Raw genomic sequence first — 72,089 nt, 5'->3', positions numbered from 1 at the left:
TGCCCAGGATATGCTGTAGCTACATGTTTTAGCAAAATCTGTACTGTAATTCTCTTGGGCTATTCTCGGTATAGACATATGGTTGTACAATGTTGAATTTGTAGTTGTCATGCTCTTCCTCTGAATTCTCTTTTGTGTATCGATGGTCCCATCAATCTTTGAAGTCCCTCGGTCTGAAAATAGTCACTCTTGACTTCTGGTCCCTTCTCTCCATAGCCAGCTGTACTGAGTTAGGAAATTTTTCTCCTTATGTCCTTCTAGCCTCCCTGGAGGGAGAAGAATTGGTATTGGCTTATAAAACACAGGCAAAATGCATGCTTGCTACCTTCAGGCCTGGCAATACCAGCTTATGCGGCTCTACCTACCCTTTCCCTGGCCTCTCCAAGCCCTCTCTCTGCCTTCATGTGCTGGCCTCATGCATAGACCCATGGAGATCTGTGTGTGGATTAAGATAGCACCACAAGTTGGAAGGAATGTAGATGCTCCAGTGACCTCATGGATCAAGCTCCCCTCTCCCTTCACATTGTCCTCTAATGTGCATGAAAAACAAACTTTACTGTGTTAAAATCCTTAGATTTTGTGATTCATAAAATTAGCAACTGGCCTGTACAGATACATTCTAATCTAATTCAGAACTCTCAAAGGCCCGTCCTCAAAGGGATTCTCCCTGTACTTTCTTTTTGTGTGTGTGTGTGTGTGTGTGTGTGTGTGTGTGTGTGTGTGTGTGTGTGTGTGTCCATTGATAACAGTTTTGGACTCCCCTCACCCCTAGAGTCCTGGAACGACTTACTGACTGATTACTGGTCTAATTGTTCTTTTTCTCACTCACCATCCATACTCTCAGAAAAGAAATATTTTAAAGAAGATTAAAGTTGTGTATGATTTTAGTAGTAACTTATCAAAGGTTTTCTCATTAATTAGGGCTTCTTTTTTCTCCCATGGGAAGGCTCACCTTTTGCTATGCTCTCTTCTCATTGATGTCCATTCAAGCTCAAGTTCAGGCATTCCCTCTCCTCCAGCAAGGCCTCGGGGGAACTCTGATGCCTTTTTCTCTGGCATACAGTTAGAACTGCCCATATTTTGTTCTTCATTAATAAAGTTCTATGTTAAATGTCTTCTGCTAAACTACACATTTTAATGTTGAATTCATCAGTGGGATATAAGGCATCTTGAAATATGCTGAATGCTATGCTTGCCTGTGTGGATTTTTATTTGTTCTTTGAAAACTGCATATATTTACGCAATGTATTTTGACCATACCCACATACCTCTCAAACTCCCCCAAGCACCTCCTGTCTTCCTCCCAATTTCAAGTCTTACATTTTTGTTATTAATAGCCCCCTATGTTCAATTAGCGCTGCCCATATGTGCATGGATGTAACGTAGGCTTATGATTTTGAAGAGGGGCAGAGTAGACTATATATTTTTCCTTCTAGTGTTGGGAGGCCACAGGAATGAGATGCCGATGCCTTTTTTTTTTACTTTTTTTTGCCCTTTTTATTTTAAAAAATTTTTAAAATTTGAATTTGAAATTAAAATGTAACCACACCATTTTTCTTACCTTTCCTTCCTCTAGTGCCTCCTATGTCCTTCCCATTGTGCTCTCTCTCTCTCTCTCTCTCTGTTTCTTTCTCATGTTCATGCCCTCTGGCCTCTTTTAACATATATTGTACACACACACACACCCCTCAGTATACAAATACACATTGCTCTGTCTGTATTGTCACTTGTATTATAGGATTTGAGGGTGACAAGTTGGTGCTGATAACCAACTGGGAAATCTGCCCTGGGGAAGACTGTTTTCTCTCCCACTTGAAGTAGTCCTTAGTTGCATGTAGTTGTTTAGGGTTGACACCCTCTGAAACTCTCCCCTTCCATGTTAACATGTTAACATGTCCTTGTTCATGTCATGTTTAGGCAGCTATGTTGTCGAGGCTTCATAGGTGTAGCTTCGCTGACATTTCTAGGAGATGCAACCTCACAGCAGACATCCATTTGCTATGGCTCTTACAACCTTTGAGTGCCTTCTTCCACAGTGTCCCATGAGCCTTAGCTGCAGAATTTGTGTTGTAGATAGATCAGTTGGGGTTGTGTGCCACAGAATCACTTATTCTATGCATTTTGATCAGTCATGTTTTTCAGTATTGGTCACCATCTGTTGCTAAGAGAAGTTTCTTTGTTGAGAGGTGAGAGCTACGTTTATCTGTGAGTATAAGAATAAATGTTTAGAATTCTGTTAGGTTCAATTAAGTGGCAAATGTAGGTTCTCCTCTAAGATCCATGGCCTCACTTGTCCTAAGTAGGTGACAAGGTCTCCAGTACCAGACATTATTTCCTTCTTAAGGGGAGCTTAAGTCCAATTAGACAACTGTTAATTATTGTCAAGATATAAGTGACACTATTACACACTTAGGCTTATGCTGGCTAGACATTGTCGTAGCTAATAGGTGTCATAGTCGGATAGAACTATTGTTTTGTTCCCTCCCTTGGAAGCTTACATGGCATCTTCTCATACCCTGAAAACTAGTTCTCAATACCCCAGGTTCTGTATCTGAAGCACATGGTATCATTAGCAATAGAGGCTTACCTTCCATCTCTGGGAGAACAAAGGGCAGCATCAATAGCTTATAGTGTTTTGGGGTCACTTGGACTCCCCTGATCAACAGCTTGTAAGGGAGCTTCTTGTACCAGGTATTGGGGTTTTCATTATGTAGTTTTTGGTTCTTGGGGAAAAGCACTGCTAGCCTACATGGAAAAATTTCATTTATATTATATCTTTATATGCCTATACATAGGCTTATATGCATTATATGTCATTTTGGGTGAATAGATATGGTTCCTTATGATTTTTAAAAACACCCTTATTGTTGCTTTACCTTCCTCCTTCCTTCTCTGTGTTTACCTTCTCCCTCCCAACTAACCACTTGCCTGTTCTCTCCATTTCTCCCTTCAGATTGTGTTTGTCTGCTATTCCTCGTCTTATTGTTCTCTCCACTCCATGGTTCCTTTTTAGTTCCCTGGCTTTTGCATTACTCTAGGTTTTTTGCTCACATCTGAATAACTAGAGTTAGGAGCTACAGATGGGAGAGAACATGAGATACTTGTCTTTCTTGGTCTGGGTTACCTCACTCAATATAATCTTTTCTAATTCATCCATTTGCCTCCAAATTTCATAATGTCACTTTTTACAGCTGAATAGTATTCCATAGATTATATGTGCACATTTTCATTATCATTCATCAGTTAAAAGGCCTTTAGGTTGTTTCCGTCCCACTGTAAACAGAGTGGTAGCCGCTGCTTTTTGAAAGCAATACCTGGTGTGAACACATGTGTTACTTCCTGGAGTGGAGGCAAAGTCCACTTACATAGCAGCACTTTCCACCCTTTTGGTGAAGTAAGGAATGTGCCTGGCTTCCGGAGAGGGTGTCATAATCTAATTTGTGTTGTTTTACAGAATTCTGAAGACCGAATCATTTATTAAAATAATGAACCAAAAAACCTGAGGTTCCTTCAGTTCTGGAAGCTAAAGAGTTTGAAGTCAAGGTATCTATACCTGCTAAAAGCCTTTTTATCAGGAAACCATTCCAGAAATTAGCAAGCCATTGCCATGGTAATCTCTACCAGCTCTAGTATCATAATCTCATCTCTCTTTAAAGGTGACATCATTCAACTCTGCAGCACTGGGAATAAAACGTACAGTCCATAAATTTTAAGAACATACCAGAGGCACAATTAAGAACGTCTGCAGTTTCCTTGTTGAGGGATGAGAACTACACTTATCTGAGGGTAAAAGGACAAATGTTTATAGATTGTTGTTAGGGATTATGCTAGTTTAGTAAGTTAGTGGTTGTAGATTCTTCTCCAATAACTGTGATTTCACCAGTATTGAGTAGTTGTCTAGGTTTCCAGTACCAGGCATGTTTTCCCTCTATAATAGAGTCATTGGCTATCACCAAGGTATGTGTGCCACTACTGAACTCTTAAGATTATTGTGCATGCTGGTTGTTGATGTGGCTCATAGATGTTGTAGCTGGATGGAACTGCTGGTTGCCTCTTTCCTTTAGAAGCTTGCATGGCATCTTCTGGTACCATAAAAGAGTCCTCAGGGAGGAAGCATTCAGGTCAGTTCCAGCTCAGGTGTCACTGAGTCCTGTTTCTGAAGTATGTGGTGTCTCTTTAGCAATAGGGGCTTACCTTCTAGCTGGTGGACAACCAAAGTAAGAAGCAATTGCCTATATGTTTTAGAAGTACTTTTGCAACATATGGAGACCACAACAGAAAACCACAACTAATCAAACTGCAGAGTTGTGGAGCTCAGTTCCAGTGGATACATCTATAAAACATTCCCACGCTTAAGGCTCAGGGAACATTGTAGAAGAGGGGGTGGTAAGAATGTAAGAGCCAGAGGATCAGGGAGTTTGCTGTGAGATTGTTTCTCCTAGTGATATCAAAATCTGTACCTATAAAGTCTCACCAAAATAATTGTCCAGACATGAACTGAACAAGGATGACATCAGCAGACATGCCAGAGTTTATGGTCTTAAAATTTGTGGACTGTAAGCTTCATTCCCAATGCTACAGGGTTGAATGATGTCATCTTTAAGGAATGATGAGGTCATGAGGGTAGAGCCTCAACCCTACATAAGGAACTATAGGCAACTGAGGAAAGCTGGGATCAGAAGTGGTCATCCCCAAGGAAGAGCACACTAACTGGTTGTCCAGTGCCAAGTGGTAAGCCCTGAAAACATACATACAAGTAACACTATGTTGCGTGAGCAGGTGTATTTAGGAATACATACATACATACATACATACATACATACACACATACATATACACATACACATGCAATAGCAATTTTTGAAAAAAGGAGACCTTGAATTTGAAGGAGAGTAGGAGGGGTATATGGGGGGTTGGAGGGAGGAACAGGAAGAAAAATGTAATTATATCCTAATATTAAATATAAAGAAAATAAAGCTTCATGCGAGATACTCATAAAATGACATAAGGACTCAGGACCTTTGGTGCACAAACAGAATTGCCTGGGATGGACTAGAGTCTGGCCAATTACACAGCACCTGACCCATCCTCAGACCTGTCAGGGTGACAGCTGGTTCTTGACAAGGGGTGAGACACCATGAGTTTCCTTACTCTAATCATGCATGATGATAGCCAGCAGATTCTCCTCCATGGGTTTGTCTCCACTGTTCTAAATCTCAGATTCTTACAGACTGTCTGACTGGGGCCCAGTGGCTTCTGAGGCTTCCCCTGGGAGCTGTGTAAAGCCTCACTGGATTCTCCTCTCTAACTCTTAGTGTTTGCTCAGCACCCAGCTCTAACAGCCAGCAGAGTGCCTTGCTAGCTTTTTCCTCTACAGCTCTTTGAATGTTTAATAAATTCTTAATTAAAAGCCGGGCACCTCATCTATTTCTGTCAATTGCTTCTGTGTTGTGAAGAAGAGAGGCCTACAGGAGGGAAATGTCAGGCCCACCCTCTGCCCTCTGTTCACACCCACATCCCTACACATGCATTTGTGTGCATGTACATACACACAGCCCAGGACTTGGTGCCGTATTTACATAATTCTATTGACATTTTGAGGCTAAAATTATGTATGCTACTTTAATTTGCTGTTAAATTAAATTATGAATGTTTGGAACGTAGTAATTTCTTTTGTTCTATGAACAGATTGTTTTATATATCTGCCTATATTACCAAGTTATTAATTTAATGATTTCATAATAGCAGCTCATTCCTCTGGGTAATATAAAGACTGAAGTGTGCGCTCTGTACAGCACAGGCAGAAGCTGCTTGCCCTACGTGAATTGAAGGTTTTTGGAATAAAGATATTAGTTTTGGCAGAATGTTTAAGAGTGCATAGGGAAACTGGAGGGATGTGTCAGGTCAGTTCTGGTTTCCCAATCTCATTTTAAAAGGCAGGGCAAAGTCTATTGCCCATGAGACTGCAGGAAAAATAATTTTCTTAAGTAAAGTCAGGCCCTGGCTGAGCCTGTGTTTGAGAACTGTGGATGCCCATCTAGTCTGTTAGCATTAGACACAGCATAGCTTCTGCTCCAGCTGAAAGCAGGGTGGTCTTTTGTCTAGAGGGTCTTGTTGGTCACTATCCAATCTGCACGCTGGAGATGTGTTGCTATGGTAACTTGGCATTGGGCACATTACTCAGCTCCTTGTTGGCACCTGACCCTATTTGAGAGAAATGCCAAAGGCTTGTGTGTGTGTGTATGTGTGTGTGTACATGCATGTGTATCTTCTGGATTCCAAGAGATTTTCCTTTATGCCAACAAGTTGTGACTTCAGCTTTCTGTGCCTCAATTTTCCAATCAATAAAATGGAAACATTGGTAGTAGCTGTGTAATCAGTATAGGACTGAATAGGACTCACATAAGAAAGGAGATAAACTGCTTTTGCTAGTATCTGGGGGCTGAGTTGTCTGGAGTTAGGAGGGTGAATACACACACCACATACTAGAGCAGTGTTTCTGACAATGGCCAGGGCTATTCCTTTAGCAGTATCAGGTGTTTCACTTTCCTATAGGTCTCAGTTTCTTCAGTTGATATTGGAGATTTGAACATGAGGGCTTCTAAAGTCGTCTTCACCTCTGTTAGTTATTTTTACTCTTATTTTTGAAAAGAAAGCATCTCAGAATGACTAATTTCACTCGAGAGACTTACTGAGGAAGGCCTGTGCTTTCTCCCATAGCTGTTGACCCCTTGTTACTCAACAAGGACTGATGTGTCTTTAGGACAGACATGACTTCTGCCTTCTCCATGGTGACACTCCAGTGGGATCGGGAGACTAAAAAGTACATGATCCTGACCGTCTGTGATGGTAAAGGTATGGACTAGAAGAGAGCAAAGGAAGCTGGGTTGAGGGCAAAAGATTGATTATGGGTCCATCAGACAAATAGTTGGCAGGATGGTGGGTAGGTCAAAGCTGTCATAGGAAGAAGCAGAGAATGTGGAGGGAGATGAAATGGGAGAAATCTGTGTAGTTAAATGGAATGCTTGGGGCACCAGTGGTGAGACACTGGCTAAACTGTTAGTAATGAAAGTCTTGCTAGGCCAAAGGCAATTGGGAATCACTGAAGGAGGGAAGGACTCAGTGTGGGGAGAGCCTATGGAGGAGGTAGAGTTGGAGTCAGGGAGGTCAGTCATGGGACGCATAGCAATCAAGATGAGAGGGAGCGACATGGAGGAAAACAACTATAAAGCAGCCCAAAGAAGAATTGCTAAGGTCTGGGTTCGGGTAAGACGGAGGCAGTAAAGTAGAGGGCATTGCTGAAGGCAGGCAACCGGGGGACTGTGAGGTCACCCTGGGACCTTTTAGTCCTCCCCTTTCTGGATTTTTTATGATGTCTTGAAAGGTATTCATACCAACCACTTTCCCCATAGCTGGCATACATTTGCATACACACAATGTGGTTTATTCCTAGATACATTCTCTCTCTGTCTCTGTCTCTCTCTCTCTCTGTCTCTCTCTGTCTTCTACTGCTGTGTGCTCCATGGAGTAAGACAAAATGTTTCTCTGTTCTGTGTATCCCAGTGTGACAGTTATGTGAAACATTCTCGACCCTTCCCCAAGGAAAAAAAAGGTTTCTTTCTTCTGTGTTCTATCTATAGTCTTGGATGTCATGTCTTTGTCTTCATGAACCATCTCCCCATGAGGGTGTGGTTTAATAATGTCTGGATTCCTGGTGCCTAGCAACATGTCAAGCAAACAACAGTCACCACTGTGAATGACTGAGTAAAGGACCATGAGGGTCTTGGATCTGATCCTTCTTGGGGGGAGGATAATTAGCGGTGTTTCCTAGTCTTCCTAAGAAGAGACATGCATCTCCTATCTTGAGAAGTGAAGCACATCTTGTGGTCAATGTCCTACCCAAGTACCAAATCTTTGGTCCTCTGGTGCCAAGGACCAGAGTCACAAAATACTTCATAAGTATAGATGAAAACCTAACTAACTAGCTAGAGCCAGCCAAGAAGGGAAATTGTGAAGTAGGGTTGCCTGTGGCTCCACATGGGTAGAGGATAGGATAAGAGAGACTGTCTGTTTAGGCACAGGACAGAGAAATAGAGAGATGGATAAAGACTAAGGAGGTAACCAAAATAGTGAGAAAAGCCAGGGGTGACCCAGGAGCCTGAGTTCTAATGGAAGATCAACAGTGGAAATAACTGTTATGCTCGACATAGGGGAAGAAGTCTGGGGGGGTCTTTAAGATCCAGGGAGAAAGATTGACTGAGGATCCCAGGGAAGACAGGGACAGGGACAAGTTTGGATTGAAAGCCCAGAAGCACAGACAAGATCACATTAACGGCAATGTGCCAATGTCTGGCACTTTGTATGTAGTCCACAGAAGTTGGATGGATTCCGTGAGAATCATGAAGAGGGAACAGAAGAAAGACTACCTCCAGGATCTGGGTCTTAGAACTTGCCTTTGTGCAAAGTTGGGTGGAGACAGATCTGGGTGACACTGCATTGAAGACATTCCAGCAATTACTTCCAAGAATCCTTCTTTGGTGGCAAATTGTTGGGTACACACTTATAGTTTGGTCAGATGCTGATTTGTTCTGAATATTCCTGTTAAATTTTTAAGTGGAAATCTAATCATCTTCAGAGAAACAGTATCATAAAGTAGAGTCTCTGGAAGGTAGGTAATTTATCTCCAGCTTCATTGGTAGGATTATGAAAGATTTTTGTCTTAGGGTGTTCATTTTTTTGTGGCAAATAGTTTAAAGGAGGAAGGATATATCTCACTGGTTCAGGGGTTCTGTTCATCATGGCTGTGGGAATGCATGAAAGAAGAGGCCCATAACTTCATGGCAAGCAAGGAGCTGAGATTAAGGAACATGGTTATGTTAGCATGTTCTCCGTTTCCCATCTGGGTTCCCAGCCTATGGGGTAGAGCTGCCTGCTTTCTGGGTGGCTCTTCTACCTGTATTTAATTCTCTCCATAAACACCATCACAGACACATCAGAAGGCGAGGTTTGTTAATTTACTAGACACTAATCAAGCCAATAGTGTTGACAATCAAGATTCACCATTACAGCTTCTGAGAGTGGCATAGAAGGACATCTAGGAGGTGCCATGGACATCAAGCTATTGGCATCTTGTTTGTGGACTAGCCTCTAGAACTAGTAAGCAATGTATCTTTACTTTATGTATAAATTACTCAGCATGAGATATTTTGTTCATTGGCTTAAATGAACTACCATATACACTAAACTCCATGGGCTGGGTGATGAGGATTCAGAGACCCGTAGAGACTGGCACTAGGCAGGGTCAAAGGGCAGATCTATAGTCTTCTAAATAGTGCATTTGGAGGTAGAAGCGTGGTAGATGTGAAGGAATTGTTGAGTGTTCTACTGACTGACTACCTGCATGTGTGAGAATGGTGATGGCGGTGATGGCTAAAACCAGGGGGAAAACCTGGCTCAAAAGAAATAAACAAAAATCCCCAGAGACTTATGAGAGGCCATCTGAAGCAATGCTATGTCTGGAGCCCTGGGCTATTTAATGTTTCCGGCAATGAACTAGACAATGAAACAGAGAGTACGCTCATTAATTTCATAGATGACACCCAGCTGAGGCTGAAGGGGGCACCTTGGAGGGATGGATTAGAATTCAAATTGACTTCAGTAGGTTTTAGAGATTGGTCAGAAACCGAGCAAATGAGATTCGGGAAGGACAAGGGCAGAGTGAGGGAAAAGCAGCTTCAGGAAGGACTAGGAGGAGTGACTTGCTTTGTTTTAATCCTGCGTACTCTCTTGACCTCCCTTGCCTGACACTGCAAGGCTGACATATGCACACAGCTTACAGTGAACTTTCACAGCTCTCTCCTTGGAGCCTTGGGTGACAACACCCTTAGAGAGGGGCTGTTAGGAATAAGTTCATGGGGGATTCAGAGATGTTAAAAAATCTGCCTAAGGCCACACAGCTGATAAGTGTCAAAGGCAGATGCAAACACACCTAGCACTTTACACTGCTCATTTGACACCTGCCTCAGAGTGCTTTACTGTCTCACTTGATCGGTGTGTGACCTCATGCAGTGGTACAGCCTCTGCATCCTGTTCCTTGGCCCCCCAGGCAGGTCCCATTTCCATCTATGTCAGGTCAAGATCCCATGATGTACCTGTCCAACACAATTCTTACTGGCTGCTTCATCAACTTGGATAAGACCCACCAGCTGGCTTTCATACCCTGATGTCAACCTAACTACCTGTCAATACTCCTCCTCACCTGTCTTGTTGAGAACCCTTGGAGAAATAGCACAATTGGGAAGAAAGAGTCACTGTGGAGTTAGTAGGCTGTTGGTTCTGCTTGGCAACCAGTCTTTTTAGTCTCTGGTCACCTTGTCTTAGGTCCTAATCTCATTACTGACCCACATCTCATTACTGTTATCCTACTGAAGAGGAGATGGCTTACCTGGCAAATGGTCCCTCAACTTCCAGTTCTTATCATCTCCCACTTTGTTCAATTCTACAGTTGCCCTCATCTCCATCCTCCTGGCCTCAGGGTGAAGGATGCTGTTTCTGCTCCCTCTTCTATGCTGTGCTCACACCCTGTTTGGTTTTGCTCCCTCTCACACATCCCACCTTCTCCTCTATGCTTCCTTTCAGTCCTTAAACTTGTGTAACCTGGTCCATCTGTGAAAATTTTCCCAAACGGAAGCTACCAGGGAAGGGTCAGGAGTATACAGCATTTTCTACTCATGTTCTGATTCTTAGACTAAATGGAGCATTGGTAGGTTCTTTACCCATAATCTAATACATGACTTTGGGTCATCTGAAATGCAAATATCCCTCCTTCAAGCTACCACGGGAATGACAAAAGCTACCCACAATCCTTCATGCTTCCCGTTTGCAGTTCACACCTCACCACCTTTCCTGGGGCCCTTTGTCGCCTCTTACCACCCCACAGATCCCCCATCTTCTCTCTCTGAGATTTCTTGTGGCTCGCCAATCCCTCACTTCCGGGCCCTTCTGCCCCATTCTTTCGTACTTCCTTGGCTGGAACTTCAGGTCTACTCATTAGCCTGTATGTTCTGAACTCGCTTTTTCACCATGAACTTTATAGAGTTACTATAGGCTGGCTCCATGGAATGCATCTCTGCAGTCTGAAATTCTGTCCTTGCCTTCCTGGAGTTGATCTTCTCCTGCTGCCCAGCCCCTGAACATGCTAGACTGCTTCCACATTTTATCCTCTTTCTCGATAAGCGGTTAAGGATTGAAACTTTGTGCCTGAGTTATTGTTACTACTCCTGGCTATAGTCTCCTTACTGATATCCTGTTCTCTACCCCTGCCTCCTGGTGAACTTACCATATTATTTCTCTGCTTGAATCCCCAGCTTCCTACTTCATGTCCTTTAACCCACGTCTAGATCCACAGTCCATGGTCTTCCATGATCGAGCTCTATCTGCTCTTGAGAAGCAATTTCTGCCCTTGCCACACCTGGCTACTTTTAGGTAACTGGGGACACCATCTGCTCACGCCATGCTGCTACTTGTAAGTTACCAAGGACTCCATTGTGTTCACACCCCTGCGTTGTGGGATTCCCGCCTGGGTCCCACTACTGTCTCAGGCCCCAAATAACACGAGACACTATATTAATTATGAAGCGGTTGGCCGTTTGCTACGGTTCCTCATTGGCTGAGTATTTCCACATTGATGGGGGAAATCCTCTGTATATGTCAATAAAGCACTGTTGGCCAATATGGAACCAAGATAGGTGGGACTAGGAATCCAGGAGGACTCTGGGAAGGAGAAACACAGAAAGTCAAGATGTAACTGCCATAGGGATAAGAAGCTTGGAAACTTTGCTCCGGTAAGCGAAATAGTATATTAACAATTATGGGGTAAATACTTAAGTCAGAGCTAGCCAGTAAGAAAAAGCAAGGCCAACAGCTTCATAATTAATATAGCCTCCTGTGTGTTTATTTGGGACTGATGCGGCTCTGGAACTAGGCTGGCTGGAAGGCTTCGCTTTACACCACGTGGTGGTCTTCTCTTACCAGAGAAAGGATCCAAACCTCTTACTTCTCTTGTGTCCTACATGGTGACTGACTGTGCCTCCATTTCCCAGACTCCTTCACGTCTCCTACTCCCACCTATCTTGCTTTCCTATTGGTCAACGGTGCTTTATTTATCAACCAATCAGACAAACATATCCACAGGACTTCCCCTATCACCCCTGTGCCTTTACATATGCCTTTGCCCCCTCCTCCGTTCCCTACCTGGCAGCTGTAATTGCAATGCTGTTCACTCTGTGAAGTGACATGCCATCCTACCTAAGAATTCCATACTTGGAGTCACACTGACTAGATTTGATTCCCAGTGTATTCTTCTAGCTCCATGGCTTAGGCTCTGTGCCCCAAGGCTTCTTTTTCTCCCCTGCAAAGTGCGAATAAGGAAAGTGTCCACCTCTTGGGATTGTGTGGAGATTAACACACAGGATTGTGAAGTGCCTACACTGGAAATTCTTGATAAAGACTGGTCCTCATGATGCTGAGGATGCCTCCATCCTTCAGGATCCAGACACCTGTTCTGTGATGATGTCTCAGGCTTTCCAGATGAACTCAGCATTATTTACTTACTTGGCGTTACCTCCTTAGCCTTGCTTGTTTGTGTCTACCTCTTCCAGTGTACTGTCTATTATTTTAAGTGCTGTTCTCAATATCTGACCCAGTACTTGATGACAGACAACCCCCATACCTTAAAGACAAATGGATTTGACCTTCATCTTTGCTTGATTAGTGTTGGACCACTGTGATTTTAAATCAGGCTTATCATTTAATGTACTCACCAGCAAACTTAGGCATTGTAGTTATACCTTCATGTTGTATCCTGAAAGAAACTCACCAGAAGTCAGGCCCATGGTCCAGCATAAATCCCTCAGTAACTAGGATGGATTATCTAGAAATTTATACTGGCCAGTGGGATTCACATTATCCATCAGCAATTATAGCTACAAAAAAGAGTAGGGGAACTATATTACATAGCATGAACGGTGAGGACATGTAATTGTCAGCTCATGTTCCTTGGGTGGCAGGGAGTGGTGAGTTGAATGACAGTGGCCTCCTTGTTCTCTGATCCTGGGTAGCAACAGCTGGCCTGGCCATTCTCCCCAACAATGATCTCAGTGGGCAAAAATCATGTTGACGCACAAAGAGAATGCAAGAGGGGCCCTTCCCAGGATAGAGTGAGATGCTTTTGTGGGATTCCAGTTGCTGTCAGCTGCCTCATGGGCTGCCAGGACATTCTTATGCCTTGCTGCGGTCAGAAGGCAGCTGACTAGAACCCTAGATGGGAGCCGATTAAGGTCAGGCTACTGGCTGGCAGTGTCTCCCCAGGGTTGAAGTGGGCAAGATTACTTGTTCCTTGTCTGAATTCTGGGGAGTGGAGGGAATAGGGACATGGGACAGAGAGCACTGGCTTTAGTTTTCTTATGCTCTGTCAGTATCTGACCACCTGATTTTGTGTTTCTGGAGTGTCTTCTCTGCAGTTCTTACCTGGGAACAGAGACCAGAGAGGCATATGGTTTTAGTGCACACTTGTCTGGCTTTGGTCCTTCTTTGGGTATGACTGTTATGTCCCATTCTAAGCCTCAGTTCACCATGACCCTCAGAGTTCAGGACCAGCCCTTTCTTTGTTGGACATTTAGAATTCTGTGGCCTGTCTGTTGATGGCTCTTAGGGGTCATCGGTCACTTTCCTGCACCTGATCTCCACCAGCACATCAGAGGCATTGACTGTCACATTCAGAAGCCTGGACAGGGAGACTCACTATCTTCACCATCTTCTTGGGGCAGAGGCAGCTGGACACTCAGCGTGGTATTTGTCCCACATCCGCTGATGTCACCTGCGGTTTCTCCAGCAGAGATGGCTCCTTCACTCTGTTTTGTCAGGAATAATCTTTTGTCCTGGCTGGTCACTTGCTCCATGAGCTGGCATGATGTAGCTCAGGGGAGGAAACCAGACTGACAGACTCTAAATATGGGCAGGATGGGGTTGAGAAGGAGAGGGATTTGGGGACTTCTAGGTGAGAGGAACATGTTTGGGGGAAAAGATGTCTCCTGTGTAGTCCCACAGCTACCAATTAGCAGTACTTGTCAGTGAAGGTGACATTTAGAAAGAGGACTGTGCCCCAAGGCCATCAGAGATGCCCACTGCCATGTTGGAAGCTGGGTTGCACTCAGGCCAACTGACTTGTCATCTTCCATGTGGCGTTGTAGGATGAAGACATTGAAGCTGCTGTTCCCATAATGACCTTCAGTGGAGAACCAGGTCGGCTTCTGAGGCTGACATGGCCCTGCTTTGGCCCTCTGCCACCCAGGCAATTAACTTCTGCTGTAATTCTGGGCCTCTGCCCCCACATCCCTCCCCTCTTTCAAAACAACCGTGTTGAACAAGTGACATACAGGCGGAGGGAAAGGCACTGTCTCTTCTGGAGGCTGAGAGATGACAAGGACCTGAACAGAGAGCTGCATGTTTTGAATCACCAGAGACGCTGTTCCAGGGAGCAGATGTGAAGCAGCTGCTGAGAGTACTCCAGGCAAAGCACCCTGAGGATAAGTGGGGGTGACATGCTGAAGACAGGAGACTCTCCCAATCACTATCCCCCCGGGGCTGGCCCCAAGCCCTGCCAATTATCTTCTTGGTTTGCTGGGCTCTGCTCCCTGGGGGAGGGGGGAGAGCTAATTCTGTTCTAGGGTGCTGGGCAGTGAGTTTGGGGTTCAGTGACCCCTGGAAAGAACTGTGCTGAAGGTGACTAGGGAATTGCTCTGGGACCTCAGTGCCTGATGCTCTTGTGGGGACCCTCTGGTCTCCCCATGTGTCTCTCTCTACCTTGCAGCAGCAGCTCAGCAGCAACCTGGGTTAATCAGAAGCCGCTGACCCTGGGAAGACGGTCTCAGAGGAGAGAACCTATTTTAGGCTGGTGAAATGATTAGTGATACTAATCACATATCTTCAGCTCAGACCCTCTGGCCTACTTTACCGTTCCCAACTTTCTCTGGGCCTGCATACTTACCTCAGTCCCTATCCTTCTCTAAGCAGTGAGCTGCCCCCATCTCCCTTTCTCTATTTGCTTGCTCCTATTTCTAAGGGGAAAAAGGCCCTAGAATTCTCTGGCTCTGGCCTGTACCTCTAGGAACCCCTAATACTTATAGATGACCCCAAGGACCCTTAGGGCTAAATTATTCAGACTACAAGCCTGACCCTAGAGTGTTCTACACAATGATGTTAGCAGGTATGAAAAGGGAGAGGGCCTTTGGGTGCTTCTATGCCCTGAGGTTTTCTTAGGACCACAGGGTGTGTGTCTTAGGGAGTGATGCTGGTGGCAGGGGGTGGGAGTGAGCTGAGGGGGAAATCCTACCCAGAGAAGGATCTTACTGTTGTCTAGGTGTCAGTTTCTTTAGGATAGTGATAGTGGAACCTGCTGAGTGGTCCAGGCTAGAGTTATGCTCTTGGGGTGATTAGGACCATGTTATGGTTTGGACATGTCTTCCAAAGTTCATGTGTTGAACATTTCAGCTTTACTGTAATAGAGTTGGAGGTGGCACCCAGAAAGGAAGTCACAAAGGTTCTGTTTTCCTATAAGGAACAATGTCATTAACTCAGGGGTGTGCTAATTGTCTTGGAAATGGGCTCCTAATGGAAGCAGATCAGCTTGGCACCTCCTCACTCATGCCTGAACCCCGCACACTTGCACATGGAGGCACACATGTCATTTATACCTCTATTAAGTTTCTGTCAAGAGGACTATAAATGATTTTGTAAATAGGAAAACCAAGCCACTATGAGGTTAAAGTGTATAGCTGGAGAGTAGGTGGGGTTTGGTCAAGTAACTCAACTCCACAACTTAAGTTTTAACCAAGCTCTGTACTGTAGATTTACACCCTCTGTGGGCTAACCCCTGGATAATGGACTCAGATGGCAAAGCTCAAGTGAGTGGTTCCCAAGGAAATACTGAGAAACAATGGAAGCTTCCCTGCTATTTGAACATAAAGTACCTACCATGAATGCATGTGTAGCAAACTTGGTCCCCAGTTGGTGGTGTTCTTTTGGGAGTCCCTTGAGACTTTTGTTGGTATAACCCAGCAGTAGGCAATAGGTCACTGGGGACATATTCTGGTAGGCTCTTGCTGATCCTTCCTTCTTCCTGTCTGTTTCTTTATGCTTCTTGTCAACCATTCCCTTGGTTAGAATGTCTTGCCTCACCACAGGCTTAGAAACCATGACTCTGGTGACCACAGCCTGAAACCCTAGAAAGTGTGAGCTAAAACAAACCTTTCCTTTTAAAGATTTTTCTCTTGGGCACTCATCAAGGTAAAACAACATCAGCAGCAGGAGCAGCAACAACAACAAAACAAATACAACAACACAAAACTGACCAGCACACCTCTGATGGATTCTGTGATCTTGAGTAAGTCACATAACCATTGTAAGCCTCAGTTTGTCCATTATGAAGTAAGGATAATAACTATAGGACCTGGATCATAGAACTTTTGTATGATCCAATAAGACAGTGCACATGAAACCACAGTGCATGGCACTTTGAAAACTCTTACTTAAGGCTAGCCTTTATTCTTGCTCTTATACGTTCCTGTTTTTCCTGACCCAGGAGTATAGCAGATGTGACTGGACAACTGGATCCCTGGTCAGGGAAGGTAAAGTACTTTGTGCTTCCAGGAGCTATTAGGATCTAGGTGATAACTTGGCTTCCTCTCTAAAGATGTCCTTTCTCCCTTGGTTTTCTACCTTCACTGTAGCTAGTCTGTCTTTTGAGGAAGCCATTCCTCCTTTCCTCCTGCAGTGTCTTATGGAGAACTCCTGGTATCCAGAGAAGACTTAGCCATATGAAATTAGGTCAAGAATACCAGACCCATTCATCGGAACACTCTTGGGCCCACAGTATGTGAAGTGGCTTATTTTTCTTTTTCTTTTGAATCTCACCAAAAAATGTACACACACACACACACACACACACACACACACACACACACTACTAAAACCAATGACCCAGTTGCAAACCTCAGTGAATTGCTGAGCCTTGAACAATTTCAGCCAACTGATGAAGATCCCAAATAATTTTCATTCTAATCTATGTTGCTTGACTTCTAAGGAGGTAATGGTCCCTTTGGTGACATGCTGTCCTTTCTGTACACAATTTATTGCTGTGACTTGCCTTTCTGAACTGTTAAAAAGTGTGGAGGAAAAACAGCCTGTGAATTACTGCTAGCCATTCTCAGCTGGGATGCTGGGTCCTGGCATCTAGCTTGGACATATGTGGTGGCACTTGGGCCAGAGGGAAGGTGGTAAATGATGGAAGAGATTGAGCTTGAAACCCCAAATATAATTGCATTATTGTCAGAAATGATAACAGTGACCATACAGTGTACTTTATAACTGAAAAGACCATTTACAAATATTTTGTCCATTTAAGCTTCATTTAAACTCTCTCTCTCCCCCCTCTCTGTGTGTGTACACATCAGTGTGTATGTTTAGGTACACATGCTTAAGCATTCATATATATGTAGTGGACAGAGATCAATGTTAGACATTGTTGCTCAGTCTTGGTTCACTTTTGGGGAGGGACATGACCTTTCACTTGGACCTATAGCTTCCTGAGGAGGCTAGGCTGTCTGGACAGTGATCCCCAGGGACCTCTTGTCCCTGCCTCCAGCATTGGATTACAGGTGTGTCTCCTCAATCTGGATTTTTTATGTGGGTTCTGGGGATTTAATTTAGGTCCTCATATTTGTACAGCAGGCACTTTACCAATCAGGCCATCCACCAGCTCATTGTCCATTCAGTCTTAACAAATTGTCATTGCACAGGAGGTAGTATTTATGTTGAGGTAGACATTTACAGTAGAGGAGCAGTCACAGCAAGCCCCAAGTCTTCTGGTTGTTGTGCAGTAGTTCTGAAGAGTTGGGTTGGGTGAGCTTTCAGATTCTTTGTTGGGTATCTAGGAGTTGGCTGGGGAGCTTGTTGTCTTCCTGGATGGATAGAAAAAGGTTCAAGGTCATGCATTTTGTCCTTCAGAGGGTGATTCTCTGGCTCTGAGCTGAGATGGATTATGTCTGGTCAGTGACTCCTCAGCTGTGGTTTCTGGGGAGGTGGGACAGGCTGAGCAGATTGATTCATGCAAGTGTGTTATTTCTGGAAAAAGAATGCAGTGCAAGAGCTTTGCTGAGTTGGGAAGTATAACTCCTCTGTAAATCTCAGCTCTTGTCTGGAAATGGGTTTGTAACAATCGAGTCATTCTGAGAACTAAATGAAATAGTGTCAGAGCATAAATAATCACAAATCACCCAGTAAATTTTCAGGAATCTGTCTTTAATCACCACGATCACTGTCATCACATCTCCATCTTCCCATCCTTGTTGTCTTCATCATCACCAACATCATCACCACCACCATCATCATCATCATCATCATCATCATCATCATCTCCATTTACAAGAAGGAGAGCATAGATTACAATTGCTAGATGTATAGAGCAATACTGAATTTTCTGCAGAGCTTAATAAAAAATGTGGCTTCCTGGCCACATCCCAGCAGCACTGATTCAAAAATTCTCCATGGAACCTAGAAGTCTTTCTTTTGAGCAAGCTCCTGGGTTGATTTTGTATGCTCAGTTGGTAGATTATACTTTGACAACCACTGCTTTGGAACTGAGGGATAAGTTAAAGGAGGGTTTAATGAAACCATAAGATCAGGACTTGCTCTCATCCCCCCCACCTCTCTCTCTCTCTCTCTCTCTCTCTCTCTCTCTCTCTCTCTTCCTCCCTCCCTCTCTGCCTCTGTGTATGTGTGTGTGTGTGTGTGTGTGTGTAGTCTAGAAATTTGAAAAGGTTCATGGATCCAAGTGAGATCATTAACTTGGTGGTCCACATATCACCATTCAAAGGAAGGAGCCTCCCTGGGTGTTTTTGCTTCTTCTAGTTTCAGTCACTTGGGTTGAGCTGCTTAGAAGATATGTGTCTAAACACCCAGGTCAACTTTGGTGTTGGGACTGACATGGCAGGGTTAATACCAAAGAAAGAAGTACTTATTTATACTAACAGCATGAAGTAGCTAATCTGCTTTATTGCTGCAATTAAATATCTCAAAATGAAGTTGGAGACTGAACCTCTGAACTGGAGCAAATCCTCCTCCAGAGCTCCCTGGATCAGGCATTGTCCCCAACTGCCCTTGCCTTGCCATAAAATCTTGAAACAGCTCCTCAAGTGGAGACTGGGCACTGACCTTGAGGGTTGTCCTTCTTTTTTTAAAAAAAAAAGGTCACACTAATTGCGCTTTGAAGGGTCTTTAGAAGAAGAATCCCATCTAAGCAAACTGTGTAGCAGGTGTCCAGGTAGCTGCCAGGTGAGACTTGGACCGGTATTGTGAGAGAATGGTGATGACTGCAGCTTAGAGTTTTATCCACTCATCTGCAAGATATCTAGAAGATTTCTGGGGTAAATACTCTAGCCAAGTCTACATCTGGGCCTCAGAAATGATGTAACATGTTTGGTAAACTGAAAATAGGGTCAGGCAGCTGAAAACACATTTCCCAGATGAGCTGAATCTGTGTAGAAGAGAATCTTGCTGACAGGATGGCGAGGAGAGACCCAGAGGCAGATCCAGGTTCAGGGGCTGCAGAGGTTACTAGAGAATGTAGTGCTGTTATTCAGAAGGTTCTAACTCTACTACTCATGCAGCTCTAGAACCAGGCGGGCGGGAAAGCTTTACTCAAGGAAATAGCTTCTCTTAACAGGGGAGCACTTGTTCGCCCTGGAAAAGGAGACTTTGAGATAGTCCCCCAGAGTCTCTAGCTGGGCTTTCTGCAAGGTGACGTAGCTACAAGGAAAAGGTGTTGATGATATGGGCTCTAGGATGGCTGGGCAGCAGCTGCAGTGTGGGCATCCCATATGCTCAGGGTTGTGGCCAGAGCAGAGTGGAGGGAGAGCAGAGAATGTATGGGTCCTGGAGAAATGGCTCAGTCACTCAAGCATGAGGACTGGAGTTCAAACCCTAGACACCCAAGTAAATCTTGTGTAGGTGTGATGACCCTCGGCTAATTTCAGGGTTTAGTGTACAGAGATAGGCAATCCTATCTGGACCAAGCTGGGTAGCATGACTAACCATGTCGGTGAGCCCTGAATTCAACTGAGAAACCCAGCTTTTATGAGTGGAGAGAGGTAGGGAAAGGCACCTGTCATCAACTTTGGGCCCCCATATGCATTTACACACATACCCTCACACATTCTCTCACACACATGTGCATACATGCAATTGAACATACACTCACACATGCACACAACATATACCACACAAACACACAAAACCAAAACTAAAACCAGAAAAAATGACCTGGGGTCTGATTTCAGAGAAGTGTGGAGAGAATTACATGTGTTCAATGGCTGGTTGAGGGGACCAGGGGCTGGGAGGAGGCTGAAATGCATCAGTTATGGGGAGGAAGACTAGCGGGTGCATGCAGGGTGATGAAACTTGCCCCTGAGATGGCCATGGACAGGTAGACTGCAGAGGTCACACTGTTGATACTTTTGTGGGCACTGGATATACATGCATTGCCATTGCCACTGGATATGGGTTTCCTCACTAAATCCTGACTGGGTTCCTTCCTTCCTAGTCTTTATTCTCTTTTTAAATTTGATGTTCACGTGTGGTTCTCTGTATAAGAGAATGAAACCCAGAGAATCTGCCATGATGTTGTTATTCAATGTGTGTGTGTGTGTGTGTGTGTGTGTGTGTGTGTGTGTGTGTGTACATGTCGATGTCCACATGTGGAGATCAGAGACTGATGTAGGTGCCTTCCTTGGTTGCTCCCTGACTTGTTTTTTGAGACAGGGTTTCTCATTGGACCTGGAGCTTTCCAATTGGCCAGACTGGCTGGCCAGTGTCTTCCAAGAGTCAGCTGTCTTCTCTGCTGGCTTGTATTAGCATTGCCTGTCCGTTTTTTACATGAGCTCTGGGGATGGAAACTCGTGTCCTCACGCATGTATGGCAGGCAGCTAGCTACTGAACTGCCTCCTCAGCCCAGTCTTCAACTTTTCAGCCCTCCACACGATCTTTAAAGAGTAATTTGTGTTTTTATGTTGAAGTATTTGCAGAATATTTAATTTTATTCTGAGGAAAGGGGCAAGAAACGCAGCCAATGGCCTCCTGCTGGCATCTCCGCCTTGCTTCCTGGCTGCTGTCCTGTGTAGTCCAGTGGGGAAATGCACAGGTGCTGAGCTTTACTTAGAAGTAGAACAACAGGTGCTGGGAGCTGTTGGCAGTGCAGGCAGGGACCAAATCTGCAGGAAGATGCTTGCAATTGTCCCATGAGCTTGTCTTTGTATCATCAGCCCTCTCGGCTATCTCTGGAGATAGTGGTGACTGCATGCTTTAGAAGCTGAACCAGTGTGGCCGTGCTTAGCACTGCTGCTGAACAAAGGTGAGATTGTGGACACTCATTCGGTATACCAGTCATCTGTTAGAGATCACAGTGATTAGGAATCATCTAATAGAACAAAACTGGGGTGCTGATGGGCATCTATAGGTGTGGAGTGCAGAGTTCTGCCCCTACTCCTGCCACTCCTGAAGAGGAAGGGGCTCATTTGACTTCTCTGATGTATTTAACTGGCACTTCCAAGTCAAAACTTTACCAGGTGCCTATCCTGATGTTTGTTACTGTTGTGGGGGATGAGGGAGGCAGAGTTCCCTCCATGGCTTTGGAGAGCTGGCTGTCTAATGAGAGGCACCAGCAAAGGGAAAACAAAGCTGTGTAGAGTAATGATTTCTCAGATTCTCAGTAGGTCTTGACAGTGACAGTAACCATCTGAGTAAGACATAATAAGTCACAGACCCCAAAGGAAGTTCCATACCTCATAGGACGCCCCATACCCCATAGAAGCCCAACACAACACAGGAAACCCCATACCCAATAGGACACCCCATGCCCCATAGGAACCTCATAGTCTTTCATAAGTCACTCCCTTCCCTCCCTCCTTGTAGTACATGGTGACCAGCTGCCTATTTCTGTCTCTTCGAATTTCTAGGACCAATTTAATCTGTAGGCTAACAAGTCAGACCAGAGTTTGCATATCTCTTTAGCCATATCCCATTCCACACCCCACATCTGATTGGTTTTTATGTATGTAATTCCTTACTAACCTTATACTCATTTGCATTCGCTTATTGGCCCCATTCATAGGAGCAGATTAAACATCCTACCTGACTCCACACTGGGTTCTGAGATGCCCTCAGTAGTGACCCTCCACTTTGAACTATGGTTCTGGGAGAGAAAGGATTTGACAAAGCATGCAAGTCCAAAGTATAGAGTGTAGTGCAGGGTTGGGGGCTGTTCTCTGCTCAAGGTATATAGCTTCTCCATGCATGCATGCATTCATTCATTCATTCGCTCACTAACTTATTCTCATTCACTGACTCACAGCCAGGCACAGTCCCCCTGCAGTCTTTCTGCATTGTGACTGTCCCTCAGCAGCAAATGCCAAGGATGGGCCCTTCTCACACTTCAGGACTGCAGCCTCTCTTCTTTGCTTGTCTTTGTCTCCCCACCTATTAACTCAGTCTCATTAATTCCCTCCTTCACTCACTCTCATTTACTCCTTTCATCAATTCTTTCATTCATCCATCACCCCTCACTCACTGATTTAGTAACTTTCTCTTACTCATCACTCCTCATTCACTCATGCACATATTCTACACACATTCATTTGCTCTTGGTTTCAATCTGCATTATCTGGTGACAGCTGCTAGCCATTGACTACTTGGAATGTGCTAGTGCAAAGTTAGATAAATCATAAATGTAAAAATGAGCATTGGCGTCTTAGGACTTAATGCAAAAAATGCAAAATTCCTGGGAATCGTTTCTCAAAAATACTAGTTACATATAGATTATAGCATTTGGTATAGTTGAGGTTAACATGTAAAGTATTTCTATACTTAGTGTAAAAAAGTGTGTGTGTGTGTGTGTGTGTCTGAGTGCATGTGTGGTGTCTGAGTGTGTGTGTACTACATCAGTTCAGATGCCTGAAGAAACAAGATGAAGGTGTTAGGTTTCCTGGAGCTGAAGTTATAAGCTTAAGCACCTGAGCTGTGTAATGCAGGTCCTGGGAACCAAACTCAGATCCCATTCATTGGGCAATCTCTCAGCATCTATGCATCTCTCTCTTTAAAGATGAATAAAACATACAAATGTTACTTTTCTTACTCATTAAAAATGGATTGCTAGAAAACTTAAGTCTTCCTATGTGGTTGACATCATGTTTCTATTGTCCAAACTTAGATTCATCTGAAGGACAAGAAGGCATGAGGTTGACAGATAAGTGTCTGTTCCCTTTTATAAGTCAAAGAAGGAGGGAAAGGAGAGTTGGCTCCCAAGTCCCCCAGACAGGGACAGAGTACCCCAACCATGAATAGAGGATTTATGATAGGCCTCTCCTAGGGGAATTAGCACAATGTTTGTGATTGATAAAGGCACTAAAACTGTTCATTAGTTATGTTTGCTGCTTTGTACTTCTGTACAGTATGGGAACAGAATAAATTACCTAGTGATCTGGGAATTCCTGTAACCCATACGTGTGTGTGTGTGTGTGTGTGTGTGTGTGTGTGTGTGTTTTAAGGAGATGCAATTTTGTTTCAATTTGGTAAATCCCCAAAGCTTTCCTGCTTAGATTTCTCCAGTTGTAACCTAGCAGCTATGGAAGCAGCAGCAAATGTGGAGATGCAATGTAAATAACCAAGCACAGTCCCCCTGCAGTCTTTCTGCATTGTCACTGTCCCTCAGTTGCAAATGCCAAGGGTGGGCCTTTCTTATACTTCAGAACTGCAGCCTCTCTGCTTGTCCTTGGTCTGCTTCTGGGTTGAGGACATACACTCAAGCTGGAGTACAAGCCCTTGGTCCAGAGAGAAGCATTTGCAGGGCCCCAGCTGTGGGTAGATGCTCAAGCTAATTACAGGTGCAGGTTCAGTGTTGAAGAGGCTGTACCAGAGAGTGGAGAGAATTGGTCACTTCAAATGATGATTCAGAACACTTAGGTGCACTGTCCATTCACGTGACAGTCATATACTAGACACCTGATCATTGCCAGGTGCTGGGGAGATAAAAACGAACAAGGCTTGTTTCTCAGAAACATTCCAATGAATGAGAAAGGTGTATAAAAATGAAGTATCATTTGGTGATGCCATGTCTGGGAAGAGAAAACTGACAAAAATAAACAGAAAGATGGGGTAAAATGCTGAAAAAAAGGGAAGGTACAGTGTCTAGGTGTTTCAGTTTCCAAGAGAAGACATGATGGTGATTTTTCTGTCTTTCAAAAAAATCTATTCAAAGTATGAGCAGGGCAGAGAAACAAGAACTCAACCACCCCAATAAAAGCACGTGAAACTCTTAGCTAGTAAAGGCTTTTTCTCACCATCACAGGCCAAGGGGGAACCTGCACATTCACTGTGACTGGGCTCTAAGAGGATACTCGGTTCCTCCCTGTCTTGTTGGATCACTGCCCAGTGATCAGAAAACTAGCATGGTGTAGTGGGGCCACTTCAAGGGAATGGAAGAAGATTTTCCACCCATTCTTCCACCCATTCTTTCTCCATAAGTGAGGACAGCAGGAAGGAAATAAACAGACTGGATGGAGACTGTGACTGATCTTAAGGTTCTGGGGGATTGCAACAAGAGAGCTAACATTTGTGTCATCACAGTCCCCCTCACCCCCCAAAAGTAAAAGGAAGACTATGGAGTTGAAGAGTATTTGAAAATGACTGTAAGCTGCCAAATTTGGCAAAATTTGAATTCTATCAACTCAAGAAATGGAGTGAATCTCTAACAGGATCAACTTAAAGAAATTTACACAACAATACACGCCACACAGGCGAAATCCCCAAAGATAAAGAGAAAGGCACTCTGCAGGCAGCAACAGAGAAATGATGTGGGGAGGTGTTTATGTGGGTGGAGAATTTGAGTGACAACTTAGAGGTTGACAGGAAGTGGCACCATATATATATGAGATGTCATTTTCAGGTTCTAATAAAATACCCTACAGGATATAAGGGTGAATAAAGACATTCTCAGATGAATGTAAACCAATGCAATTTGTAGCCAGCACACCTGCCCTAAGAAACTAGTTGAAAGGAATTCTCTAAACAGGGAGGGGGTGTGGTAAAATAAGCAATCCTGGAACACTAGGAAAAGGCATGATGAATATACCACATTTACTTTTTACTCTTGATTTTCTATATTATGTTTGGTGAGAGAAGCAGAAATTATAACAGCATGACGTGGTTTTTAATATGTATGCTGCACTATTTAAGACAATTATAAACAAGAGAGGACAAGGAACTCTAAAAGGAAGTCAGATTTCTATAATTCTAGCTGGTAAAATGTCAACACAAGAGATTGGGCAAGCTATGTAGGCATAATGCAATTCCTACATTGAACAGAATGAAAATACCACGTATCAAAATCTGTGCGACATGGTGACAGGCAACTCTGAGAGGGGAATTTATAGCTCTAAATTTATACATTACAAAAAAGAGGAAAGGTCTCATTTAATCTATGTTTTCATCTCAAGACTCTAGAAAAGGGGAAAATAGGATCAAAAAAGTAGAAAAAGAGAATCTTAAAAAGATAAGAGGAAATGAAAATGAAATTTAAAAAACCAGAAAAATATTAAAAATTGGGAAATGAAGATTGATTTTCTTAAACAATCAGTGACTCCTGGCATATCTCAGCCTAAGACCAAAAAAGAAAAGAGAAGATATAACCTGCCAACGTCACAGTTGAAATGGGACAGTGTTACAAAATCTACAGGCATGATTTGGTCAGTGAGGGAGTAGGCCTAGGCACTGTATACTCATGAGTTGAGCAAGTCAGGCAAAACAGACAGTCATCACAAACCATATTAAATAGGTGATCTGAATAGCCTTACAACTATTTTTTAATTTGACTTTAGTTTATTTAGCTTGAATTCTTATGTATAAAATCTCTCTTAAAAGACATTTTCTACTCCGTATGAATTTGTTGGAAATTAAAACAGCATTAATACCAATTCTACTCATTGTCTTCAGAATGTAGTAAAGGAAGGAAGAGTTTGACATCATGTTATCAATCATTTCACTAATCAAAGCCAGTAAAAAGAGGAAAATTATAGACTAATACCTCTTGCAAATATAGATACAACCTCTTTTAAAAATACTAGGAGCCAGATATATCTATTACAGAGATAAAACAGTTGCTTCAACAGTGTACTATATTAACAAGTTAAAAAACCACACAGTGGTATGGTTTTATATATCAGTGCAGAAATTTGTTTGCATTTTTGACTTTAAAACCTCAGAAAAACAGGAGCAGGAGAACTTTTCCAACTAGATAAAGATGTACATGCTATGCTCGATCATGAATGACAGAACACTTTCCCTCTAAGAGAGACAGCAAGGCAAGGAGATTAACACTAACCAATCTTCTTTGTCATGGTACTAGAAGGTATAGTTAGTGTGATGAGGGAAGAAAGGGAAATAGATCAGAAAGGAAGAAATAAAATGATTCCCTAATTTTCTAATTATATAATTGTTTACATAGAAAACCTCAAGGACACCACAGAATCCTTAAAAGTGTTTTAAGATTTTAGCAAGACCATGGGATAAGGATTCACAAAATGACATTGAAATAATATAAAACAAAAACCATAAACAATGAATCAAAAATAGGAAAGGGGGAAGGAGGAAGAAGAGAAAGAGGAGGGAGAAGTAAGAGGAAAGAAACACTTAGGTGTGAATGTCATATATATCCTGAATGCTACAAACAACAAAATGTTGATGATAGAAACCAAACAGTGAAAGTGGAAAAGATGTACCATGTTCATGGATGGGAATGTAGTACACATGTCATTCCCCTTCAGAGCCATATAGAGATTCAATGCAATTCTTTTTTAAAATATAAGGATTTTGTAGAGGAAAAAGTCCTAAAATTTATGTGGAAATGCAGAGAGATTAGAGTAGCTAAGAAATTTTGTAAAACTGGATTCAGTGGCAAGGTAGAAAGATACAGCCATTCTGGAAGAAAGTTTGGCAGTGTCTTAAACATGCAACTGTACAATCTGGTAGTTGCACTTTTCAGCATTTATTTATCGAGAAGCCTTATGGCCACCCAAAGTTCTTTTTCATGAAAGCTTGCTCATAATGGCCACAACTAGAAGCAATACAGCTGTCTTTCACCATATGAGTAAGTAAGTTGTGGCATCTCTGCAGTGGAGATAGCACTGAGTCATGAAAAGGAACTTCTACTGATATGTTCAACCACTTGGATCAATCAGTAAAGAATTACATGAAGAAGTAGCTTGGGCTCATGGTATGATTATTTTCTGTAGCATTATAAAATTGATAACATTTCAGAACTGAAAGCTACTTATTAATTCCAGGGCCTACAGTAGATGAGGATGTAGCTAAGGAGATAGGAGGTGACCTTGTTTATACCAGGTAGCATGAGAGAGCCTCGATGTCAGAAACTTCTTGTATCTTCATTGTAAACATGAACCCATTTTCTTCATGACAGTATACTCTAGTTCTACGAGATGTTGCATTCATGGAAACCTGAGCTCCTTAAAGGGTATGTGGGGGTTTTTCTGTGTTCTTACAGTATGTGTCAGAAAAATCTCAAACTAAAATGCTTAATTAAGCATGTTAAGAGAAAGGAAAGAGTATAACTCAAGTTGCAAGTGATAATATAGAATTGTATACAAAATACTTTGGGGTGCTGGGGATGGCCAGTTACTTATGTATGGAGACAGTAATGGCTGCAGATGCCAACACATGCACAGGGTTCTAAGGAAAGAGTTTTCCTTTCTCATCCTTCACATGATTTCAACCTTCTGCTATATTTGAGTCCTAAACATCCCTTAAGGCTCATGTCTTAACAGTCCAGGCTCCATCTTGGTGCTCTAGGTAGATAAGGGAATCCTTAGCATGTGGGGCTCAGGGGGAGGTCTTGGTCTTTCAGAATCCTAGGCTCTCTGCTTCCTCTCCCTGCTTCCTGGCCACCATGTGGTGAGCTGCCTCCACAGCCACACACTCCTGTCGTTCTGCTACCTTCTCACAGACCCACATACAATGAGCTCAAACAACCGTGGGCTGAAACCTCTGACACTGTGTGCTCAAACACCCTTTCATCTTTTTTAAGTTTACTATTTCAGATATTGTGGTACAACAATAGGGAACTGATTGTCTTGGCTAAGAAGATGGCAAGTGTGAGGACCTGAGAGCAGACCTCCAGCAACTTTGTAAAAAGCTGGGCATTCTCGCATATGCAGCATATGCATGTGACTTAGCAGTGGGAAATAGAGACTGGAGGATGCCTGGGGCTTGCTGACCAGACAGTCTAGCCAATCAGTGAGCTCCAGCTTTAGCCAGAGATCCTGTCTCAAAGGTAGGAAATGATGAAAGAATTGTGGCCAACACATGCACATACACAATGAGCGGTTAATCTCTAGATTGCATCAAGAGGGGTGAGGAGGGGGAAGGAGAGATAGATAGATAGATAGGATAGATAGAGAATATGCTAATATCACTCACCTTTTCAACATTGTCCCCAATGTTTATTTATTGATAGTTTATTAAGGCCATGAATTGTTGCACAGATTTTAAACATCAATGTTAACAATTCAAGGAGGCAAGTGCTATTATCTTAGAAAAGCACACTGATGCTTGGGGGAAGTTTAGACACCTTGCCTAGGTCACTCAGAGGACAAATGGTAGAACCACTCTGGCATATTTCAGGGTGATAACTACTGAAAAGCATCTTTGGCTATTTTTTTTAAGTCTGTTAGTTTTCTCTTTATCTGCATTTCCAGCATCCTTTTGGATTAATAACATCATTTAAAATATTTTGTTCTGTCTTTTCTACTTGATTTATTGCATTACTTTTTATTTTAATTTTTTTTGTCTAGGGCTTATAACATTCGCATTTAACTTAATCACAGTCTACCTAAACTGATATCACACTATGTTATTTAGCCTTATGAAAAAGTCACACTATTCATCCCAGTCTCTTTTCTGTTGCAGTCACATATTTAATTCTACTTCCTAAGTACCACATGCACCATTATTAATTTCCTTCAATTAATTTTCTCTTAAAAACTCCAAGTTTAAACATTTAGAAACCATCCCCAGATTTACCATTTTCATCTCTTTTCATCCCGTAAGTCCAAGTTTCAACCTGGGATCATTGCCTCAGCTTGCGCATTTCTTGTAGTGAGTCTGCTGGCGACATTGTTCCTGATTTTGTTGACTTACGAATAACTTTATTTTACTTATTTTTTATTGTTATTTTTTACTGGATATGAAATCTAAGTTGAAGACTATTTTCCATTCTCTGTTGCTTTTGACGAGAATCAGCTGTTATTCTTGTTCTTCTGCCATGAGACATGTAACCCCTTCCACTAGCTTCATCAGCTTTATATTTTAGTGAGATTTTCTTTGCATTTTGTCCAGGCAGGTTTTGCTAACCACCTTGACTTCTGTTATTCAAATTTGGAAAAATCTTGTCTGGTATTTTGTTATCTTGTCCCATGAAAAATCTTTAAATGAAACTGGGAGAAGGGGCTAGAGAGATGGCTCTGCAGTTAGGAGTACTTGAGGCTCTTGCAGAGGACCTGGGCTCAGTTCCTGGCACTCACATGGTGCTTTGCAACTGTCTATAACTCCAGTTCCAGGGGACCTGACACTTTCTTCTGGTGTCCTCTGCCACTGTGTAACATGGTGTAGATACATACATGTAAGCAGAACACTCATGCACATAAAATGAAAAATGATGAATATTATAACTTTCTCCTTTATGTTCAAGTTCAAGACTTGGTATGTTATCACGATTATCTAAAATTATGAGGATTTATGCATCCTAGGTTTAGAGCCTTAATTTTGAGTTGTTGAAATGCTTGCTGCATTATTGCAGTATTTTGCTTGTCATTTTTTGTACTTCCTCAAATTTTGTACCTAAGGTCTCAATATTTCTTTTTAACTTTGGATATTTTTCTACAGTTACTTAAAAAATGTTTCTGTTATTTTCAAGATCTATGTTGTCTATGGATTTGTATATATTGACTGTTTTTTCTTAATTACCATATTTCCCCATTTTTTGTATTTCCAATAATATGATTATATATGCATACGTATTAAGAGTAACACAATTTAGAGGCTCTGGACTTAGTTTTCTTGTTCTGAAGAGTAAAAAATCCTTTTCTCTACAGAAGGAAATACTGAACATTTTATCAAATGAATTTGTTCTTACACAATTTCCCACACCTAAGCAATATTTACTCCTCCCCTTCTCCCCATTCCCTACCATCCTTATCTATCCCTGCCCCTCCCCACAAATCTCACTTACACATTCATGCCTATTCATCTGTTTTCTGATCCTCTGAGTTTAATCAGGACCATATGCTGATTCTTGGTTTGGAGCTATCTGTTGGAGCCTGATGATCTCAGCAGTGGGTATACAATCAGAGACAATGGTTCTTCCTCTCCTGGAATTCATCAACAGTCAACAGTTTAGCAGCAAAGGGTAAGCAAAACACTCAAGCACATAAAATACAAAACAAAAGGATGAATATTACTGACTTTTCCTTCATGTTCACTAGGGCCTTGTTACAGATGCTTTAGCAAACCATTTTTCTTTGTGTGTTATGCAATTCTCCATCACTGTAGCAGATCTGCAGCAGATAATCAGCTTAGGAAGAGGAAAGATTTGCCTCGGCTAACAGTATTGGGGGTGTCAGTCCATGGTTGAGAGGTTCTGTCATCTTGGGTCTTATAAGGAAGGGAACACACCCTGTCAGAGGGCATATGTTTGACCATAGGTGCTCATTTCCTATTGGGCTATCAAATGAGAAAGGACAAGGCAAAGGTCTTGGTCTCTTCAAAGGCATGCCCACAATGACCCAAAGCTTCTACTTTCTAAAGGCTATTGTACTTCCTGATAGCACCATGGACTGAGAACCAAGCCGCAACTATCTAAGCCCCTGAAACAAGAGTCTAGCTAAAAATGTTAGTACCTCCTTCATTATGACATATGATTTCACATCTGCTTGATCATTCTCCAGCCCTTCAAACTCTTTTATAAAAATATTTCCTAGGGCTGGGGAATTCTGTAAAGTACCTGCCCTGGAAGCATGAGGACCTACGTTACAGAACCCATGTAAGATATCCAGGCATGGTGGTGACACACATTTATAATCCTAGGTCGAGGGAGGCAGAGACAGGTGGCTCTCTGGGGCTTCCCAGCCAGCCAGCCTAGTCTAACCTCCAGAACAATGAAAGATCCTATCTCAATAAAAGCAATATGAAGGATTTATGAAAATGATACTTGAGATTGTCCCCTGGCATGCACATATGTTCACATGTTAACCCCCACACACATGTGCATACATAAATATTATGACATTTTAATAATTATATAGGGATAAGATGTAGTCTTCTAAGGCATGATCACAATGATCTACTTCTTCCAATTAGGTCCTACCTCCTGTCTTCCATCACCTCTCTGTTATATTATCATGAGAGAGATATCATCAGATCCAGCCATTGCTTGCGTCAGAGTTCTCAGAATTCAATCACTTTCCAGTGTTTGGTAATCAACCTCCCCACTACACAGGCCTGTAGGGAATAACTGATATTCAAACAACAACATTGACTCTACCTGTATACACTTCTGAAGTTCACTTCCATGCAGGTGTGTTTATGGATATATACATATACAGATTATACATATACATACACACATATATTCTACTTAGGTGAGAATGCAAATCAGGCTCTTTGTGTTTAATGACATTTCAATTTTCCTTCAAGTTGTCAACCCCCCTTTCAGTCACCAGTTGAGCATATCTGTAACTTGGGGTGGTAGCTGCTGCTTAAATCTCCTAGAAGCAGCCCTGATAAAGAGCTTGGAGAGTTAGTTCAAAGGACAACAACCATCAATCCTACTAGATTTTCTAAACCTGCTTTTTTTCCTTTTTTAAAAATTTAATTGAAATTAGAAACAAGTTTGCTTCACATGTCAATCCCAGCTGGCTCTCCCTCCCTTCCTCTCCTGCCTCCTTTCAACCCTCCCCTAACCCCTCCCCAGCCCCCACTCCATTCTCTAAGGAGGTGAGGCCCTTCATGGGGGATCTCGAAAGTTTGTCATATGATCCAGGGCAGGGGCTAGACCCTCCCCTATATGTCCAGGTGGAGACAGCATCCCTTCACATGGAATGGGTTCCCAAAGCCCATCTGGATGACAGGGCTAAATGCTGATCTATTGCCTGAGGCCCCAAAGAATGCTGAGGCCTCCTCACTGACACCCAGATTCAGGGGGTTGGATCAGTCCCATACTGCCATACTGGCCTCTCAGCCATCGGTCTGGGGTCTTAAGTTTGCTCTTTGACATGCATTTTATTATCAGGAAGAGACAGGGCATTTACTACATTATCCCACCTTCCCAGAAACATCTTTGCAGAAATCATTGATTTAATATTATGCCATGTTTGTTGCTAAAAGATAGTGGCATGAGGAATACTCAGCAGGTTTTGTATAACCACCACTGAAGACACTCTTCATCATAGTGTTTAATATCTTACACAAAGGCTCATGAAAATGGTGCTCATTTCTTTTCCTTTTTAATCACAGAATCCTTTCTTCAAATAAAAGTTTATGTGGAAACTTAATGCCTAAAGTAGATTAGTGTGACTGAAATAGAAACCAGAGGCTACTGAACCTTATCATCCCTCTGTCCTGTATTTTTTTTGGTCTATACATCTTTCTTAACCTTGCCTCCCCTAGTTCTCCTTCGTGATCTTTTGTGAACAATTTCCTATGAGCATAGTGTTAGAATCACTAGTTCAAGTCTAAGGCAGAGGGTGTTCTTAATATTTAGTACCTACACAAAATTTGTTCATCAGACAAATAGCTGTGTTCATTTTTATATTATTCAGAATTATAGCAGTTCATTGTGTTCTTTTTTTGCCTTGAATGAGATGAAATCTGCATATAGTTGGTACTCACAATACAGTATTTCTTGTCTATCATGCCATATAGAACAAAATAGCTGGCTTTGTTTCTTTTTCCAATAACGGTGTAGAGGTAAGTTTATCATATTTCTCATCTGAAGTGCATCACTTGTCTAGACAAAACATGAGTCCATTTGCATGTATTTATTTTCCTTTAACCAATTAATCTGTTCCTAGTAGTCATTGTCTTACCTACCATATTCTACAGGATTTGGTGTATAACTTATGTTAGGATGTGTTTAGCAAACATATTGTATTATTTTATAACTACCCATCACCACACCAACACACAGAGGCACACCCATGCATGTACTATTCATTACCACTATTGTAAGAATGACTCTATCTGTCCACACTCCTGCCACTTCGATGCAGGTGTGATCGTGGATACATGCATACATACTTATTATCCACTCAGGTAAGAATGCAAACCAGGCTCTTTGTTTAATGGTATTTCAACTTTCCTTAAAGTTGTCACTTCTTACCCCTTCAGTCGCCAGTTAAGCATATCTGTAACTTGGAGACTTAGCCACTGGTTAAATCTCCTGGAAGCAGCCCTGCATCAGCATGTGTTAATATAATCAACAACTTTCAACCACAGAATCCTCTGTGCTGAGTAACCACCACCTACAACATGTCCGTATTGCATCCCTACTCCCTGTACTGTACTGTATGCTCAGACTGACTCTGACACCTGACCACTACAAATAAAATGGAAATGAACATCCTTATACATATGCCTCTTTGGAGCTGTACAGTTATAGGCATAGGGGTAGAATTTCTTAAGCATAGCATGCACATATACTTAATTTGACTAGGTATTGTCAGACTGTTCCCTGGAATGCTGATCCATCATCCACTGTGCAGAGGGTTCTTGCTTCTGTAAATCCCTAACAACTTTTGACATTATTCAATTTTCTGATTTTGTCCAGCTTTAAATATTTCTCTTTGCCTTTTCAGTTTACATTCATTTTTATCCTTAATTATTGTGAGCGAGTATTCATAAGCTTGCTTTGCATTTCTCTCTCTGCAAATTGTCAGTGTATAGTGCTTGTCATCTTCCTGTTGAGACTGCTGCCTTTTCCTCATTAATTTTCAAACATCCTTTACAGGTTCAGGTTTGCCTGTAGAAACATGATGTGAGCCTTACATAGTGTGAGGGTTGAGTGTAGAGTGACCCCCACAAGCTTGTGTGGTTGGATACTTGGTCCTCAGCTAGTGCTACTGTCGGGGAAGGCTGTGGAATCCTTAGAACACGTGATAGGTGGTGTACACAGGTCACTAGGGGCAGCCCTTGAAGGTTCCACCTGCCTCTGGTTCCACTTGAGCACTCCGTATTTCTCTCTGTGCCACCATGACCAAGCTCCTTGAGCCACTCTGCCCTCCCTGACATGAATCCCCTCCATAAGTAGCTTTCTATTTGTATTCTGTCATAATGTAACAGACATGGCAGCATTAAAAGGGTTTTTTAAAAGTAAAACTATTTTCAGGAGTACTCTTTTCCTTAATCTGTTTTACTTAACTCACTAATGACAGTTGTTATTCCATCAGCATGCAATCAATGAGCTTTCCACAAGTTCTTCCACAGCAGCTGTGGACTTTATGCTCATAGCAACCTGCAGTTTGGGTCAGTTACAGCACAAATGCTCAGTGGCCACATGTGACCTGTGGCCTGCACAGTGGAGCTATCTTTATAAATTACCTTCTTGGTTCGGTCTTGCTAATATTTTCCCCATTTTATGATATTGACTTCTTGATGGTTTGTATAGATGTCCTTAACTATGATATTTAACATCCTAAGTAATCTTAATTTGTATACTCAGAAACATTTTTTCTCTCTTTTTCTGCTCTTATCTTTGTCAGAGGAAGAGATACAACATTTCTCTGCCCAAAAGTTCCTTAGAATAACGACTAAAGTATTTATGTCTTTTGCAGAAAAAAAACTGTAGCAGTTAGGACACCTGCTTAGCTGCTTATTTACCCTTCTAACTGCAACAAAGTTAAAAAAGAAAATAAAGTACCCATACTCACACATATCTGTGTACACATATACGAACCTAAAGATATCTATATACACACTGTGCATATTCACATGTACATAAAACCACAGTTAAAATTTTGTTTCATGTGTTTATCCATGTGTACATACGTATGAGTACGTGCTCACCACGTCATGCATGTGAGGTCAGAGGACAACTCAAGGAAGTTGAGTGTCTCCTTCTGCCATGTGTGTCCACTGGGCACAGGTTATCAGGCTTGGCAGTGTGGACTTTTATTCCCTGAGTCATCTTTCTGGCCCTACAAACTACAGTTTTTGAAAATGGCCATCAGGCACAAAGGACATCAGATTTCAAAAGATGGGAAACAAGTGATTCCCTCTTTATCCTGGAGAGGGGAGGGGAGAGGAGGGGAGGGGAGAGATAGGAGTGAGGAGGAGAAGAGAGGAAGAAAGGAGAGGCGGGAGGGTAGAGGAGAGCACACAGAAAGGCTTTTCATGGGTCCCTCAAGAGCAGCTGAGTTTCCAGTGACATATGTGATTGTTGAGATGGTTGACAATTGAAAGACTGACCCTCAGAGAGTAGAATGAGCACTATCAAAACCAAACAGAACCGGGCTTCACTTGTCTTGTTCCTGCCAGGAACAATATAAAGGTACTTAAATATCAGGTGGAGTACTCAGGGAATCTATGTTTCATTATTTGGAGGAAATTCCATCTACCAATAAAGCAGAAAATACATTTTCAGAGTGTTTTTTAAAAACTTCAAGTACCACTGGGTGTGGTGGCTCACCCCTTAATCCCAGTACTGAGGAGACCAAGACAGGTGTATCTCTGTGAATTTGAGGCTAGCCTTGTTTTACATTTTTCTTTTCTGAGCATCACTGATTTTTGTTTATTTCCAAGAACAAACAAAAACCACATCTGCACTAATAGCTCATAAAATGTGCAATGTAGTTTGTCTAAGATACAATGTGCATGCCTTAATTTAAAAGTAGTTTATTACTAAAACATGCCTACCAATTTTCTTTTGCTATGGGAGGGGAGTGTCTTGCTCCAATATCGATGGCTACTAATTGGTCAGGGTATGATTTCTGAAGCTTGGGTGGGTGGGGGTTGGTCTCTGCTACTTTCTAAGTTACATCAACAATTGGGCCTGGTAGTGACGTAGGTAGGCTGGTGTGAGCAGACATTTCCTGTTTGTTAAGAGCTGGAATGTTCAGATTTATGGTCAAATTTTCTCAGGTTACTATAAATTTTGGAGACAGGTTCTCACATATGCCAGGCTGGCTTTGAACTTACTGTATAGACAAGGATAAGTGTAAACTTCTGATCCTCCCACCTTTGTTTCCTGTATGCACCACACCCAGTGTTTGTGGTTGTTGGAGACTGAACCATGGGCTCATGCATGCTAGGTAGGCATTCTACCAACTTTGCCATATCTTCCAGCTTGTCTTTGGCTATATTTAGACCACATGTAATAGTGATTTAATGCCCAACATTGTGTATGTTGTCATGCCTGGTGGCTATCACCTAGCATGTGAAACGTTGGGGATGAATTAATTTAGTAGAGTACTAGTTTCCACCTACTCCAAAGTAAAGCAGCTAGCCACACAGCATTGGAAACCTAGAGCAAGAAATCCCCGACTTTGCTGTAACCTGAGGCTAGCCTTGTATACATAGGCTGTTCTTGGATATTTCGGGCTACATAGTAAGGTCCTGTCTCAAAACCAAAATGAAACAAACAAAAAAACCTTACAAGTACCTTTTTTTCTTTTACATTGTCATACTGATTTTGTTCTTTAATAGAAACCTGTGGTTTTAAAGATACCCTGTTAGAGACAAGGGCATAGAGAAAAGTTCCTGACATGCCCAAATTAGCTGGGTATGTTGGAAACACTTATTCAACAACTCAGGAGCACAACACAGCAGAAGCATTTTCCCAGCACCTTATAATAATTTCAGTTTGGTTTATCTCACCTGGATGGCAAGAACCATAGATTCATATGTGATATGAATGGTGGGCTCTAAATGGTGGAGTCCTTATAGATTGTATATAAGTAAAAGTAGCCTAGAAAATTCCTTGGGACTGTGCCATGTCGGAAGTCTCAATCATTTAAGGATTTGGAGGATACTGGCTTTAGGAATGTCATATTCAGCTTGCTCTTGATTGCTTCCTATTTCCTCAAAGTGCAAGAATTGCATTTATTGCAGTAAGGCACTTGTAGCAGAAAATGTATAAGAATAGAGAGCCTTCCACCCCCCACTCAGAAGGATGCTACTGCAAAGTGTAAGGGTGGATAGATTCAATTTTAAATTGTTCTGTCTCTCTTAATTTTTGTAGAACCCAAATGATTGCATTAGGGTGAATAAAAGGTACTTACAGTGCGATTCCACTGTATGCAGCCTCAAGCTGTCTCTTAACCATTTCATGCCTGTAGAAGACATCACACATTAACCCCAGTCCTCTCTCTTCCCCATAGGAGTGGGGACTGACTGAGAATCCATTCAACTCAGTTTATTTAGGCAGCAAACAGCCCATGGAAGCTGGCATGTGTTGTTGGCACTGAGATAGTTAATTTTGATTGTCAGCTTGAGGGGATATGGAATCACCTAGGAGACATACCTCTGCATAGGTCCTTGAGGGCAATTCTGGGAAGGATTGATGGAGGGACAAGACTCCCCCATGCTCACCCAGAGTGGGTGGCCCAGGCACCAGGCGTAAAGAGTTTTTTTTTTTTTTTGGTTTTTACGAGACAGGGTTTCTCTGTATTGTTTTGGAGGCTATCGGTCCAGCCCGGCCTCGAACTCACAGAGATCCACCTGCCTCTGCCTCCCGAGTGCTGGGATTAAAGGCGTGCGCCACCACCGCCCGGCTGCGTAAAGAGTTTTTTGTAAAGCTTTATAAACGGTTGCCTGCCTTCATTTCTGGTTTATCTCTTCTTTTTACCCCTCCTCCCTTTCCTTCTCTGCCCTCCTCCCTTGCCCCTTCCTCTCTTTTTTTTCTACAATGCTCCACTCACATCAGACTCCAGTTTTTCAGACTTCTAACCTTGAGTCTAAATCTCAGATTCAGATCAGGACAGAGGAAGCCTTCAGCTTCATGGTTACCAGGCTCTCGGCATCTCTAGCATGCAGACAGTTATTGTTGGATAATTTGGTCACCACGGTGTCAACTGTTTTAGAAAATATTCTTATGCAATATTCCACCAGCTCTGTTTTTCTAAAAAGGTACACACACACACACACACACACACACACACACACACACACACACACACACACACATGAAAAGAGAGTTAACTGTAACTCCAGGTTGACTTTTGGGGACAGTTCTGCACCTGCTGCAAGGGCTTAATCTATGACTCAGTAACCAACCTTATCCTCCTCTGCCCTCAGACCCACACCCTCAAAGGGTTCTTCGGCTTGGTGCTCTTCCACACCGATGCCTTCAAATAAATCAATAATTGAACAGATGAGCTAACCCAAGTATTAGAATATTTGTAAAGGGTGGCTCTCAAGACAACAGACGCATACAATAATCCATTTCGGCATGGGGTGAATTTGATCTAACCAAAGGGCTATCACTGGTGTCAAAGGCAGTTAGCATCACCCTGTCTGTGTATCTATTTCTTGTTAGCTCTCCAACACTGAGCAGTAAACACATTTCACTGATTTGCAAACTTCTCCTAAGCAAATATTCTGACAGCAGTGTTAACCCTTTTCCTCCCCTCCTACAACTCCTCCTGTAGCTTTGTCTTGCTTTCATTCATTCATTCCCAAACTTTTCAAGCTCAAGACCCCAGGAGCCTGCTGAGCTCAGGGGCAGGAGATAAGGACGAAAGAACATATTTTCTTTTGATCTCTTTTCTCTTCACCACAGCTAAAAATACACATCTCTCCTCCCCATCCTGTCAATTCCCCTGTAATTAGAAAGGCCTGCAGTCTTATCTGCTGAGTTTTTACCCCAGAGTAGACCTTAGGGAACAGGTAGGGCAGATGGGTGATGAGGAAAGATAAAATTGGGGCAGATATCAGTGTTGTGTGACAAAAGTTGACGTCAGTGAAAGGAGGAGGTATATGTGGGAAGGGCGGGCTCCTCTTATGGGGGAATACGGGTTGGAAAGACCTTTGTATCCCTTAAGATGTCCATTGTGCTTTTCTTAGATGATGGGTGTGTGAGCAAGACCACATCCTACAGGAACTTGCTGCCCTGAGTCAGAGATGGTCAATGATCCAATGTCTGAATTGGTGCTTAAACAAATTTTAGATATGGGATAGGGTACTTTGAGTAATACCTTGTGGTTTTTGTGTGGTTTGCTGTTTTTAAAGAATAATGAACATGTAAAAACTATAAAAAATAAGAAATTTGAATTGTTGGGGGTAGAGTGGTAGAGTGTCTGAAAAGCACACACATGAAGTGTAGGTTCAATCCCCTGCACTGACATAAGCAAAAATCCCATTACTTTAATAAAAATTAGCCTCAAAATGGTGAATTTTCTATGATTTCAGATTCTTTAACATGAGAACGGCCTTCCAGTTGGAGATAATTTCAGATTAACCAGAATAAACCAGAGTATAATTAGCTGATTTTTAAAAATGGGTCCTTTTATAGAGTTTGAAAACACAGGGGGAAGTATTGCTAGAATAGTACATGAGCTGGGGATGGGTAACACGTGGAATTGAGAGCTAGGTATAGGCCAGACTGTAAGGGTCTTGTGTGGCAGTTGAAGGGGCTGGTTTCTTAGTCCTCCAGCCAGGGGGATGGATACCTATGACTCCATGAGGTACATTTCAGAGTGAGTTCAACTCCATGAGATATCAATATAACATAATCTTCCTGGGGCAATTCCAATGTTACTTGAAAACCCTGAAGGAAGTGATTAAGTGACTCTACAATGGTTGGGGAATTATAGATAGAGGACTTAAAATACTATTGTTTTATTGAATTAAACTCAGTGGGTCATGAGACAGCTTTGAGAGAGGTCTTCTGTTGTGACAGAAAGGAAAGAGAAGTGTCACTATATCATTTGTTAGGAGAGTCTCCCTACTAGCTTACATTAAGGGAGGGAAGGGAGAGTTGAGGTAGGGAGACCATTTACAAACCTCATGCAATTTTCCTGGAGATTCTGGAAGCCTGACTTGGGGGGAAGAAATGACTTGAATGTTGGGCTTGAATGTTGCTGGGGAGGGGTACAATAGGTAGGAATTGATGCTTTATTTGAATGTTGCTGGGGAGGGTACAATAGGTAGGAATCGATGTGGGGAGGGGTACAATAGGTAGGAATCGATGCTTTATTTGAATGTTGCTGGGGAGGGGTACAATAGGTAGGAATCGATGCTTTATTTGAATGTTGCTGGGGAGGGGTACAATAGGTAGGAATTGATGCTTTATTTGAATGTTGCTGGGGAGGGTACAATAGGTAGGAATCGATGCTTTATTTGAATGTTGCTGGGGAGGGGTACAATAGGTAGGAATCGATGATTTATTTGAATGTTGCTGGGGAGGGGTACAATAGGTAGGAATCGATGCTTTATTTGAATGTTGCTGGGGAGGGGTACAATAGGTAGGAATCGATGCTTTATTTGGCACATCTGGATGGCATTGAGCATGAGGCCACTTAGAGCAAGGTCTCAGATGAGGAAAGAGACTAGGAACAGCTGTGTGTGACAGTGACTTCAGGAAGCTGGCTGCAGAAGACAAGGTCATGGGAGCACACCTCACTCTTCTTCCCTACTATTCTGAACAAGCCGCCAGGCTCCCAATGCTTTGCTCTCTCAGTACCACTGCCAGATCCGCATAGCAGCTGTTACCCCACTTAGAACAGAGTTCTCTTCTAAGTCAGCATTACAGCTCCTTCTTTGCTTCCTCCAGACCACCCGAACATCAGGCACCATGTTTATAGAATTTTGTAGAATCTTCTGGTTTTCATGGGCACCTTCTTCCACCAGACTGTGGGCTCCTGTGTCCACCCTTTCATGGAGAAGGTGCACTGAGAATGTGCTCTGGGCAAGTGAGTGAAGTATCAAAAAGAAAAGTGAAAAAGAGAAGGGAAAAGGCTGGGGAGAGGGAAGGAAGGAGGGAGGCTAGAAAAAGAGAATTCTCAGCGAAGTACAATAAACACACAAAAGAATAACATTAGATAAGAGCTGAGAAGTTCAGTTAGGCAGCTGGGAGAGATCCTTGGCAAGAGTAAGCTTCCTGGTAGGGTGGGAGTAGAAACACAAACACTCTGCCAAATTTACATCAAAGAGTGGCTAGGAGATGAGAAAGAGACTGGAGAATCTCAGTATAGGGGAAGAGACAGCATCACAAGCGATACAGATTTTTAACGTGTGAGGAGAAGGATGTGGGCAGAGAGGGACCCGAGGATGCTGAGTCATTGGCTGACATGGGACGGATGATGGAGAAGATGAGCTGAAGACCCTCCCAAGATCTGCTCATCCAGTTTTTCTTTCCTCTTTCAAGTCCTTTAAGTCCATCCATTCTTGTCATCTCCATACACAATGATTGTTCTTCCCTGGAAAGGTGGCCTCTATCATGTCATGTCCTGGGCACTTTAAACCCTTTTCAATTATGAAAATCTGGTGTCAATGTATCCGCTGGTCCTCATGAAGACTTCTGGCTCAGTGCTTTTGCTCTCTGAACCAGACTTATATTCACATACAAAGGTGACCTTCTCTGTGTAGCTATTTAATACAGGTCCTTGTGAGCTAGGACCTGTCACAACCACGCAAAGCTCCTGGGCTGGGGCAATCCTACTTTGTTCTCTATTGATGTTCCAGGAAAGCTAGCTCGATAGGATGCTTGTCTGCCCAGGGCTCTAAAGGGAGTTGTGTTTGGACTTCTGTTGTGATATACAGTACATGTTCTCACCGTGGGGGTCACTCTGAAGCTCCTTGGGCTCATATTTTTCTTCTCTTTTTTGAGATTATAATACAATTATATCACTTATCCCCTCCCTCCCAAACCTCCCATGCTCTTATTGCCTCTTTTAAATTTTATATGTGTGTGCATATTTATAAATTTACAAATACAACCTGCTCAATGTATATGATGATACTTATGTGCACGTGCTTTCCGAGCTGACCATTTGCTATTGGATAACCATTTGGTGTGCTCTTTCCTGGGGAAGACTGTTTCTCCCACTCTCGGCATTCCTTTATTCCCTGTAGTTCTTTGTGTAGGGAAGAGACCTCCTGAACTTTCCACTATAGAGATTAGTGTGCCCACTGGGGTCATCACTGTTTAGTTTATGTTTAGGGAGTTATGTTGGTGAGACTTTATTGGTGCAAATTATGCCACACTCCCAGATTCTCTGTCTCTTGTAGATGGAAGTTTCTGTCTCTCCCTGTCCTGCAGACATTCAGTCCCAAATAAACACAGAGACTAGTCTGGTAGCCCTGCCTCTACTTCCTGCATTGCTACTGGCCAATCAGCATTTTATTAAACCGATACAAGTGACAAATCTTTACAATGAACAAGAGAATTATCCCATATGAGGCTCTTATAGTCTATCTCCTCTTCAGCAATAATCCCTGAGTATTAGGTGCAGGAGTTGTATTTTAGATGTATTAGTTAGGACTGAACTCCACAGCTCTGCATTTTGATTAGTTGTAATTTTCTATAATTGTCTTGCACTGTTGCAAAGAGAAGTTTCCTTGATGTGGAATGAGGACTGCACTTATCTATGGGTATGAGAACAAATGTTTAGTAGAATTAGGGATTGTGGTGGTTATGGTTCTTGTCTAAGATCTATGACTTCTTTAGCCCTGGGTATTTGGCCTTGTTTCCAGTACCAGGCATGATTTCTCTCTTGTTGAGTGAGTCTTCGATTAGAAAGCTGTTGGTTACCATCAAGCACTACTGCCTTGGTGTGATTCATAGATGTCTTAGCTGTGTAGGACTGTTGGTTGGTTGCTTTCCTTCTTTGAAAGTTTGCATGGTGGTAGTTCTCAGGGAGGAGGCTTTCATCCTGGACTGTATTTTAAAAAACCAAGTTTGGTGATGCTTAATCTTGATCATCAACTTCATAAGATTTATAATCACATAGGAGCAAATCTCAAATAGTTTTAATTGATAGAAAATATCCACTCTGAATGTGGGTTTACCATCCCATTGGTTAGGTTCCAAACTGGATAAAAAAGAAGGAAGTGATTAGAGCCCTCGCATGTCTCCCTGCGTCCTGTGAGAACACAATGTGGCCAGATGTCTTGGGCTTTTGTTGCTATGCCTTCTCTGCCCAGATGGACTGTATTCTCAGACTATGAGCCAAAAGAAAGCTTCTTTCCTAAGTTGTTGTCATCAGGGATTTTGTCATAGTACCAAAAAAATTAACTAATGCAAGTTCTTTCACAGATTTTATTTGAGCTGTTGTTTAGATGAATATGTATATGATGTCTGAATTTTGTTTGCTGAGGGGCTCCAGAACAGGATATCCTTTCTTCACACACATATTTTATGCCACTCTTCCTCAGAGCTAGGAGCACTTCTGTTTCCATCAGAAGCTATTGCTCTTGGGCCCACTGCAATGCTTATATGTAGGGTTCTTATTTTATGTTTCCTTCTCCTAGGATTTACCCAAGTGTCCTCCCATCTGTGATCCTGCATCCTGAGACCTGTGTTTTTCTTTTTCTGTAATTTTCTTCATCTTATCTCCTGCCACATAGCCCTTAGCATTCCAGGAATCTAAATATGCCTTGTAGGCTTAAAAATAGCATTATTCTGTTCTCCCACTGGAATTACAGTTCAGTTGGGAATTTAATTCTGAGTGGAAAATAAATTTATTTCAGAATTTTGTCTGCTGATGTCACATGTGGTTATTGAGAAGTCAATTGTTTTTCTGATTTTCTGTATTTTGATGTGACTATTTTGTTCCTTTCTGGAAGCATTTAAGAGATTATCTTTAGCTCTGTGGTTTTAAGATTTCACAAGAAGTCTTGATGGGAGGTCTCTGTTCATTTATTTTGTTTGGCAATTTGAGCCATTTCAATCAAGAAACTCATATGTTTCAGTTTCAATTCATAGAAAATGTTTTTGTGGCATGTATTGGGTGACTACTTTCTGCTTTACATCCTCCCCCCCTCTCCAGTATATACTAGATAACTCTTGGACCTCTTGGCTTGTCCTGTAAATTTATTTCCTACTTTTCATCTTTGTCTTCATTTGGGGAGATCTCTTGATTTTGGTCTTTCAGTGATGCTATGAAAGTCTTAGTTTCAGCTCTCATCCTTTTCTATGAGTGCTCTCCACCCTTTCTATAATTGCATCCTACTCTGTGTTGCTTGTTTGCAATGTTTCCTCATCTTACAGAATTTGAAAGGGTCTTTTGTTGTTGAAGTTTTATTCTTCTCTGGCATTTTCTTCCAGATTATTTCTCTCATATTCAGTTCTGTTCTACATATTGCAAGGCTGTCATTCAAATTGAGGGTAAAAGAGAAGGAAGAGAGGACAGAGGGAGGGGGTTGTGGAGGTTCGTAAGAGAAAGATTCTAATCAAAATATGTAATAAGCACACGTGGCAATGTCACATGAAACCCATTATTTTGTGCAATTAATATGCATTAATTTAAAAAGTAGAAAAAAGGGTAAGGTTTTAAAAATGTTCAGAAAGTGCTGTGTGAGGGTGTATGTGTGTGTATAAGCATGTGTACATATGTAAGTGTGTGCATTTTGGGGGAAGAGAATTTATTACCGGGTCTCAGTGTAGAGTGATCAAACACCAAGAAGAATATAGATATTTTTTTCTATTGCAGATGAGGAGATATGGAAATTCAATTTTTTTCAGAAGAAAATCTTTTGCTCTTATTATTATTGCTCCTTCTGTATCCAACTCTTCTGATTTTTGGAGCAGCTGGGAAATGGAATCTGAGGTAGTTGCTGTTCTTTGTGCTTCTTGTTCAATATTACTGGCTTCTGTTTTTAACGTAAGACTCACCTATGTAACAGCCTTGTCCAGGCCCTGCACCTGTGTCTTCGTGCTTCTAGTTCAACATAACCAGAGGCCCCACCTAGTGGAAGTGTCCATGACCTAGGGTGGGGCAGAGCCCATTCACCAGTTCTGCACATTGACTACAACTTTAACTTTTCCCGGGGCTGCCATATCCACTCGCCTGGCACCTACTTCAGATGCACTCTGGGGCTTTGTAAGCAAGTCAGTTCACACCTCCTGGGACTCCTCTTCTGGGTCCTGGAGTAGTGTGGCTTTCCCACTCCAGATGTGTTTTTGGCCATAGTCCCTTGTGGTCTCTGTGGAGAGCACAGTGGGTCAGATCTTTCTTTTTTACTCTTACTCTCTTCTGTTTCTCAGTCTCTTTTCCCTTTTGTGATAGAGAGTTATTTATTTATTTTGTTCATCAGCCAGTGCTATCTATATATTCTAAATCCCAGAGGCATGTCTGCTAATTGTTCTTTGAGGGAAATAATTATGCAAGTTAAGATGATTAGATAATGAGAGTGTATTCCAGTACTGGCCTCCTTACAAATTGATTCTGGAGATGGGATGAAACTGGGGTTGCTCCCACCACAGCTGTAGGATGGTAGAGCCACTTTGCTGACATTGGATATAATCAGATCCTTCCTAAGCCCCAGGAGCCCATCCTGAGAACAGGATTAAGTAATCTATGACCCGTCAGGAAGACAAATATTAGAAATCTCTATAATATGTTTCAGAGCTTAGTACCCAGCCTCACATGATGTTCCTAGATCCACTTGGATATACTGAAGGCTTTTGGAGTTTTGGGAGTTTCCTACACATACATACATAGGGAATAAGAGAAGATACATAGGAGAGGAGAGAGACAGAGTGGGGGAGGTAGGTTATGGATGGATTCTCTCAGGCAGAGGGTCTTGTGGATACTAAATTACCTAAATATATCAGTTCTGGGCTTGCTTCATTGCTTTGAACTTCTGTCTCACTCATTTTTGTCCTATGAATGCTCACAGGACCGTGATTTCTTTTGCAGTTTTGATCTAGCAGTGGCTGTCTTGCAGCTTTCCTGGAGGACTGACACCACCACAGGCATCCATCATGTCCTTCCATCAGGCCATCTGCTCACTGTCACCCAGCACTAAGAGCTAGTGGTAGTGATGCCCTTCTAAGTTTAAGGGGCCCTAGGTGAAGACCTGAGCTGAGTAAGAACAGAGGCCCTTAAGACACGGGATATGTAGTATACGAATTCAGTCAAGATGATGGACCTCTTCTGGGGACCTGAGGAAGTAGATGTCTACTTGGAAGGGGATAAAAAGGACAAACACACAGATGCTGATTTTTAAAAGTGTGCTGTATTGAAAAGGGAAAGATGATATTCAGAGGGGTCAAAGCACATGTCTAACTCGTATGGTCAGTTAGCTTCCACAGTCATTAGCTGTGTGGTATCCAAAATGTCATTAACTTCTTTGTGCCTCAGTTTTCCAGCCTGTCACCTGAAGGGGATGGAACCATCTTAAATGGTTTCTTAGGATTGAGATTTTTGAGATGTGTTCAGGATAGAGGTACAAATCTAGAGTTCTTGGTCCTTGATCTGGCCCAGCCTGCTAAGCAATGGGGCTGCAGCAGAGTATCTCCTCACTGACTTCAAGAGACAGATTTTTAAGGTCCCATTGACTGAGAAGTGTCCACAGAAATATGTGCTGTCATTTGGACTTCGTGATCTAGTCCAGACTTTGAGCTCATAAAATGCAGAAAATGCCTCTCTTGGTTTAATGAGTCTCCTGCTGAGTTTTGCATCCTTTTCCTCATCCCTCCTTGTTTTTCAGCCTGGTTTCAGTTGCTGCGAGAGCATCTCTCTCTTAGACCAACATCCTGCATCCTATAAGAAGCAGGGGACATGACATTTCAGGTACAGGATACACCAACAGGCTACTAGAAGTCTCAGAAGAAGGGAGATTCTGTGTGAACCCACTCTCCCTATACTTCATTGTCTTTTCTTGTTCCCACAATTTTATTTATTTTACCTTTTCTCAAAATTTATTTTTAATTTGGGCATATTCCCCTCATATCCTGTTCCTCCCTCTTTTGATCCTCCCCTCTCTTGTCTTCTTGGTCCCCTAGAAGTTTACTTCAATTTTTGTGTCATATATATGGACCTTATTTTGTCTATCTCTATAAAATCTGAGACTCACAGAAGAGAGACAACATGTGATATTTGTCTTTCTGAGACAGACTTAATTGTACTCATGTATGATTATCTCCAGTTGCATCAATTTTCCTGCAAATGATATAATTTTGTTTTTCATTATGGTTGAAAAACTCACAATAGCTAAATTATAGAACCAACCTAGGCATACACAACAAAAGAATGTATAAGGAAAATGTGGTATCAATAGAATTTTTTCTGCCTCATTTTCTTCCTTTACTCAGTGTTAGATTTTCAGACTCAAGCATAGAGCAACCCTCTTGCAGAAGTGATTCTAACTACACAGTTTTCCTCCATGGTTACCTCTGAGGAGGCAAAACAAGAATTTGAATTCTTTGAAACGATTCCCCCATCCTCACTGCTCACCATCTACCCTCTGTAACAGGCTTCCTGGGGGTGCTCAGTGTCCCTTATCCTATGGGCTTGTTACTCTGGTTGGTTAAAAACACACAGTTCCCAGTTGCATGTGAATTTCAGATACAAAGCAAAAACCTTTGTTAGTATCCACATGTGCTATGTGGTATTGAGAATACTTGTTCTGTGAAAGTGTTTCCCAGAGTAGGAGTCTTCCAACAGCATGAGGACACTGCAGGCCACCTTCTTACACTTGGTCAGATCAGGGTTGCGGGAAGACCAGCATCCGCATGAGTTTCACAGCACTCTTTTGTTTAGTTTCATCTTCAGGCAGATTTCACCATCATCTCTATTTTGAAAATGCCCAAGTGACCAGAACAACTCTGTGTGTTTGTGTGTGTGTGTGAGTTTATGTTTGATCTGCAGAGGCATGTGTGTTTGAGTGTGCATGTGTGTAGAAGGCAGAGGTCAACTCATGAGTATAGATCCTCAGATATCTTCTACCTTGTTTTTCAGATATACTCTTCCACTGATGCTTGGAGCTCACCAAAGAGGTAAGACTGGCTTGGCAGTGAACCCCAGGCATCCTCTGTGTACCTCCCAGTACAGGATTACAAGTGTGAATTCTGTGGATCAGTTGTGGGTCCTCATGCTTGCAAGTCCTTGGATTTGGACTGTCCTTTAAGACACAGCTAATCTTCAGCATGTAACCCAGGTGGTATTCTTAGACTTTCTGTGGAGTGTGGTCTCTTCTCCTGTTCTCTGGAGTGCTATTCTTTCAAGAACGTTCTTTTGAGACCCACTTCCCTGCTAGAAAAGCCCAAAGCACTTGGAAATAAAAGGAGCAAAGGAGCTCACAGCCCAGCTCAGAGGGCTCTGCTTCACGAGGTTAATACTGATCTTCATCTCCACGGGAATTAGAACCACCCAGAAAACAAACTTCTGGGCATATCTGTAAAGAAGTCTCAGACAGAGTTAACTGGGATGGGAAGCCCAGCTCTTAAAATGACAGTACCCTGCCATGACCTGGGTTCCTGGACTGGAGAGAAAGGAGGTGAGCTGAGACACAGCGTTCACTGCTCTCTTCTCAGCGGCTGATGCCCCATGACCACCTGCTTCAGGCTGCCGCCGCCATGCCTTCCTTACCAGGATGGTTTCTACCCTTGAACGATGAACCAGAAGCCCTTCCTTCATTAATTTGCATTTGTCAGATATTTTATCATTGCAATAAAAAGTAAACAAAACAAGGTTCAATTGCCAATTCATATGAGTGGGTGTTTCTGATGTTGCATCCAGTTGAGATTTTACCTTCTGTGACCCCAGCTGCTATCAGCCTGTATGGGCCTCCAGTGAGAGCCATGTTACAGAGCCCAGGAATCTGGAGTTGTGAAAGATCTTTGTTTTAGCTTTCTGTTGGTGTGACAAAGTGACAGAGACAAATGACTGCAAGGAGAAAAGCCTTATTCCGTCTCACAATTTCAGAGGCTTCTGTCCATGGTTTGCTGGTTGTGTTGCTTTTGGGCCTGTGTGACAAGGAAGACGCATCATAGAGGAAGGATGTATGGAGGACAGTTGCTCAGTTTATGCTGGTAGGAAGCAGAGAAAATGGGTGAGGACAGGCCTGGGGATAAGACACACCATTGGAGAACACATTCCTAACCAGCCTTTACCTCCAGCAATTTCTACAACTTCCTGATAACTCTATCATCTGAGGACCAAGTCATAAACACAGAAGCTTTTGTGGGACATTTCAGATCCAAACTCTTAAGACTCATAAGATCTAGCACATTGTGAGCTGGCTAGTGATGTACTAATGCTTTACTAACAGTGTATTTCAAAACCTCCTCGAGATCCTGAATGTTAAACACAGACCAAAGGAGTTTCTGACTGATCTCTCATAATTGCTTTCAAAAGAAAAGGGAAGTTTGAAAGCTTCCCTTATGACTGCCATAGCTTGCTTCTGTTCCGACAAGTTAATGGTCAGTCAGGTTTGAGCAACGGGCCCTTAATATTGAAGGGAACTTTAGTTACTCTGTTTACTTTATAGATGGGGTGGGAGAGGTGAGGTGGATTGCCTATGGCCTCCCAAATATTAAATGACAGAGTCCTAGATGATTGCTCTCATTAGGCCATGCTGCTTGCTTCTAATGCTGTTTAGGGATGGGAAAGACTCTTGAGTGCACATTTCCAAAGGCTGAATGGCAATGAGGAAAGGATGTAGGGTCCCCAAGACATGTTGGCTCTTTCATAGTTCTGTTGTAATTGTGGAAGTGAGTTACCTGTGCAGTTTTTAAAAAATATTTGTTTATTATGTACACAGTATCCTACCTGCATGTATGCCTGCCAGCCAGAAGAGGGCACCAGATCTCATTATACATGGTTGTGAGCCACCACGTGGTTGCAGGGAATTGAACTCAGGACCTCTGCAAGATCAATCAGGGCTCTTAACTTCTGAGCCATCTCTCCAGCCCTCTGTGCAGTTTTATAAAACATGTGAGGACAGAGTGTAAGCCTGTCTTAGATCTTGTTTAGTCATGAATTTGGAGGTGGTGTGTCTTAGTCAACTACCCCATAACAAATTACCATGGTATATGTTACCTTCCCAATTGTTGGAATAAATACATGATTAAAGCCGCTTAAGGCAGGAAGGGTTGTTCTGGCTCCCAATCTGAGGGTGGAGTCCATCTTGGTAGGAAAGTCCTAAATGTGAGAGGGTAGGACCGCTGGTCACATGGCATCAGCAGTCAGGAAACAGAGAGATGTTTGCTCAGATCCTTTCTCCCTCATATTCGCTCTGGCACCCCAGCTTGGGATAGTGCTGCCCACATTTATGGCCAGACTTCCTACTTCTTTTGACCCAGTTTAGAGACTCCCACGAGTTTCTAGAAGCATCCCTAGATCCTGGTAAGTCACTACTAATCAGTATTAACTGTCAGACATAGCTGACTGGCTCAGTCAACAGGCATTTCTCACTGTTCTGCATGCTAGAAAACCAAAGTGACAGACTGATAAACTAGCTTGCCTCTATCTTAGGCATGGAAGCCATCTTACAATAAAAGCAAACTAGATTTGTTCCCATTCATGGTTAAATCTATTTCTCAAGGATTGGGCTATGCCCCACCTGTAACCTTAACTATAAAAGGTTCTATACTGTTCCAGGAAATGGGAAACTTTCAAAAGGTTATTATGACCACTTTGTTTAGATCACCTTGGTATGACCTCCTTGGTATGACCCCCTTGTAACAGTGTCTTTATTTGAAAAGATTGTTATGACCAACTTATTATGCTTATGTTCTACTTTTGTAACCCTGCCTACTTGTCTCCATAATCCCCTATTTGGAAAGCCCCTTCTCCTGAGCTTAAAAAAATTCTCTTATTGTCCTTATGTCTGAAGCTTATCTCTTGAACCCCCTGCCTTTAGGGAGAGACAATCCATGAAAATGAATTTTTAAAAAGCTTGATTTAATTAATTTTGACTTGTTGATTTGTGTGGGTGGTCTTTAATCTTGTATCTGTGAGGACTGGCCCCCTTGTTTGAAGGGATTAATGGTATTTTGCTATTAATCTTTCTATGGTAGAGAAGGGAGAAGGGAGAAAGAGTCCTTTCAAGTTTCTTCTTTTATGGCCCTAATCCTATGACGGGGTCCATCTTTAGGCCTAACCGCCTTCCAAAGGCCCCAACTCTTAACCACACATGAGATTTCAATAGATGAACTTTTTAAACATAGAAACAATTACTTTATGCCTAGAAAATATGTTGAAATATTGTCAAATTACAAGAAAGGTCTTCATAGAGAATAGTTGTGTTGATGACCAAAGTGGTGGCTGCCTTAAGGGTAGAATGCTGTCCTAAGATGGAGATGGTCTGGCTAGAGCAAAGCCTATTTGAATGAGGTCAAAGTTCAGTGGAGGTGCTCTTGGGCATCTTGCTAATCATTCCAACCTAGCACCTCCACTTCAAAGAGCAACGGGAGACAGGTAAACCTAGACAACAGCTGCACCTAATCCAGGAAAATGATACAGAAATTCAAGGATCTCCAAGATGCCCCAAACTAAGATGTTTGTTTTCTCAAACTCCTGTGATGATGTTCTCAGCCCTACTGCTTCAAGATGTGACTTTATTTGGAAGTAAGATCATTGCGGATGTAACCAGTTGAGATGAGAGCAGGACCCCAGTGTCACATGTATCCTATGAAAAGGGGGAGCTTTGGATACAGACACAAAAATAGACGGAGAGACTGCAGTGACCAGTTAGAAGGCAGTGAATGCAAAGTCTGCTGGCAGCCTGTCAGAACTGAGGAGAGATGTCTGGGGTTAGATTTTCCTAGGCAACTCTCGGCAAGGACCAAGTCTGCCCACACTTGGATCACAGATTTCCAGATCCCAAGGCTGTGGGATAGTAGTACATTTCTGTGGATGAAGTCATCTAGTTTGTGGTACTTTGTGGAAATTCTGCAAAGCAAGCCTAGTATTATGTTATAATATCATGTATCTAATATTATAAATAGAGTCTGGAGGTAAAAACTAAAATGAGGGGGGTCAGGGGATAACTATTAAGAGGAGGAGAAAGCGTGGGATGACTTTTACTTGCACAAGCTTCAGTGGTAAAATCACCACAGGGTCCCTGGGGATCTGGAGCTGAATTGTGTCACCTGCAGTATAACACGTATGCCCTTTGAGGAATAGCTCTTGGCATGTTATTGGATCCTGGACGAGATAGAATACTTGGCCAATGGGCAGCAAATGACAGTGCATCTGGAAGCTTTGAATTATGAATTGGGTATTGTCAGACCTGCTGGGTTCCAAAGTCAGGCAGATCCTGTAGTTATGTAGAAAGAATGTATTTGGTGATGAATCCAAACAGGATCAGAGAACACAGCTGCAAGTGACATTTCAGTGAGCAAGCATGCATGCATTGTATGCATGTGGGTGCATGTGTATGCATGGGTGTGCATGTGCACGTGTGTGTGTGTATATGTTCTGATATTCACGTACCATATTATATCAAGGGAAGGCATTGGGACGGAAATGAACATTTGTGATTCAGTCTGTTCAAGAGGCCATCTTTCATTTCTGAAGTGTCCTTTAATGAATAAGAGTAGTCAGAGTTCCTTACTTCTCTTCCTTCATAGTATGTAGACAATGAGGAAGCTGTACATGCCTCCTACTTACCACCTTTTCATATGCATCTTTTAATGTGTAGCCAGGGGTTCATGGTCAACCAGAGTTGAGCGACGAGCCAAGGCTAGATGAGAGTTCATAGAAAGTATACTGCAAAGAGCAAGAGGGTAGCCTGGTGGAATGGGTACCCTCCTGGGCTGCTCCTGGGATGGAGCTAAGGAGACTGAGGAAAATGAAACCAAAGTGCTCCATTTTTTTTCTAGGAGCCAAAGATGACTAGTAGATTTCTTCAGAAGAAAGAGGGCAAAGGGAGGTTGCTTCAACTAGAGGCATAAAAAACAGACAAGCAGAACGCTAGGAAAATGGAGGTATTTAGACAGTGCATAAACAATTCAATGATGCCTGAGACAATCTTTATGCTATGCTGGGGAAACCCAGTGCTGTTTATTATTTTATTCCTCCTGGCTATATTTACTGGACAACTGCCATCAGCAGGAACTGCTCAAGGGATCAGGGATGCACTACTAGACAAGACAAATGAAAATCCTTGTCTCTGGGGCTGTTGCTAAATGATAGAGTGACTGCTTACAATAATTACTTGGTGTGAAGAAAGCTCCAGAACTTTAAAGGACATCTCTGTTTTCATGGAGCTTATATGTTGGTGTGTGTGTGTGTGTGTGTGTGTGTGTGTGTGTGTGTGTGTGTGTGTGTGAGAGGGGGAGACAAGTAACACATAAAGCAATAAAACAAATGACCTGTCGCGTCATCAGTAGTAAGTGAATGATAAAGTGTGAAGCTAAGCAGGGTGAGGACAAGCTGTGCATAGCTCAGGGTAGGGCAGACAGTGAATGCCTTGTAGACAATACAATATAGTATAGGGATTCAAAGAATGTGAGTGGTACCCTGAGTAATCCACACACGAGAAATAAAAACATCAAAAGCCTGTAGGCTGGGGCATGCCTAGTGCTCTCATGACCATCCCTGGGTTTGCCAGCCTGTACACAGAGAAGCTACTGTTTACCGTGTCTTCAAGACCTAGTGGTTTACATTTCCAGTTTATGTTTATGTTCCCTAACAATCTAACATAAGTTTATCTCATAATGTCTTGCAGTCCATTTAGAAACAGATAAACTCCTCTATATGTGTCTTAATCCAGAGACTTTGAACCCCAAAAAGAAGAGGTATCTTGGCTTTTAGATGAATATAATAGCAACATCCACAACACGGACCAGGGAGGAAGTCAAATAGATGTGACTTAATTGTTTCTGCGTGGTTGTCTTTTATAGCACAGATATACTAACAGGCCCACTTGTCTATTTCTTAATGTTTAATAAATAATAAATGATAAATCATATCAAGAATGAATGGCTTAAACAACAGCCTTTATTTGATCCCAGTTCTAAAAAAGTGGTCTGGGCTTCGTTGGGTGGTTCTTCTTGTTGGTGGTTGTTCTTGTAGCTGTGATAGAGCTATTTATCTCCTGCACATGACCCAAGATGGCACCAAACATATGTCAATATTTGCATCCAAATATCCTGAACTAAGGCTTTGGCTGGGTATCCTATCACACAGGTTCTTCTTTCTTAGATAATCAGTCACTTTATAAGATAGCTCTTAAGGTTTTGGTGGGCCCTGCTCAGAAGTCATACAACGTGTCTCTTGCGCGATTTAGTTGGTCAAAGCAAGTTATAAAGTCATCTAAGATGTAAGGGATGGGCTGGGCTTCATCTTTTAGTGGGAGGAGTCATAAAGTTATACCTTCCAGAGTCTTCATTATGGTTGGAAGTAAGATGCTGTGTTTGGAAGCAGTATAGCAAATCCACCTGTTAATCTCAATAAATCACTCCATCACCCTTCCTAAGACCCTCAATGGTTTTTATGATTGCAACATCATGTTTGAAGTCTGCCTGTCTATCTCAGTTGAGGTGTAGACAAGGCCTCTCAGTGTGGCTCTTAGCCACTGCCCCTCTTGATCCACAGGACTTGCACTTAAGAGGCAAGTGTGTTTCTCCCACCACTTTAAAGCACAGTAGTGAAAAGGGCGTTTGATAGCAGATTGACAGTCCCACTTAAAATGGAGAGGGTGGGACTCACAAAATTGTACAGCAATTGTGAAATCCAGCTGCTCACAGGCTGGGTTTCTCCATGTGGGTAAGAAAAGTTCTTGATTTGGGCCTGGTTTTTCCTCTCTGAAGGGGTTATCTCATCCATTGTCTGTTTCTCATGGATCTTAGAGCTCTTGGTTTGCCTCTTAGATGTATTGTTTTTCCATAAGAAATTGCCCATGTCTGTAGCTAAGTAACCTCATTAGCCTGATTCCTGCTTGTAGAAAGTGGGGTTTTAGAGGACTCTATTCACTTTGAATTGTGTCAATATTGTATAGCCTTTACAGATAAAACTCTTTAGAAACTTGTGGGCTGTCTTTGAATCTCAGAGGAATTCACTTTATGTCCCCAAATCCTCATGGACTGCTTGCCTCTTTTGAGACAGACCTGTTTCTTTGGGAACTGCTGTTATTATGAGCTGACACATCCTGCAAAGACTTAGTCCCCAGCTTTGCACTACTGGGAGATGATGGAGCCCTTAGGAGATCCGGTCTGTTGGACCTCTTAGCCCTGGGGTAGCCTTTGAAGTGGGGAGAATGGGACTCTGCCACTCCTGGTCATGAGCTCATAAGCTTCATCCACCACATACTGTGGCCACAATGGGCCACCTTGCCACCGTTTTCACTGACTGCGGACTCTGAATCCTAGCCTCAAGTAAACCCTTCTTCTTTTTAAGCTGGTTATCACAGATATTGGTTGCTGTAACGGAAACTTCACTGACACAGGTAGACTGATCTTCCACAGGCCAGTTCCCTTAAGATTGTAAGATATCTCTGTATCTGTCTGGAAGGTTCTAGTCCCTGCCTCTTAGAAGCTAACAATGGGCTTTCACAAACATACCCCTCTTGTTTGGTTTTTAATGCTAAGAATTCTTATTTGAGAAACACTGTCGAGAGAAAGTAGATGTGAGGAACACTTGAAGTCTTCGAAACCAGCCTGTCTGGGGCTCTCTGTATTTTTTCTAAAAAGTGATTGAAAGCCAAGCAGCTTCCTGGTTAGTTCTGGCAGTTTCTTATCACACACAGCGGGAAGTGTCCAATGGAGGCTTTCAACACTGGGTTGGAAGAGTCTCTCATCTTAATCGACAAGCTCATTAAGTACTGTCTCTCCTTCAAGCTTCTGTAGGCAACATTTATTTTCAATTATTTCACCACTCCATAACACGGGGCTGCCCTTTTTGTAGCATGCACATAGAGAAGCACTAAGAGACTATACACCATTTCCCCCAGCCTCCCCTACCAACCGATTCGCTAGTTCCCCAGCTCCTACCCTCTGCCATATCCCAAAGCCAATACCACACGTTTTGGAGTTTTGTTATGGTGTTAACTCCTCTTTCAGATCTGAATTGCTTTAGCAGTATCTAACTGCTGGCAACACATCACTCCAAATTTTTGTGGTTTCAAACAAGAACCGTTTATTTCCTCCCTCTTCTGTGGTTCAGTCATTTGAGCCAGCTTAGCTTGGATGGCTTATCTCTGTTCCACACAATGTTGGCTGGGTTCAGTCACACACTGGCGGTCAGTCTGTCAGTTCATCTGCAAGCTGGCTGATCAAGATGGCCTCACTTGTCTTCCTTCCAGCTGGCTAGGGATCCTAGCAGTGGTGCCTCACTTCTCGTCCATGTGGCCTCTTTACCAGAAAGTCTGGGCTTTCCATGTGGTGGTGGTGACATTCCAAGATCCCCAGTGTGCAAGCACTTCTAAATACAGCTTGGATCACATTTGCTGGTGTCCCCTTGAGCAAAAAAGAAAGTGACATGGGTGAACTCAAAGGACATGTAGCAAGGGAATTGATTTCTGAGATGGGGGCAGGATCCACTGGAGACCATTCATGGATCAATCAATCCCACTGGCTTAGTATCATCTGTGATCTGATCCTGCTGACTTCCAGACTCTGTTTACTCCTATTTTAACTTGTCCTTCCTCTTTTCCAAGTAAATGGAAGCATCATGGTTATTTCCTTGTCTCCCTTTAGAATGAGGTCATAAGACCAGACTAGTGACAGCCAGTGTGTTGTAGAGGAAGGACTTGCATTAGTCTCAGATGGAACATAATTGAAAATGTGAATGTATGCTTCTAGTCTGTTTCTTCCTCTACTATGAAAACCCTCACGTTGATGGAGAGTGTTGTAGCATCCTTTGGCTGGCTAGTGAGCCACATGATGGTGATGTGAAACATCCTGGTGCCTGTTTTTTATACTTTGCACCCTTATAAAGAGGTAGCAATGAATCTTTACAGTTTAAAGCCATGAAGTCTCTGGGTTTGTTGGTTACTATCAAACTACCCAACTTAGTTTGATGGATATAAGTCCTCTACCACTCCATAGATGGTAGATTCTAGCTCCTTCCTGGGGAATTTCTGTTGCAATTTAAGAAGCAAAGAGGAGAGGGCGTAAACCACTTATGCATGTTGCATGGAAAATATATAGGAGCAAGAGGAGAATAATAATGAGGCAATGAGAAACCTGTTTTGTTCTTTTTTAGGTGGGAGGGGCATGGCCAAACATTTATGAAAAGCTTTCTGTATGCCAAGACTGTGTGAACGGCCTGGGGTATGCAAGGATGCACAAGACACATGCTCTGAAGAAAGACAAGCCTCCAGGTGAAGCTGCCACATTGACAATGAACCACACTGGAGAGTGACAGGAGCCACTGTATGGTGGGAATGATCTTATTTTCTTCTTGTAATTAGCTAATTGTCCCTGAGGTGATTTTCATAGAGAAATTTCGTCTCTAGTGGCCGGGGTGGCAGCCTCTTTGGAGTAAATATGTGGCCAGCAGAGCATGGTGGCACCTTTGAAGGCAAGCACTCCTCTGGATTCATGGGGTCTGTGGTTTATTTAAAAGCCAGTCTCATTACTTTATAATCACATATCAAATTCAATCCTTGCAGATGACAAGTACAGGGACAAAAGAGGGCTCTTCTGAGGCTAAAGTTTGCAGTCTTGAGGCAGGGACAGTGGCTGACACAGGAAACTACATTTGAACATTCAGTGTCAGCCCAGAGCCTTGGGCCCTAGCTTTTGGCTGATATTCATGACCAAACTTGGAGTCTGACAAGGTGAAGCCTCATCACAGGAAAGGATTAACCCATGAAACACTAGACCCCACCTAGAGCTGTTTCCTCAATTATGAAGGCAGATTTGCCTTGAATTGTCTGGGACAGCTAGACTGAGGCCGTAAGGGATCCTTGGGAGACCAACATTTTTTAGCTCAGACCCAACAGATTTATTGCTGGTGGGATTTAACTGACAGATGTGAGCCAGGCTGTGGATAGATAAGATTTAACTGGTGTAGATTTCAACTTATAACACGAGATAAAAGGAGCGTTTTCTTCCCTTTAGTAAATCTCATTTATTCTAAGCCCCCAGCCTGCCAGGTCAATAAAAACCTTTAGTTAGCCCAAATAGAAGCACTTAGCCTAACAGAGTCTTAGAAATTGCAAAACATTGATGGGATATCTCTGGTGTTCAGTTCACAGAAACCCATGTGTTCTCTTGAGGCTCACCCACTCAGTGCTAGTGCTGTCTAGGGCATTGGAATGAATGGTAGCATTTGTACAGTCACCTAATGTCACTCATTCCAGAACTGAGTCCCAGGCAACTTTTAAAAATAATGCAAGGGAGGAGGAGGTAGAGTTTTATGACTCCCAAGAACATCTCTGTCCCCATAGAGCCTTGTAAAGCATTCCGGTCTTCTCTAAAAGCGGGCTGCCATGTTACTGTCCTCGTATCAAGTCCTAGTAATATTGCCTTTTTAGACAACCCATTATTTCTTTCCAATCTCCAGGATCATACACTTTAAAACACACACACACACACACACACACGCACACCCACACACATGTGCGCACGCACGCACGCATGCATGCACACACATACACAGATGTGTTTATTCATAGTCTTCTAGCATGGAGCTGTAGTAAAGGGAGGAGTCAGAACAGCAAAGACAGTAGACAATATGGTCAGAAATTACTCAGGCTAGATAGTGCTCATAACAGCATTATGAACCTATTTCTATGACCATGAGACATCTTGGTACCTGCAAATCTTTGGCCAACTGGTATAGACTTATAATGGGTCTAGATGCAGCCCAGCCTGGGGAGGGGTCAGGATTGAGGAGGGACATTTCTGGTATTGACAAGATACATGAAGCACATGATCTTTGGCAATGCTTATTCAGGGCCTGTCATGTGCTGGGCAGTATGAAAGGTACGGAGAAGGCCATGAGTACAGCACAGAGGAGTCACGATGTGGTGAAGGCTCAGGTGACAGGGTGCCAAGGATTTTATAATGTCTGACCAGAGTCAGCTTATGCCAGTGGTGATGTTTGTATGTGTGGGGAGAATACTATTAGGAGACTCTTCAGGCAGTCAATGATTTCTTCCTCCCATCAAAGTCTCAAAACATTCCTAGAAGCACTTTCAAACATCATCAGCATTGTCTTCAAGATAGCTTTTATGAATCCATGTTTCATCCTCTAGTTTTCTGGCAAAATTGTCTTTTTCCTAGTCTTTGATAAGACAAACAGCATTGGTCATAATGGCTCTGAGGAGGCTGGAGCTCAAGTGGAGAGGCTGGGAAGGAACACCAGTGCCCACAGTATAACTAGAGGACTTCCTTACAGCATAGCAGACATGCAGTTTCCCATAGATTACAGGACAAGGTCATCGCTGGGTTCTCATTCTTGATGCCTAGCTTCTTAGATCAGAGGTGTGGGTTTAGGTTCAGTCACAGGTCTTTTGACTCTAGACAATTAGATCTTCTGGATGGTGAGGCTATTCTGGGTGCTACGGGTCTGGTGAACAGGGAAGAACTGGCTCACCTGGCTTCCCTCTTGCCTCTTTGCTTGGGTCTCTCTCTGCTCCCATCCATTCTGCATGTGTGTCTGAGCATTGGTTCTGATATGCTTTGCCCTTGTCAGTCTCCAGTGATAGGGCCTGCAGGTTAGACTGGGAAGTTCTCATAGGGACGGGGCTCCTGCATTCAATTCCTCCTGCTCTTTGTGCTGAATACTGAGACTAACAGTGGTAATTGCTGATGGGGAGGGAAGCAGGCGTGTGGCTTTAGGACTACTGTCACCTCTGGTTTGTCACTTATTTGTCCCCAGTGTCCACAGCATTGTCCTCTGTGGCTTCTCTGCTGCAGAAAGCTGCCATGTGTGGCTGCTCGTGTGCCCAGCCATTGATATCTTTTATTACCTATTGCACAGTAGTTGCTTAGTAAATATCTGTGGCTCTGGAAATAAGAAATGACACTCTTTCTTTTTTTTTAAATGACACTCTTGACCTTTTTCACCACCACTGGCTTTGAAGGCAGAGAAGTTCCTTTCTTGGAATTGTGTTACTCTGGCCTTTTGTTTGCTGTGACAAATACTGGAGGCAAACAGTTTAAAGAAAGAAAAATGTATTTGGGCTCATGGTTTGAAAGGTTCCAGTTCATAGCTGGCTACCTAGCTTTCTGGTTGCGGAACCACAGTGAGGCAGGCTATCATGGCGGAAGGGGTGGTGGAGGAAAGCTGATCTCGATAGCCAGGAAGCAAATGAGAAGAGGACAGGAAGGGACCAGGGCAAGATGCATCCTCTAAGTTCAGTCCTCCAGCAGTCTGCTTCCTCCAGCAGGACAGCACCTCCTGAAATTTCCAAAGTCCCCTGAAATAGTGCCACCAGCTGGAGAGCCAATCTTCACACACATTGCAAGACACATCACAGCAGAGCTCTGAGCTCAAAATGGCGATTATTTTCTAAATAAACACAAACAGTGGTCAAACAACCAAGCCAGCTCAAAAGCAAGTGGTTTGTAGAAGCTTTGGGTTGTTATCTTCTTTTAGATTTTTCTGGTAGAATTCCCTCTTCTCCCCAACAAGGACATATAGATTAAAAACAAACAAACAAATAAAACAAAAAATAAACAAAGCACACTCCCAACAAACAGACAGTTCAGGCTTTGACCAGACCCAGCACATAGACTTGAGAATCTTTCTTGAGCTTAAATAAAACCAAGCCGTGACAAGAGACTTCTTTTTTGGATCAGTCTACTCTGTATGGGTTATTTTTCTCTCCTTTATTCTGGCTTTTGCTTCTCGAGGTCACATTAATGCAGATACCTGATTAGGGCATTTCTCTGCAGCTCAGATCTTGGGATCTGAGCCCCTCAGGAAATGAGGGGCTCCCTGTGGGAACCTCTGACAGGAGCTACAGCAGAAGAAACAGGCAGAGACTCTTGACTCAAATGAGGGGATTAATTATGAATCTTGTCCAATGGGTCTATCCCTGTCTAGCACTGTCACCAATAATTAAGAGCTGACAATATAGCTGTTTTCAATGAGAATTTTCACCTGGGAAATTCAAAGTTCTTTAAAAACATCACCTGAAGATCCGTCCTAACACCCTGGAAGCAAAGTGTGATGAATCCACTGGATGTCTGAATGTAAAAGCACTTGAGGGAATAGTCAAGAGGACGGATGTGTTACAGTGGAAAGGAAGCAGGGCTTAAAGGCAGATGAAGTCTAATTCTGAGACTCATCCCTCACACTGTAGACATGTCAAAGTGAGAAAGTGACTTCAACTTTTGGATCCTTCATTTTCTCAGTTGTGGAAATGAAAGTAACAAAAGAACACGTTTATTAAGCATCCATTATTAATAAATATAATAGCCACAACTTAATGACCTTCTCCTATAACATGTTGCATGGTATTAGCTGCATCTCATTTTAATCTATAAAATATTTAAATCAATCTCTCTTCTCTTAAACATACATGAACATATGAGCATACATACATACATATGCATGAAAGTCAGGAAAATTAAGATGTCAGCGTTCAATTAGGAAAACAATAAGGGAGGTGAGATTGGCATTCAGAGATGTGGGAAGCATTTAGAATCATTAATAGATGTTTCTTATCCTGATAGTACTTCTGTGACATCCTTAGTTTAGGATCAACGTCTGATTACATCTGGCATTAAAGAATGAAATGTTGAACTATATAAGCGAGACTATCGCTTGAAAGGAAAAAAATCTGTTGGGGATGGAACTCAAAGTCAGGGTGCTGAAGGATGCAGAACAGTTTCTAGAAGGTGAAATGGGGAGCCCAAGTGTTCAGGCCAATTAGGCAGAGCCTCCATAGGCTGATGGGCAGGAAGTAGCCATGAAGGTTACACACTTATGATTCCCAGGAGAGCCCACTATCATAGATCATCAATGTAGGTATTGTGATCTTGATGACTCACACCTGTTATTCCAGCACTTGGGAGGCTGAGGCAGAAGGAATGTGAGTTCAAGGCAAGCCTAGGCTATGTAGCTAGATACTATCTGAAATAGTATTGATGGAAATAAAAAGCTCAGTCTCCTGAAACAACCAGGAGGTATGAATGATGCTGGAATAGCCATGAGAATGAGGATAAAGTAGGGGTACCACCCGGACACAGGTGACCCAGGATAGATGCAACCCATGTCTACGTTTCAGTCCATCCTGGCTGCTTTAATAAAAATGTCCTAAATCCTGCAGATAATAGAAATTTTTTGAGACTTTAATGCAAACAGCTTCAAAATTGTCATGTTCCTGCTGTGTCTGAAGGAGAGAGGCAAAGATAGCCAAAAGGCTCCCTTAGTGCTTTTATAACGTCATTGATCCTATTCATGGGGGTGAGGTCCTCATGGGTGCATCATCCCTAGAGGATTTACCTTCCTCTTCCTTCCTTCTTTCCTTCCCTCCTTCCCTCCTTCCTTCCTTCCTCCTTCCTATAACACACTTATGAACTAAACTCCATTTTCTATTTTTCACTTTAGATATTTATATTTTTATTCTACTCTTCCTTTCTAAAATTAGGTTACAAAACAATTGGTTCCATTGCTGCATCTCTGAGAGAACTAGACCATGAGTGCCACTCAAGGCCCAAGGCAAAACTTTATTCAGGGTAGGAACTGCCAGGCCATCTCCAAGAGAGGGAAGAGCAGCCCCACCAAATGCAGAGTTTGGGTTTTATAGGGTGGTTTAAACAGACAAAAGGGGACTGCAGTAAGAAGATTCTGTGAGGTGGGTGCTCTGGCCATTAAGAAGCAGGAGGATGTTGTTAAGTTGTTTTTCTGAGACAAGGGGCCAGCAGACTTCTGAGACCTGTGGTACTTTCAGTTTCCATTTCTCCAAAGGGTCTGAGTCCCACAAGAGTCATCCATCTTGGTGCATTAAGTGACCCCATCTTGGGCCAAAGATCTGGGCCAGCTCAACACTTCCACGTATACTTTGTTCATATCTGTCACTCTTGTTCCTCCTCTCTCTTTCCTCAACTCCCTCTCTTCCATTTCTAACACACACACATACACACACACACACACACACACACACACACACACACACTCTCTTTACATTAGAATAAAACTCCCATGTGTGTGTGTGTGTGTGTGTGTGTGTGTCTGTCTGTCTGTCTATCTCACATTTTCTTTATCTCCTCATCATTTAAGAGACATGAGTTGATTCCATACCTTGGCCACTGTGAATAGTACAGTAACACACACGGTGTGCAGGTCTCCCTACAGTGTGTTGACTTATATTCTTTGGAATAGCATAACTGGATTATATGGTAGTTCTGTTTTTAGTTTTCTGAGGAGCTGCCACACTGATTTGGAGAGTTCACCTCTTAATGTAATTGAGCTCCTGATAAAGTTTCTACATCAAATTCGTGTCCTGTGGAGAGAAGCAGATCTGAAGGGGTGAAAGTGATGAGCTGCAGGCTGAGGTGGGTGGCTTCCTATCCACCTGGGACCATGATAATGGTGATGTCCTGGTCTGGGTTGCTGCCAAGGCACATGTCTATGTCTGTGGCCCTGCTGCAGCCACAGTCTGTGTAGAAGTCCATGGCTCCTGTTATCACCAAAGGCCTTGAGAATAGGGCTGCAAAGAGTTGGGTCCACCCCTCACTGGCTACAACTCTAGGGCTAACTGGCCTTGCCCCTCATCTGCTGCAGCACTTGGGAAAACAGAACCTACACCTTGCCTGGACAGCACAATATAGCTGACTGTACTCACAGGGGCATGGGTGATTTGGCCCTGAGGGTATGAGAGTGGGAGAGCTGGTCCTGCCCCCCCTCATCTGTCATGTGATGGTGTGGGTAAGGGAAAGATGCCCCCCTTGCCACTAGGCATCTTGCCACCACCCGCAGCCCTAGGGAAAATGGACCCTGCACCTTGCATGGGCAGCACAGTAGAGATGACCCTGTCAACAAGGCAATGGGTGAGTCAGCCCTGAGAACTTGATCATGGGAGACCTTGCCCTGCCCCTCGGTTGCCATGTTATGGTGAAGGCAAGGGAAAGATGCCCTCCCCCTTGCCCCTCACCACCTGCAGCAGGCAAGGAAGCTGCCTCTCCCCCTTACCGGCTGCAGAACTCATTCAGAAGAGTGGCCCCTGCATCTCACTTGGCAATAGAGCTGGCCCTGATAGTGTAGGTGTGGGTTTGATGTCCCTGAGGGTATGAAAGCAGGAGAACTGGCTTTGCCCCTTGCTCCTTGTTGCATAGGGTGAGCCAGGTGGGACAATGTTGGAGAGTTCACTCTGGTGATGATGATATGAGGAAGCCAGCAGGATGACTAACCCTACAACCCCCCAGGCCCAGAACAACGGTTATGAGTTAGCCCACCCCAACACCCACCCCAACACCCACCCCAACACCCACCCCAACACCCACCCCAACACCCACCCCATCTAAGATCTTCTGGAGCACATGAAAGGGCCAGTCCTGCAGATCCAAAGATGCAGAATCTCCACAACACAGGAAAACAACTGGACATCCAAGAAGCGTCCCAGTGATGGCCCAGTATCAATAGTGTAATAAAAACAAGAGGCCTCAAATAAAAACAATGATCTTTGCAATCAACACTTGCAAGTAAATATGTATGGACTAAAGGGTACACTGTGTGACTCACTGTGTCATACTACAGCTTCCACAACAAGGTTTTTCTTTTTTCCTTTTTTCTCCTTTTTTATTTTCTTTCAAATTTTATTTTATTTTGGGGGAGACCTCCATTCATGCTCTACAGCAGAAATACATGTACACACTCACACACAAATCACATGCACACACACACACACAAATCAGTAGGTAGGTGGGTAGGTTAACAGACAAATTTAGATTACAAAAACATTTTATGTCTTCTCAACCATACATATTATGGAATATGATTTTGAAAATGCTGCTGTCTCTCATTGAGTTTTGATGGTCTCAGTGCACAACTGTTAACACCTGCCTTGACATCTTTCCTAGCCAAAATTGCTGCTGTGATGCCCCATGACCAGAATTTGGACATCCATCACCTGTTTGCATATGCTGGAACAGATCACATCTCTCAGGCAATCCAGGGATGCCATGTGGTGGGCTAGACAGAAAAATGGCATGAGGCACACAAGCAGCTCAACAGCTTATTTGAATCTGATCTGACCAAGGCTGCGGCATTACCACAGCAAAGGCAAGACCCTAAGCTGTATGCTCTGGCTGTTTCTATACTGAGTTAGGGTACAGCTGCCTAAACAAGGAATGTATATGGAGGCTTTCTCAAGCCAAACTTAGGCTTGCTTAACAAAATACCTACAGAGAGAGAGAGGGGGGCGCAAAAAGAAGCCCAAGCTTTAGTTTGGGCTGCTGAGACTCATAGAAGAGAAGTGAGAAAATATATTTTAGCTCTGAAGTCAAACCCGTGCCTGACACTGATAAACTCACAAGGGATCGTGGAATAAGTTTATTCAATAGACAATAATTAAACTACCCTATCCTGACCACAGGCAGAAGGGAATGTCTTGGGAGTGGCAGAGAGAAAAACGTGCCGGTAGATATCTAGAACTCAGTCCTGACTCCCATTCTCCCCACCCTAGCACCAGCCCAGGCAAAAGTGCTTCTGGGTTCCAAAGAAGCAGAGATCTGGGTGCAGGTAAGGGATGGTTGTCTCTGCTATGTCCCCGAATCCATACTGATGAAGATGATCTCAGATGACATCATCACCTACCCTCAAATGTAGAGACCCAGGCAGACAAGGTAAAGCAGACAAAGGGCACAATAGTCAATTCCATCACAAGCTGTCAGAAACCAAGTGGGGTCATAAGAAGAACGAGGATTCCTTTTAGACCACAAAAGTAGATGTGAGAAAGGAAAACATTCCTAAGTTTCTACAACTCAACTCATTTTTCATCCATGTCTCTAATCTGCCTATACTCCAAATTCACGTCCAGACAAGATACGTTTCAGCCCTAGTTAGGTGTGTTCTATCCCCTGAAGTAGTATGATTTGTATGTGTTTGTCTCTCTTCTATGCCACTTCATATATTTGATCACCATAATCGTACCAGACCGCCCAGCACTGCAAGGCAGCTTTTTCTTCTTGCTGCCCAGGACAGGCCACCCCAGGCAGGTGTGTGGGCCTCCTCCTCCTACTCAGTTGTCCCTGTGGATGGTGCTTTATAAAATTGATGATTAATGTGGCAGGACTGACCCAATAGGTGGTGCCCGCCCTGGCCTGGCGATCCTGGACTCTAGAAGGAAGTCACGAGAAATAAGCCAGTAATAAGCACTCCTCCATGGCTTCTCTTTCAGTTCCTGCTTCCAGGTTCCTGCCTTGGTTCCCCTCAGTGATGGGTTAAGGTGTGTGTCGCAATAAACTCTTTCCTCCCCAATCATTTTTGGTTATGGTGTTTTATCATAGCAACAGAAACCCCAAAGAAGACACCACATAGAGGTGGAAGGAGAGAAGTGACTCTGTCCTCTGTCCTTTGTGCATCCTCTGTCCACCATAGGCATACACACTCACACATATACACAAAGTACTAATGAAAGAAAAACTCAAAACAGTAGAACACTTAACATTCGCCCATTGCTTTGACCTGCATGGCTTTAGGATTGGCCTGACTGGAGTGATTGGGAATAAAGAAACTGCAGCCATGCATACAGAAATGTTGGGACTGATGGACTGGAGAGCTCAGCCCTTAAAGGCAAGGCTCACAACCAAAACAGCAAGAATGTGCTATGTGACTTTCTCTTTGACCTTGTGTTAGACTGATAGGGCTGCCATAGTCAAATATCATAAATTGTGTGGCTTCAAACAACAAAAGTGTGTTCTCCTATTAAGGACACCAGAGCCCTTACAACAAGATGCCAGCAGGGCTGCCTTTCTAAAGCATTACCCAACTCTCAGCCTTTGTTGCCACTTGCACAGCTAATGGGTACTAGAATTTCAATGTAACATTCTTGGGGACATAAATTAACCCCTAAGGAATTTTGCTTTTTCTTTATACATTTGTATCTGCTCTCTCTCTCTCATGTGCATGCACATGTGTGTTTATGTGGTATATGCATATAGATGTTTTGCATGCCCGTGGGGTCTTAAACACCTTTGCACTCATGCATGCGGATGTCAGCATTTGGGGACCTTAGGTTGATGACAAGAATCATCCTCTATCTCTTTCACCCCATTCACATGAGACAGCTTCTTTTGATCAAACCCAGGGCTCACTGATATAGCTAGTTTTGCTATCCAGCTTGCTCTGGGGATCCCCTGCCTCCACCATATTCTGAAGCTGAAATTACTTGTGGGCACGATACCCACTTGGCATTGATGTGGGTTTTAGAGATCCAAAGTCTTCCCACTTGGCACAGGAACTGCTTAACCATGGAGCCATCTCCCCAGCCCCTAAGACATCCTTATTTTTTAATAGAGTTCTTGGAACACATTTTGAGAATGTGCTGGCCACTAGAATTTGAAGTTTTGAGTTATGTAGCTTCCTGGCAAAACCACCAAGATGAATTATTTAAACACTCTTTCCCTTGATAACCAGTCAAAGCACAGTATAGAATTGTTGGGGTAACAACATGACGGATGTCTCCCTGGGCAGATGATTTTGGTTTTAGAGTGGCTGATCTGAAGCCGTTCCTTCTGACTTGAATGGGCTGCCAGACAGATTGTCTGTTCCAACTACACCTCCTTAGATAATGAACAGCTATCATCAGTAGAGAAGGACATGCGTCTGTCAACAGTCCTCAGTCACCTGCCTGCTGCCAGTGCATCAAAGATTCTACCAGAGCATCAGTGGCACATTCAAAAGGACAGGCCCAACATGCATCTCTCTCTCTTTATTAAAATTACATTTGAGAACACAGTTTCTACTCCTTCCCCCTCAACTTCTCCCATCACTCTCAAATTGGTCACACTCACACACACACACACAGTATGTGTATTTATGTACACACGTGTGTATATATAAAATTAGCCTGGCATATCCATTTGGTGTTGCCTCTATGTGTTCAGGATTAAGTTCTTGCTTGGATATTGTACCAGGGGCCTAGTCTCTGGAGAAGAAGATTCTCCTCTCAGTAGCCAATAATTGCTTGTAGTTCCTCACTGAGGGCCAGGGCCTTGTGAGAGTTCCCTTATCTGCATATCCATGTCAACTGATGCTGGTAGTTGACATATTTTGTTTAGGTTATCGTGTTGAGATTTCATGGGTGCAGTTTCCATGTCATGTATAGAAGATGCTAGATTATATAAGATAACCTATCCCCCAGATTCCTACAATACATCCCCCTAGTCCTAGGTTTAGGGGGTGTGTTGTAGATGTATCAGTGGGCTGAACACTTTTTGGTCAGTTGCTTTCCACCTTTTTACCAGTTGTGGAGTTCTTCAATGATCTCTTTCAAGCTTCCTCTCTTTATTATAGTCCATGAAATTGTCAGCTAAGTTTCTACGGTAATATTAAATGTAGGTTTTTATAATCATTGTGGCTTAGTAGAGAGTGCTATTATTAAGACCAAGACTATTACTCTAAATGTGTGTATATTCTTTGCATATTTATATCATATTTCTCTGAAAACAAGAATGATGTCTATATTTCAAGATTAAGTGAGATGGGTCAGATCATAGTGCTCATAAATGATCAATCCAAGAAAGAACAGAATCCTTCCAGGGGGTGGAAAGGACCAGTTTTGATGACCATATGGCTATTATTGCTAAGGAGCTTTCTGCTAATAATAAACATTGCTTTGGACAACATTACCAAGTCAAGTTTGTGGCTGTCTGCCTGCCCACTTCCCATTCTGCAACATTTCTGTCCTTAAATCTTACCTGCCCTTGCTAAATGTGGCTCTGTGGTTGACCTGCTGATGTGAGTTGGTGTGGCTCTGGCTATAGAAAATGGAACTGCTGATTTTAACAGCCCTGTTATTAGGGGCAGAGTAGGCTCTGCTTAGAAAACAGAAGGAAGCAAGCCCTTCCTGTAATCAGAAGACAGGCCTTTGGCAGGGGCTGTGTAGAAGGGGGAGGTACAAGGCAGTGCCCGTTTTGCCCTTGGAGGGAATGTTTTCTTGGAGGGAGCTCTTTTGAAGCCTGGTCCCCAAGAATCCTTCTGGATGTTAGAGGATGAGACTTAATGGCACTGGAGCCCCAAAGTCATTTCAGGAACAGGAATGTTAGGGGACTCACAGCAGGAAAAACCTGGCATTCACGTACTAGAGACGCACTGGAGAGTGATAGAAAAAGTAGGAAATGGGTGAAAGGGGTTTTTAAAAATTTTTTAAAAGCCATGAAAATATCTAAAATGCAATCCACACTCCAAATAGCTCCTCTAGAATACTCTCCATGCCAACCAGTCCTTTCTTTTGCATCAAGACTTGGTGTCAAGACTTCACTACTCAAATGCAAACATGCTGTGTTACTCTGGATAATATTTGGGGATAGATTCATTGATTAGCTTGAGAACAGGAGGTCTTGATGACTAACTTGTAAGTCTTGCAGTGGATGGCCAATGCAAATTCCTTAGCATGTTTCTCTAAATGGCTGTGGAACCACAGTTGGGTTAAAGGGCTGCACACCTATTGTGTGATGAGGAGAGGATGGAGGAAGGAGTGAATCGAGATGTGAGTGCTACTTGGAGGCACAAGAAGAAGACAGTGTAGTATGAAGGGTGTGAAGACAGAAAGGTCTGAATTCATGTTCTAATTCTGCCACTGAGCATCTAATACTAGGCAGACCATATTAAATGTCCCTGAACCTTGGCCTTGTCTACTGTAAAATGGGATATTGGCACTGTGATAGTGTACAGGACACATGCTACAATAGGCAGATATAATGGCTATACAGTTGCTTTATGAAAAAAGGGGGGTTCTGGGTATATAGCTTGTTGGGTACAATGTTTGCCTAGCATGCAGGATGCTCTGAGTTTGACCTTTAGTACCATGTAAACCAGGAGTGATAATGCAAACTTGTAAACATAGTACTTGGGAGGAGGTGGAGAAAGGAATATCAGGAATTATCTTCAGCCACACAGGGAGTTAGGAGCTGGTCTGAGCTACAAAGTCCCCTGTCTCAAAAAGTAAAAGGGAAAGGGATAGTTGTTATTCATTTACCCGGGTTATGACGACTGATTTTGTGTTTCCCTGGCAGTTACATGTTACTCTCATATCTCCTTTATGCATCACATGGGAAATATTAATTTCATACAAAATGAGAAGCTATTTTAGCCTAATATCTGACAAAGGGTGAGAGTTCCTTCCAAACACCAAGCTAAAAATGCCCCCAATTTGCTGACATGGACAAAAAAAGGAGGCTGTCTTCCCCAGGCTCAGACAGATCTCTCTCCATAGAGATGGGACTCCAGCATCAAATGGCATGTTCCAGCAAGATGAATCAGGTAGCTAGAGATGGGGAGGAGCTCAGATGATTGATTCAGCACTTTGATGAAGGACCTTTGGCAAGCATGAAGGCCAGCACCAACCTCTTTGGTTAGAAACTGGATCCTTGAGAGTCCTGAAAGAAAGGAGACTGGTTGGCTCTGAGCAAAGGCTCATGCCCTTTTGCATGAGAAAACTAGAATATAGACAGACAAGACTTTGTCTTCACTTGTGATGGCTGGGGCTCCCTGCCACTTAAGGAGGACTGATAGCAGAACTTCTGTATGATCCTCAGTGTGTCCTGGATATTGGACATTGTCTATAAATTCAATATTCTCTCGCAGTGTGCACTTTAGAACAATCTATTTGTCATCCATAAAACCGTGATAGAATTGCAAATGTATTTTCAGTGGGAGCCTGACTTGGTAGTTAGACTCAGGATTCTGGTTTTACTAGTAAGGGCTAGGCCAGGGAAGGAGCTTCCATTAAAGAATGCCATTGTAGATGAGTAGCCATTCACCACATCAAGATTGAGTCACAAAGGGTTAGAGATGCATGAAAAAAATGTACAGCAGTTCCAACTGAGAAGCCAAGGAAGGATTTGCGTAGTACAATGGTTGAGATGGGATACAAGAAAAGCATGGAGCTGTGGTTTGAATGTCCCTATTGAGTCCACGTAGAAATTTAATCAAGGTAAGGTTCAAGGAGAGGCCAAACAGGTGGAGCTTTTAATGGTGATTTCATCAGGAAAATCCCGCCCTCATCTCACGAGTGGGCTAACCCTTTCCTTGGCTGATAGATTAATGTCTTAGAGGGAAATCGTCAGAGGAAGTCTATTGTAAAAGCTGCTTGGGCTGTATCTCTTGGAAGTACCCTTCTTTCCATGTACCACTTTGGTACTGAAGATCTTCACCAGCAAGAAGGGCTTTGTTCTCTGTGGCCTTCCATCTTTGAATTTCCCAAGCCCCAGAACTGCCAACTTGGTAAACATTGATCTTTATGGGTTGCTTTATAAAAGATGGTTGATGGAGACAGGTAGGAGATTTGGGTAAGTATATCTTGAGCAGCAAGGAGATGGTGACTTAGGCCAAATGGGATAATGGGGCAGTGATGGAGCCTGGGAAAAATGAGTGGGAGGCTTGGGGAGGCCACCTAGGGATGATCCTATTGGGCAGAGCAAGGACTGAGTGGTGAGACTCATCCACAGATGTGAGACTTACAAAATCAGACCCATAGGCTTCCTGACTTGGTCAGAGTTTTTTATGTGATCCAAACATGTTCCTCATTTCATTGTCTTGTCCCTACCATCTGGAGCTCATTTTGCCATGCATTTTCTGCTCTGCTTAGGAAATGAGGCTGGTGGTTTCTGGAGTTGCCACAGGGAGTTCTTTAAATGGAAGTTCTAAGCACAGGTTCACTCCTCACCCAAAATGCTCACAACCAGAAATGTTTCATAGTTCATAACTTTTCATGTTTTAAAATATTTGCATGTGCATAATGAGATATCTTGGGAATGAAATAGAAGTTTCAATGTGAAATCCATTTACATTTCACATATCCCTTCTATATATGACCCAGAGGTTATTGATATAGTATCTATAATGATTTTATGCATGAGGCCAAGTATGTTTGCATTGTCATGTTGACACTCAACATGCATCATATTT

At 42.8% G+C, this 72,089-nt stretch overlaps 1 long non-coding RNA gene across 1 annotated transcript; it reads left to right on the top strand.

Moving 5' to 3' along the window:
* The first annotated feature begins 46,819 nt into the window (after positions 1 to 46,819).
* On the top strand, positions 46,820 to 48,799 carry LOC110341032. The gene is made up of 2 exons (XR_002382910.2): positions 46,820 to 46,904; positions 48,072 to 48,799. It is a non-coding gene; the product is annotated as an uncharacterized LOC110341032 (long non-coding RNA).
* The last annotated feature ends 23,290 nt before the right edge of the window (positions 48,800 to 72,089 follow it).

The sequence above is a fragment of the Mesocricetus auratus genome, unplaced genomic scaffold (genome assembly GCF_017639785.1).
Source record: "Mesocricetus auratus isolate SY011 unplaced genomic scaffold, BCM_Maur_2.0 Super-Scaffold_2245, whole genome shotgun sequence".
Taxonomy (NCBI): Eukaryota; Metazoa; Chordata; class Mammalia; order Rodentia; family Cricetidae; genus Mesocricetus; species Mesocricetus auratus.
Note: the sequence above shows the minus strand (reverse complement) of the source record. Positions and strands in the feature narration are given on the sequence as shown.